General features: G+C 35.3%; 3 protein-coding genes and 1 long non-coding RNA gene across 10 annotated transcripts; 3 read left to right on the top strand and 1 right to left on the bottom strand.

Annotated features, from left to right (window-relative positions):
- Positions 1 to 16,554: 16,554 nt before the first annotated feature.
- On the top strand, positions 16,555 to 47,289 carry LOC132068640 (uncharacterized). 6 transcript variants are annotated; one of them, XM_059462288.1, is made up of 5 exons: positions 16,555 to 16,954; positions 17,046 to 17,121; positions 44,778 to 44,818; positions 45,999 to 46,396; positions 46,501 to 47,289. In XM_059462288.1, exons 1-5 carry the CDS (start codon positions 16,747 to 16,749, stop codon positions 47,002 to 47,004), a joined length of 1,227 nt encoding a protein of 408 aa, XP_059318271.1. In that variant the 5' UTR covers positions 16,555 to 16,746; the 3' UTR covers positions 47,005 to 47,289. The 6 variants fall into 6 exon arrangements, with proteins under 6 accessions (XP_059318271.1, XP_059318275.1, XP_059318273.1 ...); XM_059462290.1 differs by lacking the exons at positions 44,778 to 44,818; positions 45,999 to 46,396; positions 46,501 to 47,289 and adding exons at positions 19,068 to 19,465; positions 19,583 to 20,311 and having other exon boundaries at positions 16,572 to 16,854; positions 16,930 to 16,954; positions 17,046 to 17,162; XM_059462293.1 differs by lacking the exons at positions 44,778 to 44,818; positions 45,999 to 46,396; positions 46,501 to 47,289 and adding exons at positions 19,068 to 19,465; positions 19,583 to 20,311 and having other exon boundaries at positions 16,572 to 16,816; positions 17,046 to 17,162.
- Positions 32,544 to 34,146, top strand: LOC132068641 (uncharacterized). Its single transcript, XR_009417455.1, has 3 exons — positions 32,544 to 33,007; positions 33,107 to 33,184; positions 33,780 to 34,146. It is a non-coding gene; the product is annotated as an uncharacterized LOC132068641 (long non-coding RNA).
- A 6,039-nt stretch (positions 47,290 to 53,328) lies between the features above and the next one.
- On the top strand, positions 53,329 to 56,310 carry LOC132068639 (uncharacterized). The gene is made up of 3 exons (XM_059462287.1): positions 53,329 to 53,880; positions 55,036 to 55,433; positions 55,537 to 56,310. Exons 1-3 carry the CDS (start codon positions 53,475 to 53,477, stop codon positions 56,038 to 56,040), a joined length of 1,308 nt encoding a protein of 435 aa, XP_059318270.1. The 5' UTR covers positions 53,329 to 53,474; the 3' UTR covers positions 56,041 to 56,310.
- Positions 56,311 to 59,577: 3,267 nt separating this feature from the next.
- Positions 59,578 to 61,393, bottom strand: LOC132068637 (protein transport protein Sec61 subunit beta-like). 2 transcript variants are annotated; one of them, XM_059462285.1, is made up of 2 exons: positions 61,240 to 61,393; positions 59,578 to 60,098 (listed from the first exon to the last, which is right to left on the bottom strand). In XM_059462285.1, the coding sequence occupies exon 2, from the start codon at positions 60,087 to 60,089 to the stop codon at positions 59,835 to 59,837; it is 255 nt and encodes an 84-aa protein (XP_059318268.1). In that variant the 5' UTR covers positions 60,090 to 60,098; positions 61,240 to 61,393; the 3' UTR covers positions 59,578 to 59,834. The 2 variants fall into 2 exon arrangements, with proteins under 2 accessions (XP_059318268.1, XP_059318269.1); XM_059462286.1 differs by lacking the exon at positions 61,240 to 61,393 and adding an exon at positions 61,072 to 61,114.
- Positions 61,394 to 72,089: the final 10,696 nt, after the last annotated feature.

The raw sequence follows: 72,089 nt of genomic DNA, 5'->3' as shown, positions 1-72,089 counted from the left end.
CTCCCCATCCGAGAGCGTCATAGTCCAAGATTGAGTCATCATAGCGCTATAATCCAACTCCCCTCTCCTTTATTTTTTTTTTTTTAAAACCATCCGTTTTAAAAAAAAGATTTTTTAGACATTAATGAAGTTAGTTAGATTGAGATATAGATAATCGAATACGATGAATATTGGTTGAAAGTTTATTATTTTTTTGGTTGAAGTAGTCCGATTATTTATAAATTGGATAAATGCAATTGTAAGAAAATGTTAACAAGCTTCTGCCAAGATTGTTAAAATGAACTGAAAGCTATTGAGTAGATCCTTTGTTAGCTTTTGACTTGTACATGTAAAAACTTTAACAATCCACTGGCAAGATTCGTAAAGTATGCAAGAATGCTTGCAAAAGATAAAAGCAATAATGTTTCTGCCAAGATTCTTAAAATGAATTGAAAGCTATTGACTAGCTTCTTTTTTAGCTTCTAACTTGTCAAATTTTTTAGCTTTGCATTTCGCAAAGTATGCAATGAAATATAAATTCTGACAAGATTCTTAAAAAAAATTGGATTTGACTTGTCCATGTAAAAATAAAAGGAATACATTTCCAAGTAAAAAAAAAAAAATAGAAGGAAAACTATTGACAATGCTTCTGAAGGACAACAATGATTCTTAAAGTATGCAACAATGCTTTTTCCTTTTTAGCTTCTTCTTAACGTATGCAATAATGCAACCTACTAACTAGTTTCCTTTTTAGCTTCTTCTTAAGGTATGCAATAATGCTTGGAGAAGATTAAATAAGTGTACAATGCTTCTTAAAATGAATTGAAACCTACTAACTAGCTTCCTTTTAAGCTTCTTCTTAACGTATGCAATAATGCTTGGAGAAAATTAAATAAGTGTACAATGCTTCTGCCAAGATTCTTAAAATGAATTGAAACCTACTAACTATATATTTTTTTTTTTAGCTTTTGACTTGTACAAGCTATTGAAAGCTTTTGACAATTTTTTATCCTTGGAGAAGATTAAATAAGTAGCAACAAAATATAAAAAACTTAAATTTGACAAGTCTATGACGAAAAGTTATTTATAAATTGGATGAATGCAATTGTAAGAAAATGTTAGCTCTTTCAACAGCCAAGACCAAGGAATCCGTGTAAAAAAAAATTGGGATTTGACTTGTCCCTGCATTTCGCAAAGTATGCAACGAAATATAAAAGATATATAACAACAATGATTCTTAAAGTATGCAACAATGCTTGGATTTGACTTGTCCATGTAAAAATAAAAGGAATGCATTTCCAAGTAAAAAAAAAAAAATTGAAGGAAAACTATTAACAATGACCTTAAAATGAAGGACAACAATGATTCTTAAAGTATGCAACAATGCTTTTTCCTTTTAGCTTCTTCTTAACGTATGCAATAATGCAACCTACTAACTAGTTTCCTTTTTAGCTTCTTCTTAAGGTATGCAATAATGCTTGGAGAAGATTAAATAATGTACAATGCTTCCGAAAGATTCTTAAAATGAATTGAAACCTACTAACTAGCTTCCTTTTAAGCTTCTTCTTAACGTATGCAATAATGCTTGGAGAAAATTAAATAAGTGTACAATGCTTCTGCCAAGATTCTTAAAATGAATTGAAACCTACTAACTAGTTTCCTTTTTAGCTTCTTCTTAACGTATGCAATAATGCTTGGAGAAAATAAAATAAGTGTACAATGCTTCTGCCAAGATTCTTAAAATGAATTGAAACCTACTAACTAGCTTCCTTTTTAGCTTCTTTTTAACGTATGCAATAATGCTTGGAGAAGATATATAACAACATGACGAAAAGTTATTTATAAACTTGGATTACTCCAATTTTTTATTTTACATTTTCGGTGCATATGCAACGAAATGCAACAAAATTTATATTATAAAGAACTCTAACCGGTCATTGTTATCTTCGGGTCGTTTACAAGCAAGAGCCATTTTTTTTTTTATTTTGCATTTCGCAAATTATCCAAAATCTTCGGCGAGACTTAAAAATCCATTTACTATCTAAAAAATGTCGAACAAAAAAGAGAACACTCTGGAAGCTCTTCCTCACCTTTTGCTTGGGCATTCCGGAAAAAGAAATGATAGCTCAAGTTCGAGTCACCCAACGACGGCGGGAACATGGGATCCATATGATTTTGAGATGGACATGTACAACCCGCACATGCTTGACGAACGAGAGGATGATTTTCGGATCTTTGAAAAAATCAGATCCATGTGAGTACTACGCGGATTACGCCGTGAATGGGAGCATAGGTACCATGAGTCAAATATGCTCATGAATGAGCTTGAGCAAGCTGGGGGCACCCAAGCCACGTCGATTCTGTGTGGATGGAACGCGGGGATATGGTAGAATATGAGATAGGTTTGTGAAACAAATTCGAAAGGAGAATAATAGGATGTTGGTGAGACGTTGTAGGTACTATATCCTTAAGCTGCTGAAGAACAAGCTGCAGCACAAACAACAAATCGCACGCTAACGAGAACATGAAAGAGCAAGTGTTTTAGCACACGAACTTTACAAATCGGATGATGACATGCCTAACGAACTCCCTTAGACCAACTATGTGTTATGTTTTTTAATTTTCAATTATAATGTAATTTTATGTTCATTCAATAAAGTGTTGTGTAAGTTCTATCCAACAATAGCTCGTTAAATTAAAGACAAAATTAAACTACACAATACGAACCGTTTATATTTTAAAGTAAGGACGACACAACATATTATTGAAGGACGACAACATATTATTGAAGGTTACATAAGATAACAAAGATTACATAAAATAACAATAACATAGAACTCATGAAAAAACTTAACAGTAAACAAGCAACAACAACTACTGAGTACGATTGGGCAACGATTTTTGTTATGACCGGTTTGCCTGCAAGTTCCACACCTCCTAGCCATGCGAGCAGGAGCAATATCCATTTCATTCCTCCTTCTAGTTTTTCTATGGGCTCCGAGAAGTTCGCTCGTATGCGGTGTTTGCAATTAAACGAAGGGACTTGCGAGGCCAATATGCCTCATCACCCAAGGGAGAAAACTTTCCCTTTGTATGTTTGCTTGTAATACCTACAATTGTAGTACTTGCTAACATAGTCCTTAGGTGAATTTTACGGATCCGACGAATTTAATTGCATGGGAACATGGCATGTGGTAGTTTTTCCATTTCCCACACGAACATTTTTTTCCATTCTCAGAGACTTTATGGACATTTCCACCCTTACCTTCGTGTGCAAATGTCAGAATCTCGAAGACCCCAGTCACAATGTTATAGTTCATCATATCAGTGTGCATGGCGGCCCTATCCCAATATTCATGGAACTTCTTATCAACACCGGGCGGCCAAGTCTTCTTATTTACCATTAGCAGAGCAGCAAGGGCGCTTCTTTTAACAAAATGATCAACAAGATTTTTAAAGGTCAAGCGAACAGGCAATCTACGGGCTTTCTTCAATAAACCATTGTAAGACTCAGAGACATTTGTCGTCATAGCCCCCCACCTATAACCACCGTCCTTATACAATGTCCATTTTTCCTTCGGAAGCTCGCTTAACCACATATGCGGCTGCAGGTGACAAAGTTTTGATTTGTTGCATCCTCATTTGGTATTTCTTCTTCTGGTGCTCTGTAGCAGCCAACCACATTAGCTTCTCAAGATCAGAGTTAAGAAACTTTTTGTTAAAGTTGCTTTTTAAATGTCGAACACAAAATCTATGATGTGTGGTGGGTGGTCAGTAACCATTCATGTGTCATTACACATTGCAAGATCCCTTGGTGACGGTCGAGAAATTAGTCCAATGCCTTTTCTATCACAAACAACATGTCTCCATAATAAACTGAGAAACCAAGTCCATGACTCATAGCTCTCACGTGCAACTATAGCATATGCAAGTGGAAAAATATTTCCGTTTGCATCAATGCCAACAACAATCAACAATTTCATCTCATACTTACCATAGACATGGGTGCCATCTATTGAGATGACCGGCACCGCAACTTTTGAATCCATCGATACTTGGTTTAAAGGCCCGGAAAAGATACTTGAAGATGTGTTCGCCTTGCATTGTAGTTGACTCGTGTGTCCACTCAACAATAGTGCCGGATTGAAATGTTCTAGGGCAGCCATGTATCGAGGCAATGCCCTAAAAGAACCTTCGAAATCACCATACACCATCTCAAAAGCTTTCTTACGCCCTTTTTGCGCTTTTCTATAGCTAGGAGTATAGTGATGAATGCCTTTTATAGTTTCCTGAACAAACTTAATGCGATTTGTGCATTGATCATAACATATGGTATCAACGAAGTAGCAATCATGTTGCTATTCAAATTGAAATGATCCTCTGTATAATCATCCGTGTCACAATTATGTGGCTCAATCATTTTTCCTGCTTTCCACATACCACTTCCGATCAACGAAAAACGGATCATCCAACTACAACCTTCCTCATGCCGCTTGCAAATAACCTTCCAAAATGTACCTTTGGCTTGATCTGTTTTATATTCTTTTTTGTGGGCTATATTATAGAGTCTCACCGCACCTTTCATTTGCTTCTTGTTGTGAAATAACATACCTATTTGCATGTACAAGAAAAAATATCAATTCTTAATTACACCAATTAAAATCACAAAATTCAAAAATAATATATTATTAAAAAAATTAGTCGCACCAAACTAACTTTGATTTGATAACTTTAGGATTCTTGGAATTCCAAAGTGCGGCTCGAACGGACCGTTATCTCTCATGTATGCAAAATCTTCCGGTTCTACTTCTTCTACGTATTATCCAAATATGGGATCACATTTGAATGATAATTTACACTAACATCTGGGGGCCGCAACATCTTCATCAGAATCGTCACCGTCAGCAGACGATTGATCATCGTCCGTCCCTTCATGATCTAATGGACTATCGCTATCCGACTCATTTATTATATCATTAGCTAAATCGTTATTGCTCACAATTTGTGTGAGCTGAGTCAACGTGGGGTTATCTTCAAAATTGTTATGCCTATAAATAAGAAAAATTCATAGAATTTACAAGTCAAATACAATTATACAATTCATGAATAAAGTGAATAAAATATGATTATATTTACCTATCACTGTCCAATTCGCTTGGGCCAGGATGTGAAGGGTGTCGTACATTACAATTCAAATTATGCAACTGCGTAGTAGTATTATTTGGTCCACCCGTCTCACAATTCTGTCCACTCCAATCAAAGTTATGATCGTGCGTTGAAGCCATACCATCATATTGTCTACCATAATTAGTTGTATCATTTGACTGACTACCAAATCCTACAATTGTTTGTTGTTGAACTACACCCCTTGAAAAACCAATATTCAAACTTGGGAGATAGGTAGTACCTCCAAAATCGAACTCATTGTCGGTCGGTACTTCGACTTGGGTAGAGCGTTGAACTGTAGCATACATGTCAAGCGCCGCTATGCATATGTGATTTTTAAAAATCTCAGGACAACGAAGAAATGACGATAAAGATTCATCGTCCGTAATTGGCATCTCACCATAAATTGGTGAACCATCGGCCGTAAATGAACTTGGACATCGTCGGTTATAACCACCGATAATTCGGGATCATTTACGAACATTTTACTCCTTAAGACGCGTTGCGACGATCATATTTTAGGGAAATTGGAAACCTTTGCCCTATTTCGGGACCACGGTTGTATCTAACCGACCTGCTTCATACACAACTTCACCACCCCAAAATAAATACACTTTAACATGAGTTTCCGTCATCTTTTATGAAATATATGAGAGAAAAAATAAAAGTTGAAGGATATGAAACAGATAACAGAAAAACAATAGATGAAAGATATGAGATGGATAAAATAAAATTGAAAGACGAAGGATATACCATAGGTAAAGATGGGACAATATTTATAAGCGGAGAAAAGTAAAAAATTTCGCAAATTAAGTCACGAAATGTAAAAGACATTATTTTGACAACTATTCAATACTCGTCTGAACCCGATTGAACCAATAGAAATGAACAAAAATATTTAATAAATACGAAAATTGCATGTGGGGTTTAGACCTTTACGCACCATGTATTTTTCTATAAATAGTCTTCCATAATACCTCATTCATCTCACCACGCTAAAACAAACTCTTTCAAAATGTCATCGTGGAATCCATTCTTCGGCAACGCGCGGCCCAATGACATATCACCCGGGTGACATTTTTGAGTCAATGGGTAGGAAATGGGTTTTGGAACGTGAATTTGAGTACTCGCTTAATCCGAGCGAGCGCTACAATAGACAATACATTAGCAAGATGAGGAGAGAATGGAACTACCGCTGGATGAAGCTCATAATATTGAGACCGATTTAAGAAGTCGTGGCCTACATCGTCCAAAACGCCGTGCAATAGGCATGCCACTCACATCACCCCAAGAATTGAATCTTGCTTTGAACCGCATTCGCGAAGAAAATAATAGGATGCGTTTGCGATGGTTGCGTTTGGAGGGACAAGATTGGGGTTATATGTTACCACGATTGGAACTCGGAATGCGCGAAATGTCGATGAAGATGATTTTCCATAAGCATTTTTCGTTGTTATGTCGGCTAGTTAAGTGTTGTATTTGTACCTTTTTCATTTTTCAATGTTATTTCAATTTGAATTTCAACTAAATAAATCCGACTTCATTAAAAATATAAACGATATCTTATTAATGTAAATATTCTAATCTTCGTATGTCTCAGGAATGACGCTAATGCTATCGTCTTCATCTTCATCTTCCTCTCCATCTCGTCCATCTTCATTATCGAGTGAGCGATTTCCCCCCTCCCATCCGAGAGCGTCGTAGTTCAAGCCTCACAGTTCACAGTGTCGTAGTCCAACTCCCCTCTGCTTTATGTTTTTTTTAAAATCATCCGCCGAAAAAAGATTTTTTAGACATTAATGAAGTTAGTTAGTTTGAGATTTAGATAATCGAATACGATGAATATAAACGAAATGCAAAAAAAAAAAAAAATTATTTTCCTATTTCCTTTTTATATAAACGAAATACAAAAAAAAAATTATATTTTCCTATTTCATTTTTGTATAAATGAAATAAAAAATTTAATGCTATTTCGTTAGTAGTATCACGAAATACAAAAAAAAAAAAAATATATATATATATATATTTCCTATTTCGTTTTTGTGTCAACGAAATAAAAAAAAAGAATTTTTCATTTTTCATATTAAAAACGAAATTAAAAAAAATAAAAAATTTGTTGCATTTTAATTGCAATGTCCAACGAAATGCAACAAATTTTTTTTTTTTTTTTTTTTTATTTCGTTTTTCATATTAAAAACGAAATAAAAAAAAAAAAAAAATTGTTGCATTTCGTTGGACATTGCACGAAATGCAACAAATTTTATTTTTTTTTTTAATTTCGTTTTTAATATAAAAAACAAAAATAAAAAAAAAAAAAATTTGTTGCATTTCGTTGGACATTGCACGAAATGCAACAATTTTTTTTTTTTTTTTTTAATTTCGTTTTTAATATGAAAAACGAAATAAAACAAAAAAAGTAAAATTTGTTGCATTTTGTTGGACATTGCACGAAATGCAACAAATTTTTTGTTTTATTTCGTTTTTCATATTAAAAACGACATAAAAAAAAATTGTTGCATTTCGTGCAATGTCCAACGAAATGCAACAAATTTTATTTTTTTGTTTTATTTCGTTTTTCATATAAAAAACGAAATTAAAAAAAATAAAAAAAATTGTTGCATTTCGTTGGACATTTCACGCAAAAAAAAAAAAAAAAAAAAAAAAAAAATTTGATTTAAATAATTCGGCCATGAACAGTAACCTATGTGGGTATTTCGTTGGTTATCCAACGAAATACCCATTTTGATCTTAAAAAAAAAAAGCATGCCATTTTTGTCTAATTGCTGCAAAAATAAGCCGTTTTGGCTCCGGACTCTTTATTATATAATCCACAAAAGATTTTATTATGTGCCTCTAGTAACTAATACTAGTTTTGTGAGGGACATTTATTTGACAAAGAAGCAGACCCAAATCTCATGTATTTGGGTTCACAAAATTCCAGTTCATATTTTTGTGAGATAAAAAGATATCTCACATAATTAATACAAGTTGTATGAGGGACATCGGAAAAAAAAAAATTTAGTCCACTAATAAGAGAAACAAATTAAAGAAGAAGATAACTAGATGGGTGGTAATGGGCTTACTCACAAGGATTTCTAGAAGTTCGATTAACTTCATTTTCACTTGTATGGATTTTCTACTGTTTATATATACTTTTACTATTTGTTACATACTATTTCTGTGTGTTACCTATACTTTATAAATTTGAAATAAAAAACTGTAAAGGTTATGTAATGTGTCTCGTAACAAATACATAAAATCACCCCTAAACTTATCTCCAAAACTCATTTTAGCAATTATACTTTACGGGCAATTATTTACCCCCCTAAACAACTTATAAGTGAATTTTGTTCAACCTGACTTTGCCTAGACCAGTTGAGAGCTGGGTGTTGTTGAACCACTCGCTTTGTGATTCGTCCACGTCATTTATGATTTTTTTTTTATAATTTCGTTAAACTAACTAAAATATAATTAAATAAATCCAAACCCGCCCTAAATAACAAACCCAACCCATTCCCAAATAAATACCCCTAAACCTAACCCACATCTCCGTTTCTTTCTCCACTGTGTCTTACTCCATATCCAAACCCACATTTCCAATAGATTCCCAAATTTCCATTATTTTCATTTAGAAGACCTTATCCCTCCAAAACAACCCTGTCCCTCATTTTTTTCCCAAATTACGTCCACTCTCATTTGATCCACATTCTTTGGCAAAACAAAATCACAGTCATCACCATTTTTGAAAAATCATCCTCAAATCATTGTCTAAAACCTCTAATTACAGGCAAGCCCCAGCTATGAATATGGGGTTTCCAATTTTAAGAAATCATTTCTTTCCTCTAATTATGCACCTATTACCAAATTCCTTTATTAAGACTTTTAAATTGTGTGAAATACATATTTGAACTCTCCTCTGAAAACAAAATGGTGAGTGAAAATACAGTGGTGGGATGGAGGTGGAGGAGGATAGGAGGGGAGGTGGTGGCCGGTGGCTTTGGTGAATATGAAGAAAGAGAAAGAAAAAAAAAACATGACGAAAAAGTGATAAAGAATAAGAAAAGAAAAGAAAAAGAATACAATTTTAATATTATGTGTAATAAGTAATAAAATATCCAAACAGGGACTGAGACTTGTCTCTTTTTTTTTTTTTTTGTCTATTTTAAGCACTTACTTTTGCCTCTCACGCGCTGGTGAGAAATTAAAAACACTCACTTAAGGGGTGTTAATTTCATTTTGAACAAAAATAAGGGAGTAAAGAAACATCCACACCGGACATCCATCCCAGTCTGAATCACACCATTCGTACAACTGGAGATCACAATCTTTTCTCATCACAATGCCTTGTCCTAAGTTCTTCTTCAAGTAGTGCACCATCCAGAGAGTCGCGTTCCAATGTGCTTCCTTCGGTTGATGCATGAATTGAGACAGAACATGCACACAATACGACAACTCCGGTTGAGTAAAACTGTGGTATATTAATATACCAACCAGACATCGGTATGGTTCCGAATCTCCTAAATTGGCTCCTTTAGCCAACGCCAAACCGTGATTCTGTTCCTTGGGAGTATTAATTGATTTAGCTCCCAGTCATCCGGACTCGGAGATTATGTCCAAGGCATATTTTCGTTGACAGAAAAATAACCTAGTTGGTCCACGTGCAACTTCAATCCCAGAATATACTTCAAAAGTTCCAAATTCTTAATGTGAAAACATACGCGAAGATAGTCTTTGGATCATTCATTGATACTATGGCCGTTTCCGTAGATAATCAAGTCATCTATATAGAATAAGACGTTAAGTTGCATACTTCCTCGGTGCATAGTGAAGAGAGAATAATCTGAGTACGACTGTTTGAACCTATATTTCATCAAAGCACTTCACAGTTTTGCAAACTAGCACCATAGGAACCATACAAAGATTTTCGGAGTCCATATATTTGGCTCGGACCAGGTACAGAAATCCCGATGGTAATTTCATATAAACTTCCTCCATAAGGTCACCGTGCAAGAAGGCATTATGAACGTACATCTAATGCAACTCAAAATTACGCGCAACTGTAACTGAAAGGAAGGTCCGAACGGTTACTACCTTAGCAACCGGAGCAAACGTTTCATTGTAGTCAATTTCTTCCTCTTGTTTATTCTCGAAAATAATCAACCGAGCTTTATATCACTCGATTGTGCTGTCAGAGTTGTACTTGATTTTGTACACCCATCGACATCCGAGCGCTTTCTTATCCGATAGCAATGTTTCTAATTTCCACGTTCCATTGTCCTTCAATGCACGGATCTCTTGTTGCATGGCTTTTCTCCAATGTTCCTTTTTCATGGCCTCCGAAAAGATTTTTGGCTCAGTTCCTGTGGTGATTCTTTGCAAGGAAGCTTTAGTGTTGTGAAAAAAAATTATCACAAGATATATAGTGAGCAAAAGGATAAGGTGCACCTGAGGGTTCTTTGAGGATCAAGGGACGTGTTGATGGACTTTTTCTTCGGAATGTTTCAGTGACATAGTCGCGCAACCGAATCAATTCATGTTTCTGACATTTACCCCGACCCATTTGTTCTTCCGTTAGCGTTTCGTTGGCCCGGACATCTTCCATCCCTACTTTCTCCATATTTTTTCTATCAGGACCGGCATTTGTTCGGTCCAATTCTGGCTGTTCCGTGGGTTCATTATCCGGTGTCAGTACTTCATCCATTCGAGGTTCGGTCGTTCCTGCATTATCAGTCTAGTCTTCTTCAAAGTCAGTTTGGTTCTTTCTTCCTCCATTTTGTCTGATTTCACTTCTATGATGTCGACTAAGTTACCTGATCCTAAAGCAAAAGGGAACTTAGTCTTGTAGAATTCCACATCTTTTATGACTAAATATTCATCTTTCTCTAAGTCATACAATCTCCAACCCTTTTGTCCGTAAGAGTATCCCAAAAAGACACACCTACGACTCCGACTCTCAAACTTATCCCTCGTTCTTCCCTTTGTGTGTGCGTAGCATAGTGACCCTTGCACCCTTAAGTGGTCATAATGGGGTGCTTCCCCGTACAAATGATACGATCTGGCTTGTGGAAGACATGGACTCAAACAATAAAAACTCCGAAACAAAGATAACGAAGAAATCAAGGGAGGAGAAGTGAAGAAATTGAGATGAGAAGAAGAGAGATACAGTAAGTCCAAATTAGTAAAGGAATTATAGTAAAATCTAGGTATATTAAACTCAAACCCTCCTAATCGATCCGATCCCTACTAACGAACCTATACTATTTGAAATTCAAGGCAAGAATTTATCAAATGAATCCACAAATGAGCAACTCTTCATGAAAATCAAGGACAAGGGTTTTCAATAGCCAACAAATGAATCCACCTTAATTAACTATTAATATCATTAATCACATGGATTAACACTAATAACTATAGTTAACAACTACCACTAGATAACTAGCTAAACAAACTATCACTTATATGAGTTTCATCACCATTCAAAATCTAACTAATGAAATGACTAAGGCAAGTATATATAGTATTGCCTTTACAAGCCTAGTCACATTATTTAATTAACAGCCACATTTGGCATCTAACTACCTACGCTTGCAATGGTAGCCACAATTCACACGTTTGGGCTCTCTTAAGAGGCAAGCATTGGGCCTTGGACTCTTCGTCCGTGCTATCTTCCATAGCTTGTAGGCCCTCCAATGCATGTCTTCAACTGTTTCCAAAGCTCCATCCTCCATGAACATGGCTTCTAAAGCTCGAAAGTTCTTGATTTGACTTTTAGTACATGGCCTTGGATAAAGTTAAGCACTTGAGCCATTCTGTTTCATATAAAAAACTTCATATGTGGTTTTCCCATTCAAAATCGAAGATTGTGTTTTATTGACCAAATACCCCGTAGTCAAAACACATTCTCCCCAGAATCTGATTAGAAGATGACCCTGAAATCTTAATGCTCGTGCCACATTAAGAATGTGACGGTTCTTTCGTCTCTTCTATTCTGTTATGGTGTCCTTGTGCAAGACATTTGGAAAAGAATTCCATGTTTGAAGAAGTAATTCTTCATACATGTGAACTCAGTTTCGTTATCACTTCTAACAATCTTCACCTTCTTACCAAACTACCTATCTACCAAGGCGAAGAAATTTTTCAAGATTTGGGACACTTCTTTCTTATCGATTAAAAGAATAATCCACCTTTGCTCACGAACGAGCGTCCTCAATAGTAAAAAAATATGAAGCACTACAAGAGGAAGGGATTCTATATAGTCTTTAGAAATCACAATGAGTCATATCAAAATTATCTGAAGCTATATTATCAATTAAAGGAAAAACACTTCTTGTTTGCTTTGCCCTCTGGCATACATCACATTCTTTATCTAATCTAGTACTATTCTCTTTTAGGTCTAATGCCGTAATAGACTTCGTTACTTGTGCTGAAGGATGACCTAACCGTCTGTGCTAAAGATTGAACCAATGGACTCCCTCTGCCTTCATAGCTCGTATCCACGACACATTCCAAAAATAGTAAAGTCCATCTCGACACTCACATGTTCCAAACAGCTTCCTTGTGGTGGGGTCCTGTATAGGACGCATAATTTTGTTAAGTTTTACATCACAATCTAAATGATCAACAAGTTGTGACATAGAAATTAAATTGCATATTAGATCCAGAACGTAAAGGACGTCTTTCAACCAAATCCTATTATTTATCCTGGTTGTTCCTTCTCTCGTGGCCACCGAGTTACTTTTATCCGGAAGTCCAACCGGACACTCAGGAATGTTCCGCTGATCGCTCAATTCCTCTAGATTACCTGTCACATGGTTGGTAGCTTCAAAGTCAATAATCCATGATGAGTTTTCCGTCTTACCGTCCATCTTGCCATTTGGGTTTATTCCTTGAAAATTTAACACGTGAATCACAATCTTCTAAATCTCTTTGTTCAAATTGTGAGGCCATATCCCACCTGTGTTCACCGGTCCTATCTCCACCTGAGCTTCATCCTTGGCAACCACGACGTTAGCCCGGTAGTTGCCTTCCACGACCGGATCCCGATCTACCGCTCTACTGTTGTTGCTGTCATTTTTCTCTTCCTTCTATTTTTTCATCTCCTTTTTTATTTCCTAGCCACCAATCTGGATAGCCAATGAGTCGAAAACATCCGTCCACAACGTGTCCAGATATCTTGCAATGTGTGCAGAATGCACTATCGTTTTTTCCTTTACTTTGGTCACAATGAGGGTTTCTCCCTTGCATGGCATAAGCCATGGTTTCACTCCGGGCCTCCGTTTTTTATGTGATTCCTATCACACGCTCTTCTTGCACCAGCTTCAAATATACCTTGTTTAAAGATGGCAACAGTTCCAAGGCCATTATATTCGACATCACTGTTCCATACATTGCTTCATTGAATCCCATGAGGAAAATATGCACCTTTTTCTTCTTCTCTTTTGACTTGTAGGGCCGTCCCTAGATTGCACGTGCACTTTCCACACTTACAACTTGGAATCTGTTCATAATTTGCTAATTCCTCCCATAGCTTAGTGAGTTTCCCATAGTAATCCACTATGGTCCTTCCCTTCTACTTGCATTATGCGAGTTCCACCTTTAGTTGTTGCATCCGAGGGCCGTTGATAACGGCGAACCGCTCTCGGATGCTCATTCATAATTCTTCTGCTTCCTCTTCATGTGAATCGTTGAGCGAAGCGTTGGTTCTATGGTGTTGCGAATTCACGACACCAATAATGAATTTATAGTCCACCAATCTTCCAAGTTTGGCGACTCTTCAGGCTTCTTGATCGTACCATCAATGAAGCCAAATTTCTTCCTTGCTCTTAGGGCTGTCCTCATAAATCTAGCCCATTCTTAATAATTTTCACCCTTCAATTGGACTTGTGTCACCACAATTTCAAGGTTATCATTCGAAGTAATGTCATAAGTGATATTGTCTTTCTTTGGGTTTTGTTTTCTTCACCGGCGATTCCTTTACCTTTATCGTTGGTTTCTCCATCAGCTGCCATGTTTTAGGGTTTTTGTGTTCTTTCGAACGTAGCTCTAATACCATGTTAAAATAGAGACATGGATGAGAATTTAGAGACAAGAATAATGGGAGAATTCTTTCTGCTTTTCATTCATCATAATGACCTCCTTATATACAACTAAGATCTTCCTTACCCTAGTCTAATAAGGTAATCCTATTCCAATAGAACTACAAATATTATATTACTATAATTACAAATTCACCATAAATAGACCGAACCTATTGCAATTAGACTAGAATAGGGTTCCCACCGACGTAGGGATTCACCGACGTGACCAGACAAACTGGGTCGGTCACATTTGGTCTCAATAGAGCTGTTTAAGTTATTAAAAATAAGAGTTAAGGGTCAAAAACACACCTCAAGTGTCACTTTTTATTTAGTTTAGGAAAAGTGAACAACTGATAGTTGAGGTGTGTTTTGCTAAATAGTTGGTGATAGTTTAGGTAGGAAACTCTCACACACCTGATAGTTCAGATATAAAACTAAAAATAAAAAATTAAAAAAAAGTGATACTTGTGATGTGTTTTTGACCCTTACCTCAAAAAATAACCATTTGGAAGGATTCATTTTTCCTAGTTTGTAAACAAACTTAGGATTTTGCTAGCAAAGGGGTTTGAGGGTTCAAAGAAGAAGAAAACGTTAATCTATTTTCTTTTTAAATAAATATTGATTCATTCTCTATTTCATATAATGGATGGTTATCAAAAAGAGCATTGTGTGTTCAGTTAGCTTGAATGTGGTTTTTTCTCTTAAGGTACAAATTGAGGGGTCGTTTTGCTGGTTAGAGTATGTAGATATTAGTAATGCATAGAATAGTATTGCAGGAATTAGTTATGAAGTGTTTATTATTCATGTATTAGTTGTTCCATCTTTTACCTGGCATAAAATAATAAATTGATTCATAACTTATATTGTCTTAATTATGTGAGATTGTAAAATGATAATCAAAACACAAACTTGATGTACCAAATTTTATACAAAATAACTAAACAGTATCAAAAATGTTAATAACTATGCTAATTTTAATGCATGTAAATCCCGTCCTAACGAGCAACCAAATAACCCTTAAGGAAATAAAAAGAGAATTATGTCCTGATTGTTATGAATACACTAATTGTGGATGTACCTTTAGGATCCTCCAACCCCTGAAAATCCTTGCAGGACTTTCCTAAGGCTTGCAATCCAGAAAGCAGCTTCAAGTGGCGACACATGGCAAGCATGCCACGAGGCACAAGGTAGGCATGCAAAAGGGATATTTGGCGGCCATGCAAGGGCGACACATGTCACGTCACTTGACTTGCCGCGCGACATATGTCACACCTAGGTTTTCCCTTACCTTTTTCTACCTCTATATATACCTCATTCTGACTACATCATTTGTACTGAGAGCAACAATTTCAAGAGAACTACAATATGTCTCTCTCCCCGAGCTTCTTTGAATACACCTCTTATTGTCTTGTAATTTTATTATTTATTTTATAACACTAAGGGCTTGTTTGGTTGGAAACAACTTATCCCGGGATAACTAATCCTGGATTAGTTATTCTACCCTCAAGGTGGGATAAAAAAACACTCTAATCCCGGGATTAGTTATCCCGAGTTTTTTTTTCAACCAAACGTGGAATAAGGCGGTACTAATTTTTATCCCAGGACTATTTTTCTCTATCCATCATACCAAACGAGCCCTAATACTTTGGAGAAATACTAAGGAGCTGATTTCGTTTAAAAAAAAAAAAAATAATAAGTACTACCACGGGTGTGTCTTAAATTCAACAAAAACCAGATGTAATTAATTTTAATAAACTTAAAAACTAAAATGTTCCAGTTAGTCTCATAAAAACTAATTAATAATAAGACCATTTTATGCCAATCTTCTCAGAGAAAATGATAAAAATGGTCCCTTATTTTTCATAATAGGTTCAAAATAGTCCCTTAAGTATTACTATAACAGTTTTGGTCCATTTAAGTTTGGCTAACAGTGTTGGTCCATTTAAGTTTGGCAAAAGTTAGTACTTTTGGTCCATCGGATATTTACCAAACTATGTTTAATTGAAATTGTGAAATCAAAAATATTCTTCAGGAACTCACATTTGGAAATACATATTTTGTAGTTTATGTTATTTTTTGATCTTTTTAAAGAGTTTGATACAACTTTTTGATGTGCAAATTTATGTAATTCCTTATCTATTTTTTGAGTTTCGTGTAGTTTTTTATGTTGCGGTTTTGACAGAAATTTCTCGTGTTTTTGGTTATATTCTTCTTTTTACAGTCCTATTTAAATTTAAAGGTCAGAGTTTGGTCAATATTTGATGGAGACCAAATATGCTCATTTTTGGCAAAGTTAAAGAACTAAAAATGCCAAAGATGAAGGAGTATTTTTATCATTTTCTCAACCTTCTCATCGAAGGAACTTATTCTGTCATTATCAGTCCTTCCGTACCCTTTCGTCTCCCTTGGCCAAAAAGTAAGCGAAACAATGTGAGAATGACAAGACATTATTATTGAAAGGCTATACTATCCTTGTTCACCATTTTCCTTTCAAAATTCTAACCCTATCACTTGTTGTTCAGCAATGAAGTTCGGATTTTCGTCTTCGGGCGATACAGTTACCGGAAACTCGGCTATAGCAATGCCTAGTACAACTTGCACTTTTTTCACTTTTCCTCCAGAACCTTGCGATTCTACTTCCTTGCCGGTTGCCGGACCCTCTGTTACAACGCCTTCGTGGCTGTTCGGAGGGAGTTTCGTTTCAACTGCTGCTTCTACTGATACCGCTACTAGTACTATTATTAATTTATCACTTTCCTTCTAGTAAGTTCGGTATCTGGTTGCGATTCTACTATTACTTACTCGTCTTTTTTTGTTCTGTAGTGCCTTGGTTTACGAATGCCAGCTCATCAACAGCCACGTCATCGTCTTCGGTTTCGACAATTACTACTGCTACAGTGACAGCCACGTCAGCATCAACCGTCTCTGCGACGGAATTTGGTAACATTTTTTGATGTATAATGTTTAAGTTGTATGATAATGATCGTCGTTAGCTGCATGATTGGAGGTTTCGAGAAATTCATTTCAATTCCTAGTTGTGTGATTTCTGTTGCTTAATTCTAGTGTTGATGTACAGTTTTCTAATTGCTTAGGGAAGTATATTTAGGGTTAAATTCAGTACAAGTTCCTCTTCCAATCATTTTCGTGTTGCTTGCTCCAATATTTAGCTCCCGTTTGGCCATACATTTTGAACTTGTGTTTGGATAGGCATTCTACTTGGAATTTTTTTGGAATTTCTCCCAAAAACTGCTTTGGAACGTGAAAATATTTTGAAGATAAATTTTCAAAATCTGATCAAATTTCATGGCCAAACAGATATTGAAGATCAGTTTTAAAAATCTGTTAACAAAATCTATGGCCAAACGCTAGCTTAGATTCCTCTGCTACAGCAAGGTGCCACTGGCCAATGATCTACAGCTCCTGTTTGATGATGCATAGATTACCGAGGTAGAGAAAGGTACATGATGAGAATAGGGAAGTAATGTAAAACAATGTGACTAGTGTACACAATTATGTTGCCCATTTTGATCCCTATAACAACAGTGTTGTTAAAAGAAGCTGTGGCCTTACTACCGGCCATTTTCTGTCCTCTGATGGCCTCATGCGTTACTGTATGTTGACATGGAGCTGCTAGCGAATGTGCTAACACTATCAAGTAGATTTGGTTGAAATAGTTAGTTATAGCTCGTAGGTCAGAAAGAATGAGCTGCAGAAGTGCTGCTTCGAGATGGCTTCATTGCGTGGGAAAATGGGAGAAAATAATTGCAATGATACTATTTATTATTCATACCTGTCGCCCAAGGCTATGTTTTGTCATCTTATCGATATTTGGTAGTTGCTATCCATGAACTACTATCTTTGAGTCAGGCTTGTATATGAGATAGCTCAATCTATCCATTATACTATCCATCTTCGACTCAGGCTTGTGCTCATTTGTTTTTACAACTTGTGACATTTGTTTTGGTCGCAAATAAGGGGACACATTGCTTCCTTTTTGGTGATGCATTCTTTCCTCGTTCTGCATCCTTGATTTCCCTTGGCTTTTCTGAGGGAATTCTTTGTCTTGTGCATGCAACTTCCAGACCCTTCCTTCTGCGTTTTTTGCTTACCTTCATTCCAATTGGTTTTATTCTTCTTCTTTTTTTTTTCTTTTTTTTTTGTGTCTGACATATATCTATCACCTAAAGTTATGTTTTAAGCTTCTTTTTTCAATTCTGCGGTTCTCTTTATTATACTCATTCCTTAGCTGCTTTACGTGTTTGTGATTGTTCCATCACCTGCATGCCTCTGTTTTCTTGGCTTCTGACTAGTATCCTTTTGTTTGGACTATTCTCGTTCGATTTCTATTGCCCTCATTTTTGCAATGTCATGAGTTAATTTTCCATAGAGTTTTCCGTAGGATCATATTTATGAAGTACGATGTTCCTTTTCGAGAATATTTTTGCCAAGTACCTTTCGAATTATCTTGGTTGGTTACCATAGCTTGTGAAAAAAAGGTAGCCCTCATTTTTGCAATGTCATGAGTTATTTTTCCATAGAGTTTTCTGTAGGATCATAGGTATGAAGTATGATGTTCCTTTTTGAGAATATTTTTGCCAAGTACCTTTCGAATTATCTTGGTTGACTACCACAGCTCGTAAAAAAAAAGCTCAACTCAGCCCTTGGGAAAAAGATCAAGTTCTAGTGGCCTTGCTGGTATGTCTGTTTGTGTATTGATCATGGTTTGCAGCTGATATAGTCCATTTCTTTGCTTTACACTCTCCTACATTTGTCTTTTAAGTCAACTAAGTGAAATTATTACTTTCCAACCTTTCATGTTGCTGACCTTTTTTTGTTTGTATGCAGTAACTGTTCCTGATAGTTGCCCCCCCGAGCAGGATGAGGTTGCTGCAATTTTGGCAAGGCAATGTGAGAAGTTTTTGTCCTGCCGAGCTGCTAGGCCAGCTCAAGGCAGAGGAGAAAATGAAAGGCACGCTTGGGTCTTTGGAGCCACGGGGTTTGAAAGTACAAGCTCAAGCAAGCCCGTCGGTGATGCTGCTCATATACCTGCTGCTACTGCTGAACAGAAGTATGGGGAGTCCAAGCCGTGCAGTGTTCCCAGCTCGCAGCCTGCTGAGGAGGAGGAGCCTTACTTTCCACTTGTCGATCTTCTGGACTCAACAATCGATATGTGGGTGCGGGTTGTCGCGAATAAGAAGACAGATCAAGAGGTCAGCGAAGAGGGGCTTTGTCACTTTTACAAGGTCAGTTTCTCTCTTTTCTTTTTTTTTTTTTTTTTCCCCTTGATGTAGTTAGCCTCTCCTTTCACCTTTGTTTTCTCTTCTGTTTCCTTTCTTGACCTTTTTTTCTCCCTTTTGTAGGGCATCAACTATTTCTGTCTTCTGTCTGAACGCCTTCAAGTAGTCACTGACAAGTATAACGAGGCGGTGAAAGCGAGAGATGAGCTGGAAAAAGCCTGTAGGAAGCTCGAGGACTCTGAAAGGGAGAGGCTTGAACATGAGTTGGTCCAGATGATCTTTCACCAGAAGATTTTCGAGCTTACAAAGGAATTGAAGGAGGCCGGTCCTGCTGCTATCCAGAAATACAAGGCTTCCTCCTTGTACAGACAGGAACTCATGGACTATGCTGCTCCTTACATGGGAAAAGGGGTGAAGCTGGCCATAGAGAAGATCAAGGCTAAAGACCCCACGTTTGACCTGAAGACCTACGGCCTGGAGATGTACATTCTTCCTCCTGAAGCTGATTAAGACGAATTCTCATCAAACAAGGAAGGTGATGGTGGTGTCGATCAGGATGAGAACGAGGTGAAGCCAAGTGCTGCAGCTTGACATTTAGTGGGAGGAGCAAGTTTATGAGATTTTGTTCATAGATGTGTTGTTGACTAACTGCCGAAGAGGGAAAAGATCCCCCGAGCTTAGCATGAAGCTCTTTTTGTTTTACCTATGCTTAGCCAATGCAACTTTTCTGGCTACTCTGTCTCTGAACTAGTATGTTTTGCTGCTCCATGGAAGTTTATGGAGGTGTTAATAGAGTATGTAATGAATGTGCTAAGATCATATCTCTGCAATATATAAGATGTTACTTTTGTCTGTGCAGTGTGCCATGATTTATCTGAGAAGTGAACCAGAAAGAGGCCTATTACTTTAAAGAGTTTAAGTCGTATACACGTGTGTAAGAAATTCTTACACTTAATTTCAAGGTTACAAGTTCCACATTTTAGGATGCTTACATGTAGATATCTTTTGAGTGTAAGAAATTTCTTACATGATATATATTTAAGTGTAAAATTTTTAAAAGTACAAAATGGTTATTAAGTTGGAGCTTTCAATATAAGGAAGTTCATATGGAGTTCCAAAAGCAAAGTTAAAGATCAAGGTTATTTACAAAACCACAGTGAAGTGTAAAACTGGGCGCTTCTAGCCTTTTGGTCATATTTTAGTGTGTACCATTTTGTTCCTCACCAGAGGTTGTTCCAGAAATTCAAACTTATGTTAACTTCAAATGTACATGTTTTCAGTTACGTTTTGGCCATTTACAAGACTTAGAAATTCTTATGGAGGATTCAAAACAAATACTACCACTAAAATGTTATACTTGAGTAGGCGTTTGGCCATGAAAATAAAATATTTTTCACTTTATTTGGTATTTTGGTGTTGGAGTAGAAGATGGAGTTGTGTTTGGTTATAGTTTTTGCAAAGAATATTTGATTGTTTGAATGTATTGAAAGTGAAAACAAGTTTTTTGGTGTTTTTCAAATTCCAAATATAACTTCAAGTTGTATTTGAAATTTCCGAGGCCAAATATTGATTTCCAAATAAAGTGAAAACGTTTTCTGGAAAAAAGTGAAAAATTTTCGTGGCCAAACGTTTGGGCCTTTAGAATTTGAACCTAGCCTAAAACATTTTTTGAACCCTTTGCCATTCAACTAGAATCTTTCCTATGTCAAGGGGATTCAAACAATTGGTACTAATCAAAAAAATTATGTTAATCTTATTTTTGCATTATAATTTTCTCGTCGAAGGGGATTAAATTTTCCACAAACTAGCTCCACCTCCACTAATGACTTCAATAATCTAAATTTCAGATATTTATGTTCGGAGTGAATCCCACTTTACCCCCTAACATTTAAGGGTTGGGAAAGGATACCCCTCACATATTGAATGGAAACGATAACCCCCCTATCTAATATTTTCCGGTGAGAATCTTTTGTTTTTAATAAAGATCTTTTTTTCTTTTTCTTTCTAGAATTAAATACAATATATAACTCTTATTATTGTCCCATTCACCTATTCCGCTGAAAACAATGTATAACAACTACTTGAAAAAATCTGTTAATAAATTTCAAGCTAGATGTCGTTGTTTTTTTTTTTTTTTTTGGGACTAGAGGGCCAAGATCTTAATTATTATACAATCTAAATACAGTCTAGTATCAGTACCCGCGCGAGCGGACGATATTAAAAAACACTAATCTATGTTAAATTGTGATGTCGCTTGTTTGAGGACATTGTATCATAATAAAATGTTAAGTATCATCTAATTTTCGATATAATACACTCAAATTAACGTGAAATTAAAGTAAACAAATTAAATCTTATTAAATATTATTTGATTTAATCTTTAGATTTAATTCATATATATATACACACACCACACACACAAATATATATATATATATATATATATATATATATATATATATATATATATATATATATATATATATATATATTAAATATTTTTCTTATGTGTATATGAGAAAAGTATTTACGGAATACTTTCTCTTGCGTAAAATATATTGATAAATTTAATAATTACTACACACACACATAAGCAATTGAATTATCTTCACACACACACACACACACACACACATATACATATACAATATATATATATATATATATATATATATATATATATATATATATATATATAGAGAGAGAGAGAGAGAGAGAGAGAGAGAGAGAGAGAGACGAAAGATTCAAAACTTGGACATATAGAGAAAAATATAGGTAAGATTGAACAAAGATTAAATCTCGTTTCAATGGCTAGTTTAGTGATTTTTTGTTATTTTATTGAAATTAATTACTTATTCTCACTGGAAAATATTAGATAAGGGGGTTATCGTTCCCATTTAATATGTGAGGGGGATATCGTTTCCCAACCCTTAAATGTTAGGGGGGTAAAGTGGGATTCACTCTTATGTTCGTATAGTTCAAATTGATTTTGAAGCAGTTAAACTTTAAACAAAAAAATTATGAATTTGAATTTTGTCTCTTAAAATTTGCTACCTGTGCACTTGGACGGAATATTCTAGTAGTAGTAGGAGTAATATATCATCTACTGAGGAGCCTTTCTGTTCGACAAAAAAGTAAACTTATTTTCACTTCTATATATTCTTTTAAAATATATATTTGTTACATACTATTTCTGCGTTTTACTTATACTTTATAAACTTGAAATGAAAACTGTAAAAGTTATATAGTGTGTCCTGATACTTTAAAATATACACTTTCAAATATTTCGACTCCACTCCCGCCTTTTAAAAAAGAGATACAGTACGTTTTATTTCTTTTTTGTTTTACAAGGGCTATCTTGTCTTACTTTCTAGTTTACGTTTTATTTGTTTTTTGTTTTACAAGTGCTATCATGTCTTTTTGTTTTACAAGTGCTATCATGTCTTACTTTCTAGTTTAACCCTTATTTTTGAGAATGATCAATATGTGAATAGTCCCCTGTATTTGAGATTTGCTCTAAAATAGTTCTTTTAGAAAATATACTTGAGCATTTTTAGTCCTCCTATACTGAACACCTTTTCGTCTCCGTTATTTATATACGTAACACAATAGCAATAACTATTTTTGAAGGAACTGGCTCTAAGAAGCACTTGAGCCATTTAAGTTTTTTAAAACTAACCATTTGGAAGGATTCATTTTTCCTAATTTGTATCTTGAAAAAAACCCAAACTTAAGGATTTCACTAGCAAAGAGGTTTGAGGGTTTGAAGAAAAGAAATGAACGTTAATCTTTTATCTTTTCTCTATTTAAATAAACATTGGTTCCTTCTCTATTTCATATAATTGATGGTTAAAAAATAGCATTGTGGGTTCAATTAGCTTGAATGTGGTTCTTTTTCTCTTACGGGACAAATGAAGGGGTCATTTTGCTGCTGGTTAGAGTTATGTAGATATTAGAAATGCAAGAATTAGCTTTGCAGGAATTAGTTATGAAGGGATCAGTTATTTAAGTATTAATTGCTCCATTTTCTACTCGACATAAAATAATATATAAATTGACCATAACTTATAATGTTTTAATTATGTGGGATTGCAAATGATAATCAAAACACGAACTCAATGTACTAAATTCTATATAAAATAATGGCTAAAGTCATAGGCAGACCCTCAAACTTGTCCATATATTCCACTTAGACCCCTTAACTGAGTAGCGTACCATATGAACCCTTCAAGATAAATTTTATTGTGCCACTTGGACATGTTGGGCCAACTGGTTAAAATAAGACTTATGCGTGTTGGCACGCGCAGCCTACGTGTATAAGCCTCCCAATTACATTTTTTCACGACAATTAATACGCCACATACACACGGGCCAACCCATTTTAAACCAATTGAACCCGTTTATTTTTTTACCCAAATATATCAAAACCCGATCATATTCCCTCGGTCAAAATCCATTTCTCTTCCAAATATTATCAAACCCTAAATTCATCTATTTCCCCTGTAGAATTTGACATAGTGTTTAAAGTTCCACCCAATTCTAACTCATACGATGTTAGTTACCCCCAAAATAAACCCTAAGTTCATTTTTTTTTCAGTTGCTTGATTTTGTGTGTTGGAGTCTTAGTTTTCTGTGGGTTTTGAAGGTTATTCTGTATATTCTGTTCATTCCATTTCTTTAAAAAGTAACTTTTGCTTTAGCCTTTTATCATTGTCGAAATATTTAGTGGATGGTATTGTTGTTATTTCGTGCAAAATTAGAGTTTTTTAAAACGATTGGCAACCTTAAAATGTAGATATGTCAGATATTATTGAGGTCCATTTTCACCATGGTGGTAACTTTACAATGGGCCCTAACCCCAAATATGTAGATGAGAAGGATGTTGCAATTCTTTGATATTGATAAAGACCACTTCTCTTTATTCGAGCTACTATTTTATACAAAAAAAAAAAAATTGGATATAATTTAGTGGGTGGTTTCTTTTACATGACTTGATAAGTAAAACTTTTGTCCAAGTGATGACTGATGGATACTTGTCAATTGTTGTGAGTGGTTTGAAACTTGGTGATGTGTTACATTTTTATATTTCATATGTGTGTGAAAACCCTGAGGTGGTGGAACATGTGGTCCTTATAGGTCTTATTTGTGGGTTAGAGGTAAATGATGCATCTAGGACAATAGATGTGGCTTTTGACACTGATATAAATACTGGGTTGGAGAAAACATAGAAAACCCTAAAGAAAGAGAAGAAGCTGTTGTAAATGCTCCTAGTGTTGAAGAGATTGAAGAGAGAGGGTCTGTAAATGTTCCTAATGTTAAAGAGAGAGGGTCAACTGTTGAAGTTGAAGATGAAGTGAATGATGAACAAACTGATGATGGAGACTCATTTTTGGCTAGTAGTGAGTCAGATCTAGATAAAATACCAGATGAAGATGATAGTGAAGCTAATGAAGAGTTAATTTCTTTGAGGAATGAAAGGAGAGGTAAATCGAAGAAGCAAATACCAAGTAGAAAGGAACTGTCACGACCTAACCGGAGGGCCATGACGGGCATCCGGTGCTAACCCACCCAGGCACCTCCTATCGTACTCTCATAATTACATCTAGGTGAGCCACATGGCTTATTCATAATTCCTATACATCGATAATATTAATCTCGTTGGGCCACAACACATTCATATCATCATCGACAACGATGCCCATATCCATATACACAAGCCGACAAAGCTATCAAAATGATATACAAAATATGAGCCGACAAGGCTACAAGACATCTATCCATACACAACTATCTACGAGCCTCTAAGAAGAGTATGTCATATCATATAGGCGGGACAGGACCCCGCCATGCTTATATGTATGTACACAAAAGAATAATACCCAAAAGTTGTAGCTCCGGATGAAATGGAGCTCCTATGCGATCCTCGAACAAGAAATCTATAGATCAAGCCCTTTGTCTCCTGTCCACTGCGAGCATGACGCGGCATCCACAAAAACAAAAGGACGTTAGTACGAATAATGTACTGAGTATGTAAAGCATAATCAACATCATAGTAAGAGCATAAGAGACAGCATAAGAAATAGCATAAGATATAGCATAAGATGGGAGAATCAGGGGGTAATAGAGTCATTTGTACCTCTAGTGGCCTTCATCATATCTACTTACTTGTCTTTCATAGGGACCTTCCATTTCTAATGCTTACTCATGCATCTATACATACATATACATATTTGTATTCGTATTTATACCCATATCATACCCGACCATGAGGGTTCGGTGGTTCATATACCCTGCCATGACAAGGCTTGGTGATTATACATACCTGGCCCTACCAAGGCTCAGTGTTATCCTTACCCAACTGCAGTGGTGTGAGGGCAATAGGTATCATACCCGGCCAAGTAGCTCGGTGTTACATAATAGTCATACATACTTAGACGCGTATACATAAGAGTCCATAAGTATCATCAATATCATTACTATCATCGTTTTCGTTACATCTATCCTTAGAGGATCAACTATCATATAAGGGAAGCAATAGGATCGCGAAAGCATCGAGGATCATGAGCTTTAGTAATCTTAGAGATAGAGTCACTTGGAAGACATTATGGGACTCATAAAAGAATATACATCAAAGGAACCATGCCTTAATGAAAGAAGGGTTAGCCTTACATACCTCTTCGTCTTCTTAACTACTTAACGTTCACCGTCGTAGCTTGAACAATCTACATTAGAAGGATTCATACCATGGTTAAGCTTTAATGACACTCTTAGATTCAAACTAGAATAATTCATGATTTAATGAAAATTGGGCAGCATTTCCCCTATTTCGTCAACTTCCACCATATTACAAAACAACTCCCAACAACCACAATAACATCCACAGCATCATACTCAATTAATCACATTCCATTAAGCCTTCAAAATTCATCCTTATGTTCAACTTATACCAACAACTTCACACCCATTTTAGCACAATTTCATACAATGCTTCCTTATCACTATTACTACCTTTCATAACAAGATTATATCTATATTATACTAAGAATCATGACTCAAGTTAGCTTACTACTCAAAAACATCATAAAAGTTACACTTAACCCTCATTTTCTACTTTCTTCTTCTACCCAAGTTCTTCAACAACCAAGCATGCATGATAACATGAAATAAGCATGAAAACTAATCTTTTATCTCATGGGAATGAGCTTTGGATCAGCTATCAACTTAGGTGAAAACCCTAGCTTCAATACTCAAGAATCGCTTGTAGTCTACTAACCGTAGGAAGCCTTCTAACGCATGAACACATTGATTCTCGCCTCTTGATCTTTGTTTTCTCTTGTATTAGAGTGGAATATGCTTGGAGAAGGGTTTTGGGCTCTTAAGACTTGTGGAAAATGAAAAATTAAATAAAGGAACAAGAGCCCTCTATTTATACAAAAATAGAAAAATCAGCCCGATGGACTTATACGGTCCGTAAAATATTATACGGTCCGTATAAGTGGACCGTATAAAACCTTCAAGAAAATGACCCTTTCTGTAAATGTCATGTTATACGGACCCTCCTTATACGGACCGTATAAAGTTATATGGACCGTATAAGTGGTCGTATAACTCCCAGTTGTGCGAAACTTTCTCTCGTTGATTCGTTTGACTTCCAATCCTCGTGGAACCTTCTTGGCACTTACATAATACTTCATTAACCATATAGTAGGCCCTATAGCAGCCTCTCAAGACATCACCAAATAAATATTAGCTCACTCATTGTGAGAACCTTTCCGAACATGACTTATATTCCACTTCCTTCAACGAACTAAAGCTCATCTATTCGTACAACTTCAAAATCTTATGGTATGCACCTTAAGCTATCTAATACCTTCCTTAGTCTCGTAAGGATTTCATAATCACCCTAAACTCACATTGGTCTACTTTCAGGGCACAAATCAGAAATTTTCCGAGGTGTAACAGGAACCTACTGTCACTGTTGAGGTGCCCCTAGGTGAGGGAAAAATAGATAGGGGTTTTGAAGATATTGGAAAGAACAAGGCCTCTAACTACAATGGATGCTTAGCAGGGGATGAGCAGTATATTGATAGTTCTGTTGAAGAGCAGGGGTGTGCAGAAACCGGTTTAACCAATAAACGGAATCAATAAAAACGCTATTGGTTTATTGATATCGGTTTATTGGGTTAACGGTTTGGAAACGGTTTTGTAAAATTTTTTATTGGGTTATCGGTTCGGTTTTCGGTTTTAAGAATTTAGCTAATGGTTAAACCGATAACCCAATAAGCTTATATTAAAATTATATTTTTATCCCTAATTAAATATTAGTGTTGTTTAAATATTAATTTGTAAATACAAACCCTATTTCTAAATGACTTACCATAGTTAATATTCTCTTATTTATAATTAATATTAATATTCTCTCAATTCCCAATTCCCAATTCTCAATTCTCATACGAAGTTACAACGATGCCTCTCTACCTCTCTCCTTGTCTTCTCAAACGAAACTAGGGTTTGGAGTTCTCTCAGTTTCAGGCTATATAGTTGAATTTTTTCAGGCTTTCAGCCTTTCAGGTACTTTCGACACCTTATTCAGTTATTTCCTTTATTCTATCACTTGGATTGTGAAATATGGCCGAGTACAAGAGTGGGAATCAACTCGGTGGACTGCAACTTGGTGATTGTGATCGTTAAAAGCATGATATATCAAAGTTTTGTTATAAATATCTCACAAGATGGCCATTAGACACAGTACAGTACATATGCTATTATGCAACATAATGCTAATAATTTCATAAAATCTGTTCTTGATTCTCTGTTTGTAATTTTTTTTTGTATCATATTGATGTTAAAATAATAACAATGTAACATATTATGAATTGTTTTAGGCATCCATTTCAGACTAACAATTCTGATTTCTGAGTCCAACCCATAGCACCATCTCCTCAAAGCTCAAGAAGGTATCATTTGTAATTTCACTGTTTAGAATGCATTATGATTTGACAATTTGCTGCTTGATTGTTGTTTACAAATCACATTTTACAGTGACACAAACACATGGCTGAAAATATTACAACTGATAAGGTGGTCAATGGAAGTAAGGCTTCTAATTCAAATGCTACGAGTCAAATACAACCGGTAAGGCAAGAAAGGAAAAAGAGGTCTCGTGCATGGGAACATTTTGGACTATTTGTTGATAAAGACGGGAATAAGAAATCAAAGTGCAAGCATTGTGGTGCAACTTATCATTCTGACTCTAAAAATGGTCGACAGGAATGCTTACTCATTTGTTAACATGTCCAAAAATGCCTAAAGATGTTCCTAAAAGTCAAAAGGAAATAGGATTTCAACCTGTTCCAGGGGGTGCTATGGATGATGTAGTTGTTGTTTCTTGGAAGTTTGAGCAAGAACAATGTAGGAAGGCTTTATGCCGCATGGTGATTATTGATGAACTTCCCTTCAAGTTTGTTGAGAAAGAAGGTTTTAGAAGCTTTATGAAAGTAGCACAACCTCATTTTAAGATTCCTTCTCGTAGCACTGTGACGCGGGATTGTTTAGATCTTTTTAATGAAGAAAATAAGAAGTTAAGGAGGTCTTTTAAAGAAGCACACAGAGAGTGTGTCTTACCACCCATACTTGGACCTCTTTACAGCGTATTAACTATATGTGTCTCACTGCACATTGGATTGACAGTGAATGGATTATGCATAAGAGGATTCTTAATTTTTGTCCAATTTCTAGCCATAGAGGTGAAGATATGGCTAATGAGATTAGTAAGTGTTTATGTGAATGGGGCTTAGATAAAATTTTTACTATCACAGTTGATAATGCTAGTTCAAATGATGTTACTGTGAAAGAGTAGTCAAAGCAATTTACTAAACGGGGGACTAATTTTATGAATGGAAAGCACCTTCACGTGAGGTGTATGGCTCACATTATAAATCTTGTTGCCCAAGATGGTATGAAAGAGGATGTTTTGTCTATTGAACGGGTTAGACAAGCAGTAAGATGTATTAGGCAGTCTCCTGCGAGGTGGCAGAAGTTCCAAGAATGTTGTGAAGCTGTTGATATCAATTGTAAAAAATCTTTATGTTTGGATGTTTCTACGAGGTGGAACTCCACCTACTTGATGTTGAATAGGGCTATTGAGTATAAGAATGTTTTTCGAATTATGCTGATCATGATATTGGCTTATCGCCTTATCTTGAGTTTGTTGATTCTAAAGATGGAACTCTTGCAGGTACACTTTTGAGTAATGATTGGAAGCATGTAAAGAGAGTTGCAAAATTCCTTCAAATCTTTTATGATCTTACTGAAAAGGTATCTGGATCACTTTACGTCACATCAAATTTTCACTTTCTTAAAATTTGTGAGGTTGCTTGTTATTTGAAACAATTGATATCCAGTGAAGATGTTTTTTTTGGGTTCAATTGCAAAGAATACGAAAGAAAAATTTGACAAGTATTGGGGTAATCCAGAATTAATGAATAAGATGATTTTCATTTCTTGTGTTTTGGATCCTCGTCACAAGCTGGTTTCGGTTGGTTTTGCACTTAAGAGGATGTTTGGGGAAATAGAAAGACCAGTTATAGAGATGGAAGTGAATAACTACATGACTTCATTGTTTGGTGAGTATGTAAAGTCTCTTTCAAAAGATAAGGGCAGTCAACTCACTTTATCTTTATCTAGCTCTTCATTTGAAACTTCTAGTTCACTGCCTTCAAGTTCAGGTAGTACTATCCAATCGATAGGATCTTTAGGGTCATTCATGGATGATCTAATGAAACTATCACACCCCACCCTTGGTAAGGCGTGATTGGCACCCGGCACCTTACAGGAACCGAGCGAACCAACTTACAACTTACATCCTTCGTGTCTCAAATGGAAACAATAAGATCAAGAGGCTAAATATGAACATAATATCATGCATAAGTAAATGTACAATAGACCCATGATGCCGACATTACTCCGTCACACTATGACTAAGTCAGTACACGGGAACGTCTACAAAGCCTCTATGAACATGACTGAGGTATATAGGTCAGGACAGAGCCCCCGACGTACCCTTAACACAATTCATATATATATATATATATATATATAGACCCCGACTCGGCAATGCTCCAGGAAGAAGTGGAGCCACCACTCGAGACCGATGCACGAAGGCGACCTACGATGAAAGATCCTCGTCTCGTCTATCTACACCTGCGGGCATGAACGCAGCGTCCACAAGAAGGGACGTCTGTACGAGCAATGTACTGAGTATGTAAGGCATGAATAGTAACATAGTAAGAGATACCGAACATGAAAAATAATATAATGAACGTATGAAGATAAAGTAATATAAAAGAGATCAATCTATGCCTCTAAATGCCCTTTTTAAGGCGAATGTCGTGCATGCTTAGCTTTTAAAGAAAACCTTTTCCATACATATCCATATATAATATCTCGTCCGGCCGTTAAGGCGCGGTAATACATATATATACACATAGCGTCTTGCATGGTAGTATCTTAGCCGACCATGTAGGCTCGGTGTCATCTTACCCGGCCCTTTCGGGACTCGGTGTTATCTTACTCGGCCATATAGGCTCGATATTATCTTACTCGGCCATATAGGCTCGATATTATCCCCAGCTGATCAGTGGGATGCAATGCATACATACATACACACATACACATAAAAATACATAAATGAAATCAACATCATCATTAGCATTACCATTGTCACTATATCATTCCTTGAAGAATCAACCATAGTAAGATGAAATCGATAATGTCATGGGAGTCTCGAGAATCATAAACTTTGGTAGCACTAAAAATAGAACCATTATCTTTGCTATATCTCACCTCGAAGGAATGAATGACATGAGGTGAGACCATCAACAATAAGTAAGATCAAGGGATTCATGGAATGACTCAATAATCTCATAATGCTCTCAAATCATAGCCTCGGAGTTTCTAGAAGAAAATCATCATCAACGTCACAATCATCATAGAACATTTTTTATTTAACATCATAAGAAGCTTTAAGAGTCATGAACTTCTAGCTTTTGAAAACAAGGAGGTTATGAAAACATTTATGAAATCGTACCATAACTTAGCAATCATGCCTTTGAAAGAAAGAGACGAGTCTTAATATACCTTTTTGGTCGCCTTAACTTTAACTACTCAACGCTTGTCCTCCCAGGCTCGTAAATCTATATTCAAGAAAAATTTATACTATTGTTAGACTCACCTTTATACGCTTGTCTTAGTCCTTCAAATAAATCTTTCTAGAATACGAAATTTCGGCAAAGATCTCCCCTGTTTATATGCCTAGCCCAAAATCTCAATTCAGCAACTAACAACAACAACAACAATATTATCAACACCAAAATATTCCATAAACATCCCACACGATGTTTTATCCAATTTCTCAACCAACGACTTTACTATACAACCATTTCATCACTCTATCTTCGTAAATAAACCAAAAGTAATATTAATAAGGAGAGATCCATACCTTTTTTTTGTTAAAATAGCGATATCTCCAATATCCACCTTGAATCCACCGCAAAATCATACTAGAATCACATCTATGCGTTTATCCGAGCTTCGATTAATACTCCGTCACTTAAAATTGCTTACTTTTTGTTTCCCTCTCTCTCTCTCTTCAATTTCTGGAAATTTCTAGCAAAATCTGATGGAAAAAGGGGGTTATTACCCTTTATATAAGGGTCAAATTCGGGTCGGGTCACCTTTGTAGCTTGATGGCAAGAGATAGAAAGCTTGAGTCGTTCTTTATCTTGTTGTAGCACGCGTTTCTGCTCTGTCATTTGAACTTGTAACGTTCATAATTCTCCACTCCGATGTCCTATCAATGATTGGTTTATTGCGTTGGAAACTAGACTCGACAAACTTCATTTTAGGCTTTTGTTTCACCTTAAAACACTTCATATGCTAAGAGATATTCATCCCCCAAATTGGACTAAAATTTTCACACAAAACATTACCCATCCTTTCTCCAAAGTCGTACTACTTCATTTCTTCCACTCATTTCCTTATAAAACCTTCCGGTATACCTTATATACATCTTTCACTCATTAAATATACTTAATAATGCTTGCTCCTTATATTCAAAGTGGTTTTACTTAACCCTAACTCAACGTACTTATGTTTTAAATTTGATAAGTGTTTTTCAAAGATACAAGGTGTAACAGAAACATAAAGCTGGAAATGGAGCAGCGGATTCTAAAACAGAATTGGAAAAATATCTTAGTGAAGAAAATGAAGTTGAAAGGCCTAACTTTAAGATCTTGTCTTGGTGGAAAATAAACTCACCTCGATTTCCTGTTCTTGCTGAGATGGCTCGGGATGTGTTAGCTATTCCTATTTCAAGTGTGACATCCGAGTGTGCATTTAGTACCGGAGGACGTATTTTGGATTCATTTAGGAGTTCATTGACTCCTAAATTGGTGTAAGCACTAGTGTGCCTTCAATATTGGATTCGGAGTGAAAAACAACCTGTGAGTGTTGAAGAAGATCTAGATAACCTCGAGCAGCTTGAACAAGGTAAGAATGTTTTAATTATATTTTTTTTGGTATTGTTATTGTAAATAGTTGTTAAACAGCTTAACATTTTTGTGACTGATCAACATAAATTCCTTTTAGATTTGGCCAACTCTAGCATTCTTGATGATTGACGTGGAGCGGTGGAGTCAGAACTCTTCATTTTTGCACTTGGATCTGGTATGCAGTCCTACTTAGATCATATCTACAATAATCTTTCCTTTTTATTTCTATTGCACTCAATTATATTTGTAAAATAGGAACCAAAACACTGTGTTCTGCTTTGGAAGCATTTTATATCTCATTTAGGTGTTTAATTTTGTGCATCTCTAGTTATGTCTTAACTTTAACAAGGTACTAAAGAATATAAAATAGTCTTATAGACTTTAGTACCAGTATGTATCAAGCAAAAGCTTACTTTTAGTCCACCACTAATACCTAACCTGTAGTTTCAATAGTCTGTTTCAGTTAAACATTTAATTGCTCTGTTTTGGTATAAAAAGAACAAGCTATTTCACACCAAAGAGGAAAAAATGAATGATTTCACTGGACATTGTAAAAAGTTAAAAAGGAAAATAGTAGTACTAGTTAGATTAGCATAACTGGTACAGTGAAAAAGAATATTGACACCAAAAGTCTCCATAAGGGTTAGTGAACTTCTTATTCTATCACATGGTTAATCTAGGAGCTTGATTTGGCTGCAATACCTAGCTTGAATGAAAATTTAGTATTTCATATGGTGTCATATAACTGATTATATTTCTCTGCATTTCAGATGAATTAGTTGTTCATTTTTAAAGGTCTTTGGTTAGTGTTGCTGTAGTTTTTTGGATCTTTGAAGTTCTTTGGCTTGGTGCTGCTTACTGCTTTATTTTGTATTTTGTAGTTTTGTTTTGCATTTTATAGCTTGTCTTGCAGCTGGTGTTTTCTTTCCGAAGAAGTTAGCCTTTTTTATGAACAAATGAACTATGAACTGGCCTTGTTTTGTTTTTGAAATATTGCTACAATGCATTTTATAGCTTTTGTCTTGTAATTTGTGTCAATTTTATGCATGAAGGCAGTGTATAACTATATATATGAACAAATGAAAACAAGATAAAGCAAAAACAATAAAATAGCGGAGCATTTTCTTATTGGTTAAACCGAAAACAGAACCGGTAAGAACCAAAAATCGATAAACCGAAAATCGATAACAAATATCTTATCGGTTTGGTTTTTGTTTAGCATATTTACAAATTGAAAATCGATAAATCGAACCGTTAATTCACAAAATCGAACCGAACCAACCGATAAGCACCCCTACTGAAGAGTATAGTGAAGATGTCACGACCCAACCCCGTAGGCCGTGACTAGTGCCCGAACTGGGCACCCAAACACGTTCGTCAAATCCGAATCACATACAGACGGATTATGCGTAAACAAATATCAAACGCTGTCTCAGATTAGTTCAAACTGTCTCAAACACCTCTCAAGCACAAACATATATGTATATCAGAAGCCGGCAAGGCTATCAAATGGCACGTCGGCCCAAATATATACAAAGGCAAGCCGACAAGGCTGCCACGGCGAATGGGATCGCCCAGAACATATAACATACAAACACACCTGTACCGAAGTAGGCACAACCCACATATACGTCTACAGACCTCTAAACAGAACAACCGAACCACATGACGGGACAGGGCCCCGCCGTACCCACACGAACACACGAATACAAATACAACGGACAAATATATACCAAAATGTGGCTCCGGAATAATGGAGCACTGGATCACCGAGCTGTACGTACTGCGGGTGTTTTTGAGCGGAATATGTTGGTATGTTAGAATACAATAGACATAATCGTAACCGGACCGGAATTTGAAACAAGTATAGTAATCGAATACTCAAAAGACTTGCCTTTTAATCATATATCATGCGTGTCCATATCATATCATCAAACCATAATATACGTACATCGTGACGAGGGACTCGGTGGATAAGGTCATATAATCCAAATGCATAGTCATCATATAGTCATACATACATGCATACCGTACCCGGCCCTCCGGTGGGGACTCGGTGAGTAAAGCCATATCATAATCATGTCATCATGCCATCATATATATGCATAATTGGAGGAACTCGGTGAATATGCCCTTTCGGGACTCTGGATAAAAAAATTGAGGCCGCCATCCCCATATCATCATATATATATCGTACCCGGCCCTCTAATGAGGGACTCGGTGAATAATGCAATAGTCTGTGCACGAATACATACCCGGCCCGGGACTCGGTGAATAGGAATAATAACAGCTCGCACGAGCAGAGTAGTGCGAAACCATATGCACATAAGATGTGACTCAACGGAGTGATCAAAACAAACTCTCTTTTTAAAGCCAAAATAATAGTCGATCAATCCGAACGTCACTCGGGAAGATATCAAACAGAAGAAAAGAGTACGTATGATCATATGCACATTCATCATTACGACTAATTCAATGGATAAGAAGTAGTTCAAAGCGGAAATCATGCTAAGTTTGTTCAAAACAAGTCATTAGGACTTTACAAATGAAATTCTCGGGGACCACGGATATACGTTGCCCCATGTAAACTAAATATCATATGGCGAATCATTATTATAAACTCAAAGGTAAGTAAAGTCGTACTTGAAATCGGAATAATAGTCATAATATCCTTTATGGGAAATTCATCGGGGGTACATAAAGGAAAGTCGGGGCCCACGGATGGGTGTAGGCCCAAGGCTTATGGAAAACATAATCATTATACGTCATAGAATCAAATACGAGCATATCAAAGTGAGTTACGGACGTTCATAGTTTCTTTAATCATTTAGGAACAAAACTCTTTTAAAAACCAAACTTTTATGCAACCTTTGAAACTTAGTCATACAAAAGACATATATAACCCATAGCTTGTCCACATAAGAATGCCAACATCAAAAGCAAATGCGACTCATAAACGTGCTCGGATTTTTAAGAATAAAATTACCCCCGAAGCTCATAACATATCATAACTTAGCCATATCTAAGACATGCCAAAAGAACGAAGGTAAGCTTTACATACCTTGATCGCTATCAACGCTAATCCAAACTCAAGATAATTTCAACCTACGTCTCGGGCTGCCCAAGGTCTACAAACAAATCATAATATGCCAAACATTAGCCATAGGCATTTAGGCATTTAATTTCCAAATTAGCCCTTAATTCTACGAAATTTGGGGGAATAGACCAACCCGAGAATTTAACTCGGCCAAATCAACAACAAAAACATCAACAACCAACCTAGCAACATTAATAATCAATCCGAAAGGCAATATAACATTAGTAACTCTCTTTTACATCATTATATGCTCAATTCAATTACATTCAAGCCAACATCAACGCTCAAACATTCAAATACTAACCCGAACTCATACCAACAATATTCAAGGACATTTCAACAATTCATACAACATTTCCAACATTCCAACAATTGCTCCAATTCACCCGAAAACAGCCCCAAAACCCGAGAACCTCAACTATAACACATTCCCGACTTCCGAATCATGATTTGCACCAACAATCTACACTCTAACAATGCTATTCTCATAAATATACAATTTACATCAAATGCACAATAATCTCCAATTCAGCCCACAACACTTACGATATCAATTTGAGTCATTAAACTACTATCGTCAACATAGGATTCATAACGACAACTACCAAAATACTAATTAACATTAATCCATTCTTGTCACATAATATAGCCCATTTTGGCCAACACCATATATATACATATTGATGATTCTCATCCATTTCTTCACTCTACAACACTCACAACATGCTAACTATTGCTTCAACACAACACAACACAACACACACACACTTACACGGCTATGCACTACACACACAACCTCAACTCCAACATGTCATATCTCATGATTTTCATCCATTTTAACATACTACAACATACATACACCACTCGTAACACATAAAATATGATTAAATCTTACCTTTGTTCTTCCACTTCATAATTAGGCTAGGGTTTGCGATTGACAAAACGGATTTTTGGATGACCCAAACAATACTTCCACGCTACTTAGGGACCTCCAATTAGTGGATTTGCACCAAGGAAATATTTTGGGATGGCTAATTTTTGGTCTTGAAAATTAAGGTTCTTGGCCGAATGGTTGTTGAAGTTGTTCTTCAACTTTCTTGATTTTTCTAAGTATGATGAAGTGAGGAAAGATGACTTCTTGGTCATCTTTTATGCTTACACATATATTATACATGTGTCCATGGCCCACACATGGGTTGGACCAATAAAATTTGGCCACAAAATGTGTGGGCACCACTCCAAGCCACATGGCCAAATGGCCAAATTTTCATGATTTTCAACTTTCAATATTTCCAATTTTGGTCCCAAATTTTTCTAATTATTCCATACTAACAAATTCATGAACAACTTAGGTCTTAAAACGAAATCGAAGGTCAAAAGTCTCGACATTGTATCCCGGAATGGTTTTGTCTCTAACCTATCATAGTCAATCAGGATTGTCCCAATGTACGAAAATGCGGGATATAACAGAAGATTCAGATGATGAGTTGGAAGTGGATGCCGAATCTGGTGTAGACTTGCCAAGTAGAAGGAAGAGCAACAAATTAAGGTATGATCCAGATTGTGTGGTTAGTATTTTTGAGCTAGGCATGGTATTTGAGAATGTTGAAGTATTTAGAAGATAGCTAATTATGTTGTTGGATACCATGTTATTGAAACTTAAACCAAATGAGCAGAAGAAGGTGAGGTGTAGGTGTCAGTCCAAGATTTATTGTTGGAGGTTGTATGCTAGTCTTGATAAAAAATCAAGGAATTTTATGGTGAAAACTTACCATCCAATTCACAAGTGCACTCCACTTAACAAGAATAAGATGTGCAATGCTAAGTTTATATCCAACAGATTTAGAGATATGATCACTTCTCAACTTAATATTAGAATTTGAGAAATTCAGGACTTGGTTAGAGACCAGTTAGGGTTGTATGTTGGTAGAACTATATATTATAGGGCAAAACAAATAGTGCTTAATAAGTTTATGGGGGATTTGAGGGAGGAGTTTGCAAGACTTTGTGATTATGTAGAACAAATCATTTTGAGTAATCCCGGCAACACTTGCATAGTGAAAACAAACAGAGGAAGTCAACCTGGAGTGAATTTGTTCAAGTATTTTTATGTTTGTTTTGATGCAATGAAAAGGGGCTGGTTGGAGGGATGCAGGAAAATTATTAGGTTTGATGGTTGCTTCCTAAAAGGTGCATGTAAGGGTGAACTTCTGGTGGCTGTTGGAAAAAACGGGAATCAGTAGATGTTTCCCATTGCTTGGGCTATCATTGACGATGAGTCAAAAGAGACATGGACATGGTTTATTCAGAACTTAATCAATGATTTGGGCCGGGAATGGAGATGGAGACATGCAAAAGGTAATTTTACTAACTATTTTTCCATTGTTTACCTTGTTTTTTTTGCATATATACTAACTGTACTTGTTGTGTTGTGTTGTATTGTAGGGATTGTTGAGCACCCTTCTAAATCTTTTACCAAATGCTGAGCATAGGAAGTGTGCTAGACACATATGGGCAAATTGGCAGAAAGATTGGAGAGGTGAAGAAAGAAGAAAATAGTTCTGGAGGTCTCTAAAGCATCATTTGAGGTAAAGTTAAGGGAAGAAATTACAAATTAGATAGACTTGGAAAAGACATCTATGAAAATTTATTGCAATTTAACAAAGAGCACTGGTGTAGAGCCTATTTTAGGGAACACTCTAAGTGTGATATGGTTGAAAACAATATGTGTGAGACCTTTAATTCCTGGATATTAGCAGCTAGGCATAAGTCTATCATTACCATGCTAGAAGAGATTAGGCATAAAGTAATGACTAGGGATGTTGAAATGAGAAGATTTGCTAAGACATGGATTACTGATATTTCACCTATGGCAAGGGTGATGTTGGAAGAAAACAAGAAGTTGTCTAACACATGTGAAGTGTTGTGGAATGGGCTAGAAGGGTTCGAGATTAAGGAATATGAATATAGGTTCATTGTACACTTATGGAACAAAACATGCACTTGTAGGCTGTGGCAGTTAAGAGGAATCCCCTGCCAACATGCAATATGTGCATTCTACCATCTAGGGGATGAACTATATAATCATGTGGAACATTGGTATAGAAAGGAGACACTTATGAAGGGGAGACATTTATGAAGGCATATTCATACTTTCTTGACCCACTGCCAAACATGAAGATGTGGCCTAAGACTAATAACATGAAGATTGAACCTCCAACACCAAAAGTAATGCCAAGCAGACTAAAGGAAAAAAAAAAAAGGATAAAGATGAACCAAGAAAGAAGTATGGCTAGCTGTCCAAAAAAGGTGTGAAGATGACATGTTCAACATGTCACCAACTAGGCCATAACAAAAAGTCTTGTCCAATAACAAGGGTATGATTTTGTTGATTTATTTCAGTTTTAATACATTATTATTGAGAATTGTTCCTAACATTTGATTTTACTTCTAGGGTGGAAGTAGTAGAGGAAGTGGTGAATCAAGCTCTGCACAGAAAAGGCCTAGAGGAAGTGGTGAATTAGTTGGGTTGAAAAGGGGTAGAGGAAGTGGTGAATCAAGTTCTGCACAGAAAAGGCCTAAAAATTCAGGCCTTGGATGCTACATAAACCTAACAACTGGAAGAACTGTCATTAATGTAAGGATTCAAGGTTTACAATCTAGCATTTAGCACTTTGTTAAATTAATCTAATTTATTTTTATGTCAATTGCAGCCTGATAGTTCAAGTGAGAGAGTTGTGAGTCATGGGACTATGAGGGACACCAGTGCAGTCAACATTGATCTTAGATTTAAACCTCCTGGTCTGAAGTTCAAAGGTAAAAGTGATGTCACAACTACACAGCTACAACAGCAGTCTAGAAACAGGAGAATATAATCACCAACAAGCCTTCTACCCAACCAACTCCATCAGTAGCAGGCAGCAGTTCCACTATAGGTCCAACCCATGCATCCTTTAGCTAGAAACTAGAAGCAAGGAAGAAGCCAATTTGGCAGTTCTAAATGTCTTTTCAAACAATTTGGCAGTTCTGAATGCATTGTGAAATAATTTGGCAGTTGTAGCCAAGTACTTTTATGTCCTTTGCATGTAACTATTATTTTGCATGTAACTGTTATTTTGATGGCTAACCTATTTTGATTAGTAACAATTTGGCAGTTGTAGCCAAGTACTTCTATCGAATGTAACTGTTATTTTGATTAGTTAAATGGTAGTTGGATGGGGAAGGAGAATGGTTGAATAAATTAAATAAAGTGGTTGAATGGTTGTATGAATTAAATAGATGAGTTGAATGGTTGAATGAAGAGTAATTAAATGGTTGAATGAATTAAAGAGATGAGTTGAATGAATTAAATAGAGTGGTTGGATAGTTGTATTATCACCTATATAAATCCCCATAGTCTTCCATTTTATTCCATCACATGCTCACAAACGACTTCACTCAATAATCTCTCAAACAAAATGCCACCTATCCAACATTACACTATTGCTTGGCTATATACAAAACAATGATTTCATAAGTCTTTATTTCTTAGTTTGTGTTTATTATTGTTTTTGTTATTACTTCTAATACTATTTGTTTGTAAAGATTCTTCCAACTATGGATGTTTTTCCACAACTTGACAAGGAAGCCGTTGTTTTATAAGACAAAGGCGCTTTCTTCATAAAATACAAGATCAGTCGAAAGGCGCGCCTCAACAACGGATGGAAAGAGTTTGTTGATGCCAAAGGCCTAAGGGAAGGGGATAAGTTGCATTTCCAAGTTTGTGATCTAGAGGATCGCCTCCACTTCATTGTTACTAAAGTGGAGAAGACGGAGATCATAGATATTGATTAGGTCGTCTCTTTCTATTTATGAAAAATGATGTTTGGTTTGATTTGTTTTGTTTTCGTTTACTTAATGAAGTATGGTTTTGATTTATGATAGTATCCAAATTTTAGTACTTTATACTTTGCCCACAATATTGAACCAAAAAAATACACACAACAATATCAAATGCAATGCATTTTAACCAATATATATTCATTCGATTCATAAAAGTGTGTCCATATACAATTACACAAAACCACAAAATTTGGCCAATTTTGTGAGATTAACCTATACCATAATATACTACCTAAAACAATCAAAATGCAGTGCGATTTAACCTACTATAATTACTAAAACTAAACATCATCGAGTACAATTCCAAAATTGGAACCAAATTGCAAACAACAACACTAGACCAAACACCAACTTCTTCCTAGTTCGTCTTGCACGAGCCTTTTTTTCCTCAAAACCTTTAACTCTCTTCAACAACCCATAAATGACTTTATTTGCTTGCTCGGGATGCCTTGGTTCGTACCAATTGAAGTAATTACATCCACCTCTAGCCTTCAAAGAATAAAAAGAAGAAGCTTTTTGAATCAATTACGAGGAAGAATTCAGTAATGAATTAACCCATAATTAGTATACGCTTACCTCATCAATTGGGCACGAAAAAAATCTCCTTCTGGGATTATTTGGACTCCATGAAATTTTCAATTCGCAAATACGCCCACATCGGCAAAATTCGATTCTTGAAGTGTTAGCCATTGTTGAAGCAAGATTAAAAGCAAACAAGAGAGATAGAGTAGAAAAAAATTAGTGAAACAACAATTAATTTGATTGAAAATTAATAATTTTGGAGCAATAATGGTTTTGGTGTATTTAGGGTTCACTATAATGAATTGGGGAAGAAGAACATATATTTAAAAGTGGGTGGGGGCAAATATTACCATTGAAGGGTCCATTTGGCCATTATTTTTAGTCCAGCTCAGCGTGTTTAAGAGGCTCACGCGTCCACAAATCGTCAAGTGCACGCGTTGTACCAAGTTGGCTCGACGTGTCCAAATGGCACAATAAAGGTTGTCTTGAAAGGTTTATATGGTACGCCGCTCAGTTGAGGGGTCTAAGTGGAATATATGAGCAAGTTTGAGGGTCTGTCTATGACTTTAGCCTAAAATAATTAAAAAGTTTCAAACATGTTATTCATTATGCTGAATTTATACATGTAAATCTCTTCCTAGCAAGCAACCAAATAACCCTTAAAGGGAATAAAAAGAGAAGTATATCCTGATTGTTATGAATACACTAAATTGTGGATGTCATAATTAGTATTCCCAGAGGCGGCTCTAAGGCTAGGCCAGTGAGGTCGTTGCCTTACGCCCTAAAATTTGAAGGCCCCAAATTTATTATTATTATTATTATTATTATTATTATTATTGTTGTTGTTGTTGTTGTTGTTGTTGTTGTTGTTGTCGTCGTTGTAACATAATATTTTTGTTGTTATTAATATATAATATATATAAATAATAGTGTAATATATATATATATATATATATATATATATATATATATATATATATATTGAGGTTATTTTATAACAATAAGTTCATAATTTATAATAATTTTCTTCACTTATTAACTAGTATATTTGCTTCACTCTTCGGTTTTAATTTTATCCTTTTTCTATAGGAATTATGTTATATACATCGACAACATAATGAATTTCTTCTACACTCTTCTCTTTTAACTGCATGAACACCAAAGCATTCATGCACAAGTTTCCCTTTAGTGTAATTCAACATATTACATTAGGTTATCTACAATTTAATTTAGATATTCACCAATCAAGGCTACTTAATAGAATGAATTACAATTATCTTTTAAATTGATCAGAAGGTGTAAATGTTTTTGACATTGTCAGTGCTCAAATACTAAACTATTACGTCATGTATGTTCATTGTTTGTGATGATAGCTACAATTATCTTTTAAATTGAGCAGAAGGTGTAAATGTTTTTGATATTGTCAATGCACAAATCTTAAACTATTACGTCGTGTACGTTCATTGTTCGTGATGATAGCCAAATCAAAATTTTCACTTTGAGTTCTAGACCTCAAGGTGGAAATCCACCAATTTATTCTTTGTTCTCTTCTTTCTATATATATATATATATATATATATATATTTTATTTTTTGTCTGAATTATTTTGTTGTTTAGAAAGCCTTTTTTTGTTAGTCTGCAAATTTTTAGGAAATAAATTTAAGTTGAGGGCCTCTCAATACAATTTCGCCTTAGGCCACGATATCTTTTGAGCCGCCCCTGAGTATTCCTGCAGCTCCTAAAAAGCATTGCAGCAGTTTTTTAAGGCCTACAATCAAGCAGACAGCTTCAAATGGTAACATGTGGCATCCATGTGAAGCGGCACGCGGTGAACAGGCCACGAGGCACAAGGCGGGCATGCAAAAGGGATACTTGTTGGCCATGCAACGGTGACACATGCGTGTCACTTGAGCATGACACATGTTTGCACCTAGGTTCCTCTTACTTTTTTTACTTCTATATATACCTCATTCTACCTTCATCATTTGTACCAAGAACATCAGTTTCAAAAGAAATACAATATCTCTCTTCCTGCTTTTTTGATACATCTCTTATTGTCTTGTATTATTATTATTATTATTATTATTATTATTATTATTATTATTATTATTATTATTATTATTTTCTTCGTTCATTTTTATTTGTCCTTGCTTTGATTTTACACACCCTTTAAAATGTAATAAATAAAATGACAATTTTAATATACCACCTCAATTCTTTTTTCTTTTCTTTTTTTAAATTAGAATGTTCAAGTTACTACTCCCTCTGTTCACTTTAAACTTTTTACGTTGTTTAAGAAATAATAAATGAAGTGCGTAATTTACCAATGTGCCCATATTAATTAGTGCATATTTTTATTGGATTTGAAAAATGATTTGAAGTGAGTAATTAATACTATAGGTAAAACAAGAAAAATAAAACAATCATTCTCTTAATATGTTAAACGTGATAAGTAAAAAGAAAATATATTTTTAAAATACTGGATAAATAAAAGTGAACGCAGAGAGTAATAAAAAGACCATTTTAGACCAATCTTGTCCCTTAAGGAACTGATTGACATTTTTCCATCCAATCTCAGTCCTTCAGTACCCTTTCCTCTCCCTTGGCCAAAAAGTGAAGGAAGCACGCAACACCATCTTCTTCTTCACCAATGAAGTTGGGATTTTCATCTTCCGCCTCTTGGTCGCCGGATACAGTTGCTGGACCATCGGCTACAGTTCCTTCGTTTTTGTCCGGAGCGATTTGGAGTTTAACTGCAGCATCTACTGATTCCGTTAATGTGCCTTCTAAAACTACTACTACTCCCTCCTTGCTTTCTGGATTTTTATCTAGTGCTTCTTCCGCCTCTCCTTGGGCTGTCTCCGGCGGTACAGTTACCGGAAAGAGTTTCAGTTCAACTGCAGCATCTACTGGTACTATGCCTCCTAAAACTTGCACACATTTCACTTTTTCTCCAAAACCTTGCGATTCTACTTACTCATATTTTGTGTTCTGCAGTGCCTCTGTTTTCGAACGCCAGCTGGTCAACAGAGATTTCTTCATCGTCTTCGGTTTCGGAAATTACTACTACAGTAACTGCCACGTCAGCGTCTTCTCTCTCTGGAAAAGCATCTGCATCAACTTCTTCTTCTTCTTCTTCACAACAACAACAACAACAACCGATCGGAATTTGGTAATGTTTTCTTCGTTTTTTTTTAAATGTCCAATTGTTTAAGCTATGTGCTGCTAAACGGAATCATCTGCCAATGTCTTTTACTACTGCTACAGTAACAGCCACGTCCACATCAACCGTCTCTGCGACGGAATTTGGTAACATTTTTTGATGTCTAATGCGTTGTATGGTTGTGTGAAATTAATTTTTCTAGTTGTGTGTTGCTTAATTCTAGTGTTGATGTACAGTTTTCTAATTGCTTAGGGAAGTATATTCAGGGTTAAATTCAGTACAAGTTCCTGTTCCAATCATTTTTGTGTTGCTTGCTCCAATATTTGGCTCCCGTTTGGCCATACATTTTGAACTTGTGTTTGGATAAGCATTCTACTTGGAAATTTTTTGGAATTTCTTCCAAAAACTGCTTTGGAACTTGAAAATATTTTGAAGATAAATTTTCAAAGTCTGATCAAATTTGATGGCCAAACAGATATTGATGATAAGTTTTCAAACTCTGATAAAAAAATCTATGGCCAAACACTAGCTTAGATTTCTCTGCTACAGCAAGGTATGCGCCTCTGTTTTCCTGGCTTCTGACTAGTATGCCTTTGTTTGGACTATTCTCGTTCGATTTGGTTAACCTTAGAATAGGACTTTTGAGGAAAATTAGAGGCCAATTTGCCATCGTGCACCAAAGCAAGCTATGCTTGATGATAGGGCTAGAGCTTGTGAAGATGATATGTATCTTACCTCAACTCCTTTAGGTCAGCCTCACTCTTTCTTTTCATCGGCTAGCCATTGAGCTATTTGAGAATATTGTAACATTTATATTGCCCTCATTTTTGCAATGTCATGAGTTATTTTTCCATAGAGTTTTCCGTAGGATCATATGTATGAAGTACGATGTTCCTTTTTGAGAATATTTTTGCCAAGTACCTTTTCGAATTATCTTGGTTGGTTACCATAACTTGTAAAAAAAAGGTAGCCCTCATTTTTGCAATGTCATGAGTTTTTTCCATAGAGTTTTCTGTAGGATCATAGGTATGAAGTACAATGTTCCTTTTTGAGATATTTTTGCCAAGTACCTTTCGAATTATCTTGGTTGGCTACCATAGCTCTTTAAAAAAAAAAAAAAAAAAAAACTCAACTCAGCCCTTGGGAAAAAGATCAAGTTCTAGCGGCCTTGCTGGTATGTTTGCTTGTGTAATGATCATGGTTTGCAGCTGATAAGAGTCCATTTCTTTGCTTTACACTCTCCTACATTTGTCTTTTAAGTCAACTAAGTGAAATTATTACTTTCCAACCTTTCATGTTGCTGACCTTTTTTTTGTTTATATGCAGTAACTGTCCCTGATAGTTGCCCCCCCGAGAAGGACGAGGTTGCTGCAATTTTGGCAAGGCAACGTAAGAAGTTTTTGTCCTGCCAAGCTGCTAGGCCAGCTCAAGGCAGAGGGGAAAATGAAAGGCACGCTTGGGTCTTTGGAGCCACGGGGTTTGAAAGTACAAGCTCAAACAAGCCCGTCGGTGATGCTGCTCATATACCTGCTGCTATTGCTGAACAGAAGTATGGAGAGTCCAAGCCCTGCAGTGTTCCCAGCTCGCAGCCTGCTGGGGAGGAGGAGCCTTACCTTCCACCTGTCGATCTTCCGGACTCAACAATCGATATGTGGGTACAGGTTGTCGCGAATAAGAAGACAGATCAAGAGGTCACTGAAGAGGGGCTTAGTCACTTTTACGATGTCAGTTTCTCTCCTTTTATTTTTCCTTGATGTAGTTAGCCTCTCCTCTCTCCTTTGTTTTCTCTTCTGTTTCCTTTCTTGACCTTTTTTTCTCCTTTTTGTAGGGCATCAACTATTTCTGTCTTCTGTCTGAACGCCTTCAAGTAGTCACTGACAAGTATAACGAGGTGGTAAAAGCCTGTAGGAAGCTCGAGGACTCTGAAAGGGAGAGGCTTGAACATGAGTTGCATGGGGCTGCAAACACAATAACCACTCTCACTGATGAGAAGGAATCCCTTTTGCAGGTCCAGATGATCCTTCACCAGAAGATTTTCGAGCTTACAAAGGAATTGAAGGAGGCCGGTCCTGCTGCTATCCAGAAATACAAGGCCTCCTCTTTGTACAGAGAGGAACTCATGGAGTATGCTGCTCCTTACATGGGAAAAGGGGTGAAGCTGGCCGTAGAGAAGATCAAGGCTAAAGACCCCACGTTTGACCCGAAGATCTACGGCCTGGAGATGTACATTCTTCCTCCTGAAGCTGATTACGACAAATTCTCATCAAACAAGGAAGGTGATGGTGGTGTTGATCAGGATCAGAATGAGGTGAAGCCAAGTGCTGCAGCTTGAACATTTGGTGGAAGGAGCAAGTTTATGAGATTTTGTTCATAGATGTGTCGTTGACGTAACTGCCGAAGATGGTAATGATCCCCCGAGCTTAGCATGAAGCTCTTTTTGTTTTACCTATGCTTAGCCAATGCTACTTTTTTGGCTACTCTGTCTCTGTAACTAGTATGTTTTGCTGCTGCATGGAAATTTATGGAGGTGTTATTATGGAGGTGTTAATAGAGTATGTAATGAATGTGCTAAGATCATGTCTCTGCAGTATATGAGATGTTACTTTTGTCTGTGCAATGTGCTGTGATTTTTCGGAGAAGTGAACCAGAAAGAGGCCTATTACTTTAAAGAGTCACGTGTATAAGAAATTCTTACACTTATTTTCAAGGTTACAAGTTCCCACATTTTAGGATGGTTATGTGTAGATATCTTTTGAGTGACCTGAAGTGTAAGATATTTCCTACACGATATATATTCAGTGTAAAATTTTTTACTAGTAAAAAATGGTTATTAAGTTGGAGCTACATTATTTTAAAGATACTGTCCACGGTCATTTGATATCGGTTCCAATCTGACATAACTTATCGAGATCTCTTTATTTTTTATCATTTTTAGGTATCTGAACCTAACCAAAGGCTGTATGAAATATTATGTCGTAGTGCTATTTAAAGCACTTGCCTCATTAGTAAGACCATCTTGATCATTTGCTCCTCTCCTTCTTCAAGGAGTTTAATCTTTGGAACCGATCGGTCTATGGCCATAGACTCTGTCCTTCAAGGACTTTAATTCTAATTGGAATTGGAGCATTTGCAGCTGCAATATAATATTCATTTTTGGGTCAAGAATGCGTACGAGCGAGTTAACTTGAATTATCCTTTCAACTAGGATCATACCAGTGATAATTCATTACATATACCTTATTTTCCAGCCGCTTATCATCCCTCCCCCTAATGTTAGGAAATCTAACATTTACCTCCCAACATTATTTGGGGACCCATCTTCATGCATTGTGGTGGAGCAATTAAATCATATACCGCACATTCAAATTTTTAAATGGAAATTATTTGGTTCCTGACCCTGAACCAATTATGATAGGGGAACTTATTACAACTTGTTGGTTTGATGCGTACAAGTGCTGCTACATATTAAGTAACATATCCCATCCCAAATTTTGTTTTGGGAGTTTGTTCTCATAACCAATTGTTTAATACAATTTCAGCTAAACCAACTTGGATATAAACCAACATTATCAACATCATTTCATAATTTGAAATGGTGCTCTTAATTTAAGAATTTGAGCAAACAACCTTGCAAAAATCAAATTGCAAGTTGATATCATATGCACATGTGACCATAACATAGATGCATCTATCAAAACCATATAATAGTAAACCGGTCCACATGGCAGGTTTCTGGGCCCATATATATATATATATATATATATCTCCTTTTATACGTTCCAAAATCATGGGATACAATCCCAACCTTAGCTGGTAAATTAATCAATTTGTCATCATGAGAACAAGCAGCACAAGAGAATTCTTGAAGAATCTCTTTATTTCTTCAAAATATAACCACATGAATCTCAATTATTTTCGCATCACATTTGAACCGGGATGGTCAACTGGTCATGCCAACCTCCATAGCATGTGATTCCATCATGCTTATATTTATGTGGTACGAATTCAGAGGAAAAACGGGCAACATTTTACATACGTTTTGTTTCCCCGCTATAGTTGTAGTAATATGAAGATATTAAACCTTCCCATAATATATAGTCTCAATATAATTCATTTCTGGCCAATGCCCTTGAAACTTAAAAAGTTTCTTTTGAGACTTACTACAACACCAATATTATGGATAATTTTATTCCTCCGGGTAGTAACATATTAGCTTTTCCAGAGCTCCCAATTAATTATGTACTATCACATATTTCATAATATCATCCATATGGTGAATATCTCCTTTTAGGGAGTAATTGCCATTATGATCATGGTCAAAACCTTTATAGGCAAGGTTTATTTCTTGCTTTTACCCTTTGGTAATTCATGATAAAACACACCACAATATTTGTAACGTACTAAAAGTACGTAACCAAATTAAATGACCATTTATGCCAAAATATTTTCTTTTTATTTCTCTCAAACCTTCCGTAGAGGTGAGTTGTGGTATTTGTTCAACCATACATGAGCATGTCCTTATCCATAATTTTTATCGCATCTTGACGGAATCACTTTCACGATGCTTATTACAAGTCACATTCTCATCAAGGAATTGACTATAACCATTTGTTCGTGCTTCATAAATTTTCCTTATAAAGCCCATTGTCATGCCTTGACATTTATCATATATATGTATGACCCACCTCAAAATCATTTTGAAATTGTATTCCTTTCTTTTGATGGAGAATTTATAAAATTTTATCAAATTAGGTTGCACGACAACCTCGTGTCCAATAACCTTTCATACCACATTGAGGCAAAAGTTACCTTCACCTTTTGAAGGACCAATTTAAGGACTCATAATATCCTTCCTTTTATAACTTCCAAAATGATGATGATGATTATTTTGTCCCTCCATATCAACATTTAACCATTTGTCTTCTTTCAGACTTGTATACACTGCTGCAACACTCCTTTCAGGGCACGGAGCAAATTCAGTGTGATGAGCTTCACAATTTTTCATCAAATGCACATTATTTTGCCTTAGCCATCATTACATCATCAATATAGTGCATTGGGACTCAAATCCAACGTCTTATCCATACAAAGGCTTGTTAGGCCGTAAATTGATGGGACTTGAACCCAATATCTTATATTATCATCATAGTGCACTGAGACTCAAACCCAATGTCTTACCCTCTTGGTGCGACAAGACTTGAATCCGTCGTCTTACCCTCATTAATGGCATAATAGGCCAAAGTGTAATAAGAATCAACCACGAGCCTTTAAAGTATTTCCAATCATAATTTTCATATATCTCTTTATAAACTCTAGCCACGAGATACTCAATATAGTCAATTACAGAGGTAATAGACAAAGAAACAAGAGAAGAGCAAAGGTTCAAACTTTCCCGTCAAATTTAATGCTAAAAACTTAGTAATGCATGTGGACCAAACACAATAACAGTAGAGGGAAAAATTAACTACATTAATGTTACAATCTTATAATTGCACTGAAAATATTGTTGAAAGCACAAGAATAAGTTAAATCATATCAGGGGTGTATGGACTAGTTGGTTCGCTTTTTTTTTTTTTTTTTTAAAGACCAAACCAAAAATGCTCGGGTTTTTAAATCTATAAACCAAACCAAACCAAACCAACAAAAGTCGGGTTTTTCAACCTCGGGTTTTCTCAGTTTTTTTCGGGTTGCTCGGGTTTTTCGGGTTTTTTCCGGTAAAGTCTTCATACAAAACATATAACTTATATTTCAAATATTTCTTTAGTCCTCGTAAGATACGACGATCTAATTAAGTTATTTATTAAGAAAATAACACAAAACGTGATGAGAGATGACATTGTACTAAAATATTCAACGAAAAAAATTAATGAAATTGCATAAAATAAAATTATCATAATCTAAAAGTACTAAGTCATACTACAATAAATACAACTAATTTATAAGGCATGTAAAAAATGATCATAATCTAAAAGTACTAATATGCTAAAATGCTACTAAATATTAATTACATGACTAAATATTAAAGAAAAAATAAAATTAAGTTATGTATTTTCACTTTCTAAACTAATATAACTAAAGAATGATATCAAAATTATTGTCATTCAGTGTTAGATATGAATTTCTTTTGTTAGCATTAGTATTGATTTGAGTTTTATTTGAGTTACTAATATCATTGGGCTATAAAACTTATTAAACCATTCAAAAGTCTAATTCCAAGCTTGAAATAACATGTTAAAAGACAAAAAACTATGAAAAAGTTAAAGAAACATTTATAAATTACATTATAAATAAATATTTCTATGTATAAAATGTGTTTGAAATTTTATAAATGTAACGTTGACTTTTTTTTAGTTAAAACCAAACCAAACCAATAGTGTTCGGGTTTTTCTTTTTAATCAAGTCAAACCAAAAACCAAACCATTAGTCGGGTTTTGCACGATAATACAAATAATGATCTCATAAGGGAAATAACAAACAAGCATTGTCACGTTACTAATCCCTTTTGTATTCTATATGCTGTAACTTGTTTTCTTCATTTATATTTCGAATTGAGAAGATTAATCTTTTATAGAAAACCAATATACAATGCTAATTAATTTCATAGACGTAAGAAATTTAATAGCAATTCTATATCAATGTCGCCACGTTGGAGACTAGAATAGGTTGTGCCTTGAAATTAACAAATTGGACTTATTACCATAATCACGTATCCTAAAAGTAAATAAATTAAAAAATTTACCATGTCAAAATTTGAACAGAGACGGAATGAAGCCAGTAGGTAAACACGATATAACAGTATTGCGCCCATCTTTCTGCTAAGATGATACCAATTTATATGCACCTTTCACGTAAAATCCAGTGAACAATATAGGAGCATTTGGAACGTATTGGATGACTGAGAGTTACAGAAACAAAACTTCATACCTTTCCCATAAATGGGATTTGATGAATAAGATTAGCCAGCCATTATCATATAACTTTTGGTTTCCCTGGAGGTTGATAGAAAATCATATCAACTCCTTTAGGAAAAAGATTAGGTCATCCATCTCTATTGGTTAGAGACTCGTCTTTGATAACGTGTTGTAAAATCAATATAAAAGATTTAGTATAATATATTAAAAGATGAAAGCAAGAACAATAACGAGATACGGAGAGATAAGAGAAGAGAGTTTTTTCATTCATCCAAGTATGTTCAAGTGTGTTTCATATCACATTCCATGCCTCCATTTATACATTTATACAGAGGTAGGATTACAAAAGGGATGTCTTAAAAGACATTAATCATTGACATAATGGGAAAGATCATGGATGAAGTTGTGGAGGTGTGGGAGGTTATGGCATTAAAGATTTGAGAACATGGAGGCGGAACATAATGGTGAAAAGTAGTGGGAGGAACTACAGGGACATGCACATTTATATATTTCATAAATTATTACGTCGTGTATGTTCATTGTTTGTGATGATAACTACAATTATCTTTTAAATTGATCAGAAGGTGTAAATGTTTTTGACATTGTCAATGCACAAATCTTAAACTACTACGTCATGTATGTTCATTGTTTGTGATGATAGCCAAATCAAAATTTTCACTTTGAGTTCTGGACCTCAACGTGGATAATCCACCAATTTATTCTTTGTTCTCTTCTTTCTAGGCTTTTTTTTTTTTTTTGTCTGAAATGATTATTTTGTTGTTTAGAAAGCATTTTTTTGTTAGTCTGCAAATTTTTAGGAAATAAATTTCCCTCTCAATAGAATTTTGTCTTAGGCCACGATATCCTTTGAGCCGCCCCTAAGTATTCCTGCAGCTCCTAAAAAGCATTGCAACAGTTTTGTAAAGCCTGCAATCAAGCAGACAGCTTCAGATAGTGACACGTGACATCCATGCGAAGCGACATGTGGTGAGCATGCCACGAGGCCCAAGGCGGGTATGCGAAAGGGATACTTGTTGGCCATGCAACGGTGACACGTGTCATGTCACTTGAGCATGACACGTGTTGCACCTAGGCCCCCCTTACCTTTTTTTACTTCTATGTATACCTCATTCTACCTTCATCATTTGTACCAAAGAACATCAGTTTCAAAAGAAATATCATATATCTCTCTTCCCACTTTTTTGATAAATCTCTTGTTCTCTTGTATTTTATTATTATTTTCTTCATCCATTTTTATTTGTCCATGCTTTGATTTTACACACCCTTTAAAAAGTAATAAATAAAATGACGATTTTAATATACCACCTCAATTCTTTTTTCTTTTCTTTTTTTAAATTAGAATGTTCAAGTTATTACTCCCTCTGTTCACTTTAAACTGTTTACGCTGTTTAAGAAATAATAAATAAAGTGCGTAATTTATCAATGTGTTCATATTAATTAGTGCATATTTTTATTGGATTTGAAAAATAATTTGAAGTGAGTAATTAATATGGGTAAAACAAGAAAAAAAATTGTGTTATCTTTGATATGTGAAAAATGATAAGTAAATATAAAAATCTATTTTAGGAATAGTGGATAAATAAAAGTTAACGGAGAGAGAAATGAAAAGACCATTTTAGACCAATCTTGTCACCTAAGGAACTGATTGTTATATTTCCATCCAATTCTCAGTCCTTCAGTACCCTTTCCTCTCCCATGGTCAAAAAGTGAAGGAACCACGCAACACCATCTTCTTCTTCACCAATGAAGCTCGGATTTTCATCTTCCGCCTCTGCGTCGCCGGATACAGTTGCTGGACCATCGGCTACAGTTCCTTCGTTTTTGTCCGGAGCGATTTGGAGTTTAACTGCACCATCTACTGATTCCGTTAATGTGCCTTCTAAAACTACTACTACTCCCTCCTTGCTTTCTGGATTTTTATCTAGTGCTTCTTCCGCCTCTCCTTGGGCTGTCTCCGGCGGTACAGTTACCGGAAAGAGTTTCAGTTCAACTGCAGCATCTACTGGTACTATGCCTCCTAAAACTTGCACACATTTCACTTTTTCTCCAAAACCTCGCGATTCTACTTACTCATATTTTGTGTTCTGCAGTGCCTCTGTTTTCGAACGCCAGCTGGTCAACAGAGATTTCTTCATCGTCTTCGGTTTCGGAAATTACTACTACAGTAACTGCCACGTCAGCGTCTTCTCTCTCTGGAAAAGCATCTGCATCAACTTCTTCTTCTTCTTCTTCACAACAACAACAACAACAACCGATCGCCTCTGCAACGGAATTTGGTAATGTTTTCTTAGTTGTGTTGCTTGCTAGTTGTGTGATTTCTGTTGCTTAATTCTAGTGTTGATGTACAGTTTTCTAATTACTTTGGGAAGTATATTCAGGGTTAAATTCAGTACAAGTTCCTGTTCCAATCATTTTTGTGTTGCTTGCTCCAATATTTGGCTCCCGTTTGGCCATACATTTTGAACTTGTGTTTGGATAAGCATTCTACTTGGGAATTTTTTGGAATTTCTCCCAAAAACTGCTTTGGATCTTGAAAATATTTTGAAGATAAATTTTCAAAGTCTGATCAAATTTCATGGCCAAACAGATATTGATGATAAGTTTTCAAAATCTGATAAAAAAATCTATGGCCAAACACTAACTTAGATTCCTCTGCTACAGCAAGGTATGCGCCTCTGTTTTCCTGGCTTCTGACTAGTATGCATTTGTTTGGACTATTCTCGATCGATTTGGTTAACCTTAGAATAGGACTTTTGAGGAAAATTAGAGGCCAGTTTGCCATCGTGCACCAAAGCAAGCTATGCTTGATGATAGGGCTAGAGCTTGTGAAGATGATATGTATCTTACCTCAACTCCTTTAGGTCAGCCTCACTCTTTCTTTTCATCGGCTAGCCATTGAGCTATTTGAGAGTATTCTAACATTTATATTGCCCTCATTTTTGCAATGTCATGAGTTATTTTTCCATAGAGTTTTCCGTAGGATCATATGTATGAAGTATGATGTTCCTTTTCGAGAATATTTTTGCCAAGTACCTTTTCGAATTATCTTGGTTGGTTACTATAACTTGTAAAAAAAAGGTAGCCCTCATTTTTGCAATGTCATGAGTTTTTTCCATAGAGTTTTCTGTAGGATCATAGGTATGAAGTACGATGTTCCTTTTTGAGATATTTTTGCCAAGTACCTTTCGAATTATCTTGGTTGGCTACCATAGCTCTTTAAAAAAAAAAAAAGCTCAACTCAGCCCTTGGGAAAAAGATCAAGTTCTAGCGGCCTTGCTGGTATGTTTGCTTGTGTAATGATCATGGTTTGCAGCTGATAAGAGTCCATTTCTTTGCTTTACACTCTCCTACATTTGTCTTTTAAGTCAACTAAGTGAAATTATTACTTTCCAACCTTTCATGTTGCTGACCTTTTTTTTGTTTATATGCAGTAACTGTCCCTGATAGTTGCCCCCCCGAGAAGGACGAGGTTGCTGCAATTTTGGCAAGGCAACATGAGAAGTTTTTGTCCTGCCAAGCTGCTAGGCCAGCTCAAGGCAGAGGGGAAAATGAAAGGCACGCTTGGGTCTTTGGAGCCACGGGGTTTGAAAGTACAAGCTCAAACAAGCCCGTCGGTGATGCTGCTCATATACCTGCTGCTACTGCTGAACAGAAGTATGGAGAGTCCAAGCCGTGCAGTGTTCCCAGCTCGCAGCCTGCTGGGGAGGAGGAGCCTTACCTTCCACCTGTCAATCTTCTGGACTCAACAATCGATATGTGGGTACGGGTTGTCGCGAATAAGAAGACAGATCAAGAGGTCACTGAAGAGGGGCTTAGTCACTTTTATGATGTCAGTTTCTCTCCTTTTATTTTTCCTTGATGCAGTTAGCCTCTCCTTTCTCCTTTGTTTTCTCTTCTGTTTCCTTCTTGACCTTTTTTTCTCCTTTTTGTAGGGCATCAACTATTTCTGTCTTCTGTCTGAACGCCTTCAAGTAGTCACTGACAAGTATAACGAGGCGGTAAAAGCCTGTAGGAAGCTCGAGGACTCTGAAAGGGAGAGGCTTGAACATGAGTTGCATGGGGCTGCAAACACAATAACCACTCTCACTGATGAGAAGGAATCCCTTTTGCAGGTCCAGATGATCCTTCACCAGAAGATTTTCGAGCTTACAAAGGAATTGAAGGAGGCCGGTCCTGCTGCTATCCAGAAATACAAGGCCTCCTCTTTGTACAGACAGGAACTCATGGAGTATGCTGCTCCTTACATGGGAAAAGGGGTGAAGCTGGCCGTAGAGAAGATCAAAGCTAAAGACCCCACGTTTGACCCAAAGACCTACGGCCTGGAGATGTACATTCTTCCTCCTGAAGCTGATTACGACGAATTCTCATCAAACAAGGAAGGTGATGGTGGTGTCGATCAGGATCAGAATGAGGTGAAGCCAAGTGCTGCAGCTTGAACATTTGGTGGAAGGAGCAAGTTTATGAGATTTTGTTCATAGATGTGTTGTTGACGTAACTGCCGAAGATGGTAATGATCCCCCGAGCTTAGCATGAAGCTCCTTTTGTTTTACCTATGCTTAGCCAATGCTACTTTTTTGGCTACTCTGTCTCTGTAACTAGTATGTTTTGCTGCTGCATGGAAATTTATGGAGGTGTTAATAGAGTATGCAATGAATGTGCTAAGATCATGTCTCTGCAGTATATAAGATGTTACTTTTGTCTGTGCAGTGTGCTGTGATTTTTCGGAGAAGTGAACCAGAAAGAGGCCTATTACTTTAAAGAGTTTAAGTCGTATACACGTGTGTAAGAAATTCTTACACTTATTTTCAAGGTTACAAGTTCCCACATTTTAGGATGGTTACATGTAGATATCTTTTGAGTGACCTGAAGTGTAAGATATTTCCTACACGATATATATTCAGTGCAAATTTTTTACTAGTAAAAAATGGTTATTAAGTTGGAGCTTTCAATATAAGGAAGTTCATATCAAGTTCCTAAAGCAAAGTTGAAGATCAAGGTTATTTACAAAACCACAGTGAAGTGTAAAACTAGGTGCTTCTAGCCTTTTGGTCATATTTTAGTGCGTACCATTTTGTTCTGGTTTCAGAATTTGCAGTTTTATGGGTTTTTATAGTAACAACATACCCAGTGAAATCCACAATGGGGGTCTCGGGAGGGTAAAGTATATGGATAATTTTTAGTGTAAATAAATTTGTACATAGCAGTAATTCTTCATATAGTTTCAATTTTCAAAGAACAAGCTATTTTATGGCCGATAGTAAACCACATTTTGATCAAGGTAGCCGTCAGGGGCGAATTTAGGTAGAAAATTTGGGGCAGGTGAACCAATGGTCTCTACGTAAAACTAGGTATTTTACGTGTATATTTTCTAAAATTGATATAATATTACCTGTTGGAATGCATGTTACAACAAGGCAATATGGTGCTCTTGGTTGAAGGTCGAGATATTTCCCTAGAAGACTTAGGATCAATTCCCACTTAACACATTTTTTTCTTCTTTTTTTTAGCGGTGAACCCATATTTATAAAATCCTAGATTCGCCTCTGGCAGCTGTTAATTGGGAAAAGTCAATTTAGGATAGCTGGAGTGGTTAGATGACTCATTTTAGTAAAGTGGCGAGTCGTTTTTTAGCCCAGCCTTGGAAGTGCGAATTCAAGTTATCATTTTTTTTTTTGCCAACTCCTTAATGACACCTCTATTGTTTTGTAATATTACCTGTTTTAAACTAATTATAACATATTAATCCTTTATTGCCATAAGAGAAAAAGAAAGAGAATTCAAAGGTGGGTAAGGTATGCGTACGTCCTACCCTCCTCAGACCCCACTTGTGGAATTACACTGGGTTTTTTGTTGTTGTTGTTGTTGTTGTTGTAGTAAAAGAAAGACAATTCAAAGACATGATGTAAGTAATATTTTGCATTATCAAACCTTAACTGTTTTGTCATGCCTGTTTTAAGCTTTGTAACCTGTATCACATCCTTCAACAAAGTCTATGCAACTAGAAATCGCGTAATATTTTTTTGTTTCTTCTAAGATTTGAACCCCGATCTCTAAGAATTACACTCATTTCTTGTCCACGACGCCACAGCCTTGGTAACTGGTACGTCTTATTATAACTTTGTGTTAACTGAGATTTTTAATTAGTTATGCAAGGGGTAAGACAGTTATGCGTGTATTAGTCTGCTTCTCATTCTCCTGATACAAGTAATTAAGTTAGAGAATTTAGCAAATGAAAAGTTCTGTTTCTTCGAGTGGAGTTAGATTGAATTTGAAAAATTCGTACTGTTTCAACTCCATTTGAGATCATTTAACATAATTGTCTTTCAACTTTACCCCTTGATAATAGATTATCTTTACCAAAAGATGCAACTCTATCTATCTGTATTGTTTGCCAGAATTTTAGAGGAAGACATCTTGATGAATGGAACTCACCAATCTAAACTCTTCATTCGTTTTTATTTTCCTTTGGTGTTCATTTACCGTATGGGGTAGAGTAAAACGGTTCATTAAACACATCCTGCGATCTATATAATTATGTATATAATCCTAATTTTGTATTTCATTTCACGAGGAATAGTGCGCATATTTTCTTCTTCATGACTCATTGGAAATTTAGAATGGACTGCCTAGTGAGCAGTGCAAATTCTGAAATTAAAAGAATCATAGAAGTTGGGAATATTTCATAATTTAAGTTAGGATTTTGCTAACAATGTACCCATCTTTTATTTTTCCTAAATTGCCCTTACCTTTTATTTCAGCACACTCAAATTAGAGACATTTTGGTCATTTCATCAAAAAGCCCCAACTTCCTTGGCTGCTTCTCTCGATCCCACTTTGCATCTCCCAGTCCAAATAAGTTCTCCAATCTTTCCTTCCAAGATCTTTTTCTCTTCATTTTCCCAATTTCCATGTACTTATTTCTTTCTCTTCTTCACCATTTGATTAGCAAGGTTTCCTGAGCAATAAATGATCTAAGAAATTCCTTCTCTTTTTTGTTCTATGCTACTTTTTCTTCTTTATTCAAAGACATTAACACCATGCTCTAAAAATGGCGTGAAAAGAAAGAAGCTTCAGATAAGCACTGCGATTACAGAGATTAGGATGATGACACTGGTTTATTATGACAGCTTTTTAGAATATGTTTGCACTCTATTGAAGAGAGGAATGAAAACCCAGCTATTTAATTTAACCTAATGAACCCAACTGTTTAATTAATATTATCACAAATAAATGATAGTTCTCTTAGGTTCTTGATTCTTCCATTGTTGACACTTTCGACAGGAATTTTGCCCTGTTTTTGAGGTGGGTTATGTCGAGGGGGGGAAGTTAGGTGGAGAAAGCTGAAAGGTAGTTGGGTGCTTTCCTAGGAATTGCTTATATACATTTCTTTCTTCAGCTAATCAAAACTTCAAATCTACGAAGAACCCCATTTGGCTAGACTCCGATGAAGTTAACTTTCTTACCTTTGATCTCTTGTTTCATGAAAGAACTGGTGATTGTATCAGTATTAGTTTTCAATGAATCTACGGGACAGATAAAATGGGACCAGATCAGAGTTTTTGGATAAAATGACGAAAAAGCCCAACTGTTTATTGTTTTTGTGATATATTAATAAGGGCATTTTAGGAAAATAAAAAATGAGTACATTGCTAGCATGCTATCTCTCCTCGCTGGAAGTCTTAACTGTATATTGATAACTTAAGGGTTTTGCTAACATACTACATGAAAGAGGAGAGATATGCCTGATAGCAGCAATGAAAGAATAGGATTAGCAACTCCAGTTCAAACAATAACATCAAAATATGCCACCACATTGGATTGCTGATGAGGATACAAGAATAACTCAGTTCAATTCTGAACCCATAACAGCTGTGGACAGTCATATGTCATAAGATATTGATTTACCCTCATTGGTACACAAAGAGGAAACATTTGCTGCTTAGAAGCATCATGCAGCGAGCAAAACAAAATCATTTTCGCTAAAGCTACAATTGCAACATGCTTCCATTCATGATTTAAGAAACTAGAATTTGGCATGGTCCTATTCATTACACGTTGGAACAAAGATAGCACAAGAAACAGTCAACTCATAACTAGAAAACTTTTCTATAAACTTCATTGCATAGACAAACAAAAAGAAAATAAAGCTACAATTTCAGTCTTCCTTCAACGAAGAAAGCTGTTGCCCAACAAAAATTTCCCAAGTCAGCAATGAGATATCCGAATTTCTCTAGGCCTCTCTGCGGACAAAGTAAAGCTTACCCATGACATGAAGGATCGCGACAAAGGCTATGAAGCCAATACTCATCACAAGCACAACATTGGGGGATATCTTGAGTCCGGGGGAATCGTCAGTGTAAAATTGAAGCATGGTACCACCTGCTGCTCCTGCACTTCCGCCACCACCAGTGGTCTTCCTTCGACGTAGGTTAGCAGCATTTGCTGCAGCAGTCCCCCTTTGTGGTCCGCCTCCACCCAAAGCCATTTCCAATCACTGTTTCAAAGTATTGAACAAAAGTTTAGTACGAAGTTCACATAAATCTTTCAACATACTAATATATTGCACGTCATCAAACACAGTGAACATATGAAAGACAGTAAACAGCTAATAATCAAATAATTGCAGGATTGATCGACTAATGGGAACATGGTAACTATTGCATCCAGGCATTGCAACAATACATTACCAGTATGGAGTTAATATATCCCTTCTGATATTTATCCATCACAACCTCAAAAAGAATTAAAAATACATCCAATATCAGTCAAAAGTTTAATCAACTCAACCATCAAAGTCAAATTAGGCCACACAGATGGGACAAACTGGGTATTAGTTAAGACATTAATACAATTTTTGAATTATTCACTTGCTACTCGCGTCAGCAATACCTGGCTCTGCCCCCGACTCCTACCCCATAATACTTGTCTACATTATATACAAATGCTTTTAGGATAATAATTTTCGTTTACGTACCAAACACAAGAAAATAATTAAGGAACCCACTCATTTCCCTTCATACCAAACACACCCTAAGTTAAACTTACATGTACTCAATTTAGGTAAGGAACAGACTAATCTAATCACTCATTACCACCACAAATTTCAGATTTCACAGAATCAGTCACCAATTTCTAAATCATCAGCATAAATTCACATCGCCGTTTCGAAAAAATCAAAAAACATTTTTTTCTAATAACATGCTATCATCTAGACAAAACCCTACCCGACCCGACCCGAAAGATCAAATGTCAAAACCATCAGATCATAAAAATATCAACACAATTTCAAATTTTTAGATCCGATTTCAGATCTAAATTAACCATCAATTACTACAATTAAAACTAAAAAATTGACAATTTTCACAAGCAATAATTAACAAATGCATGTATAAATCCTGTTACATCTGCAGGTAAAAACGCAAATTCCTACAAAAAAGGAAAATAAAATTTCGAGACGAGAAAAATACCTTAGAATGCTGAAAACTAAGGAAAAATTGAAAATTTTCACAAACAATAATCAATACATGCATGATTAGCATGTACAAATCTAATTATATCTGCAGGTAAAAACACAAATTCATACAAAGAGGAAATAAATTAAGTAATAAAATTGGGAGAGGAGAAAAATTAAATACCTTAGAATGCTAAGAATTAGGGGGAAAAATGGGTCTTTTCGATCTGGAAGAAAATGGATGAGAAATGTTTTGACCTGTTTTTTAATTGGGTTTGTACGTTTTGGACTTTAAAGCTTTGATTTATTATACGTGGAGGAGGCCACATAGTTGTAGCGAATCAATTTATGACACGTAATCTAGCACACTGTTGGCAAAACGAGTATAAGCGAAATAATTCTTGTTGAGAAAATTGTATTATTGGAAAACCATTAAAATACTTTTCAATCAAGTTTTTAAATTCTCCATTTGCAAAATGAATTTGAAATAATAAATGAAATGGTAAAGCGTTTGCAAATAACATTTGGATATTTGCATAATAACTGTCCTATTGAAAAAAGATATTTATCAATTAAAAGAAATGAGAAATAATATTATTATCTCCTTCCCAATTTATGTGTCTTACTTTCATTTTTGGTTTGTTTTAAAAGGAGTGTCTCTTTCGATATTTAATAAGTTTTTCAATTATGTCATTCTATATGGCAAGTTTAAGATCACGAGATGTAAAGAACTACACATATCTTTAATTTAACATCATGAGATTCAAAAATCTTTCTTTATTTCTTGAACTCCGTCCCGATCAAACTAAGACACTTAAATTGGGATGGAGAAAGTATTTCATTAGGTATTTTTTGTTTTACATAAATTAAAATATGATATTTAGATCATGTTTTTAGCTAAGTTTTTGGTAAAAGATAATGTTTCTAGCTAGTGCATTTACTTTTAGGTAAAAGAAATAGGCGGAACGGCTTGGGAGGCCCTTTTATTTGTCCCAATTTGTCATCTCGGTGTTTATACTTCACGACATTTCACTCAGACCCCTGAACACGTTCAAAACATGTATTTTAAATCCTGTCACCGTGTGTGTCCCTCACTTGCTTTGACGTGGAGGACACAAGTTCTCGCAACTGCAAATACATCAAGCAATTGATGGAAGGTCGAGTCCCATTTGATGTATTCTTGTGCTTTGTTAGGGTTTGCCATTAGAGAATGAAGAAAACAGGGAAGAGAATGAAGGGATTACGCTGCCATATTGATGGTATTTTGCGTAAAATTCTTTCTTGTGATTACCTAAATCGTGTATGTGATCATCATCAATTAAATCCTCACATTCTACTGCCAGGTAATCAAAATAACAAAGAAATCATGGCACTGTTGCTTTTAAGATATACCTTTTGAAAATGACAATATATCTTTTGAAAAAAAAAAATGTGGACCCCATATTTTAAAAAATCAAGCTATATATTAAAAAAAAACGTGGATCCCATATTAAAAAATCAAGTAATATCCATGTAATTCTCAAAGTATCCCCCATTAAGTCAATAATGGTGATTAATTTTTCAAAAGTAGTTGAATATATTATTGTCAAGCTTCATTTTTTAAAAGTTACTATTATGTACGTTGATTACATTTGTAGTTAAATGGGTGATATCTTACCTCACTTATTGTAATTTTATAATCAAATTAATTGAATATTGTTATTTGATAAAATAAATTACTCGGATGTTTATTGCGATCTTGTTTAATATCCTAAAAAGAAACTAAGATGGGTATTACATTCTCAAAAGGCATTTTCCAGTGTCTTAAGTTTCTAATTATATACGGAGCACCATAATAGTCAAAATAATTTATTAATACATAGTACTTATGATAGGTTAAGTAAAAAAAAAGGATAGAAATCTTATACCGCATCTATGCTCATGTTATATGACACAATATACATAATCACCATATGTATAAAAAAATTCACGTTTTAGCCTAGGGGAATGGTAGTTCAAATGACGTTTCCGTATTTAGAAGTGGTTAAAAATTCAATAAGTTTTGAATTCTGATTCAAATTTGATTAACGCGTAGTTTAAAAAGGGTTTATTAGCCTTATTCTTAAATAAAGTTATATAAACTGAAACAAAGAAATAACATCATGGCACAAATTATTGAACCCGTGCTCCCAAACTTTCTATCTTTACATACGTGACTTTCAAGAAATGTTGTAGAATATATCAATTCTTTTTATAATAGCATAAAAATAAAATTATAAATATATTTGGGCCTATCAAAAAAAAAAAACGTGGACCTCATATTAAAAAATCAAGCAATATCCATGTAATTCTCAAAGTATCCCCATTAAGTCAATAATAGTGATTAATTTTTCAAAAGTAGTTCTGAATATATTATTATCAAGCTTTAATTTTTAAAAGTTATTATTACAACTGATTACATTTTGTAGTTCCATGGGTGATATCTTACCTCACCAACTGTAATTCTATATTCAAATTAATTGAATATTGTTACAACTGATAAAATAAATTACTCGGATGTTTATTGCAGTACTGTTTAATATCCTAAAAAGAAACTAAGATGCGTATTACATTTTCAAAAGACATTTTCCAATGCCTTAAGTTTCTAATTATATACGGAGAACCATAATAGCCAAAATAATTTATTAGTACATACTTATGATAGGTTAAGTAAAAAAAAAAAGGATAGAAATCTTATACCGCATCTATGCCCATGTTATATGACACAATCTACATAATCACCATATGTATAAAAAGTTTCACGTTTTAACCTAGGGGAATGGTAGTTCAAATAACGTTTCCGTATTTAGAAGTAATTAACAATTCAATAAGTTTTGAAATTCTGGTTCAAATTTGATTAACTTGTAGTTTAAAAAGTGTCTATTAGCCTTTTTCTTAAATAAAGTCATATAAACTGAAACAAAGAAATAACATCATGGCACAAATTATTAAACCCGCGCTCCCAAAATTTCTATCTTTACATACGTGACTTTCAAGAAATGTTGTAGAATATATCAATTCTTTTTATAATTGCATAAAAATAAAATTATAAATATATTTTGAATAAAATTATAAATATATGTTGGCTCTTGCATTTTGTCTCCAGTATCAAATTTTTTGAAAATGACAAAGCATATGTTGTTTGAATTTGTACCAAATGGGCTAGAATGTTAGAATTCCATAATGCCCCCCCCCCCCCCCCCCACCCCCCAATTCTGTTGATTTTTTTTTTTTTTTAATTGTTGGAATTGGAGATTTCTCTGACTAAATTTTATTTTAACTATATAGAAGAGTGAGTTGCTCACTTCTTCGTCGTCCATCATTAAAAAAATTAAAAAAAAAAATAAAAATCTTCTTTAATAGTAGAAAAATTGTAAAAATAAATAAATAAATAAATAAGGTGGGATCCAATCTTCTATAATAGTAGGAATAAAAAAACAAATTTAAGGTGGGGTCCACTTTTCTATAATAGTAGAGATTAAAAAAAATTAAGGTGAGATCCGCGTAGAGAATTAGGAGATAATTGCAAAAAAATAAAAATAAAGGTGGGATCCGCGTGAAGAAGTAGGAGACAATTGCTAGAAAAAAAATTAAGGTGGGGTCCACGTGAAAAGTAGGAGACAATTGCAACGAGCAAAAAAATAGAATTTTTTAATAATGATAATAAGTTCGAGAAAATGGTAAGATACGTTTAGAGAAAATATAAAGAAGAGAAGTTCGGAAAAAAAAAATAACGATTTAAATTGAACACAAAAACCATTAAAGAAGTCATAAAATCAAAAGATTCAAAACTTATAACTTTGGGTATAAGTTTAGACACATACGTCTCACAAATAATGAGGAATAACATCGAAGACGAAATATAACGGTCAAAAACGTATACACATATTTTCTTAAAACCAAGTTGGTCTATACTTAAAAATTTATGACGGATGTTGACACATGAAAGCGCTTTTCAGTGTTGTTGATTAGAAAGAGATGTGGCATAAACTAAGTAAGAAAAGGTGAATTTCAAATTTTTCAATAGAGAACCAAACCGAGAAATCATTATGGGAGAAGCGGACCCGTTTCTAAAGTAAAATAATTTATTGATATTCTCAATTAATTGAATTATAATATTTTATGTAATAAAAATTTCATAATTATATTACTAAAAACTCTCTCTCTGTCCTAATTTGTGATCTAAAATAAGTCATAGATATTTGTGTGAATTTAAATAATTTCATTAAAGGTAAAAGAAAAAATTTCAAATTAAATGATTTCTAAACATAAAAATATATCATTTTTTTTAGACAGTCTAAAAAAATGTGGTACTATTTTTACCTCCAACTCATGTTGAAAAAAAAAAACATGGACCCCATATTTTAAAAAATCAAACAATATTAAAAAAAAACGTGGACCCCATATTAAAAAATAAGCAATATCCTAAAAAAAAAAAAACGTGAACTCCATATTAAAAAATCAAGCAATATCCATGTAATTGTCAAAGTATCCTCCATTAAGTCAATAATGATGGATTCATTTAGTTAGATTTCTTACCACGCGTGCATTTGCAAGATTTTTTGTCACCCATTTGAAGGACAATTCGTGCAATTTCTTCCATTTTTTTAGTTTTTAATTTGTAATAGACAAATTCATTTTTTTTAAACCTAAACTATATAAAAGCATGAGTTGAAGAAGTGGATCATCGACTAAGGGCAACCAAGGGCAATTTGGTCAAAGCACTTGCCATTGAATAATTCCATTAGTTAAAAGTAGAATCTTACAGTAGCTTAGTATTAAATATATTCGTACTTTCCCTATTTTGCCCACCTTTCCTCATAAAAAATACTTTTAAGATGATGTCATTTCAAGTGGCAGTATTAATTATGTTTTTGGCCATTTCACTTTTACACTCTTTTTACTTTTCGATAATTGTTTTATCATACTCATAATTTCACTTAATAGACAAATAACATTTGTGTATATGTATTAATGTTCATCTATATGTATCAATTAATTGAATAAAATTTAGGTATGTTTATTAGCAATATAAAATATATATACTATCACTACCTAATACATAAATCTTTACAATTGTGTAGACAACATGACAAGTAAAATGAGCTAAAATGAGAATATTTACCAAAAATTAAAAAATAGTAGTTCTTCGTTTAAATAGAAAATCAAATTTCTATTTTGTTTCGTTTTAAACATGTAAAATTAATTTAATAATTAGAATTACAATTATCCAAATCAAAATTTAATAAAAAATAATAAGTATTTTACACATTTAACTTAATTGAATTAAAATTAAAGTATCAACTGATGCTTAAATAATGCTATTGTTTTATCTCAAATGAAAATAGTTTCCTTTTAATCAAGCTTCTTTTAAAAAGAACTTTGTATTCGTATTGAAACACTAATATAATAAAGTTTTAGATAATGAGCACAAACTAGATGTTATATTAATCGTGTTTTGAACATATTTTATATAAATAACATACATATATTTTATATATATGTATGTTTATTAACAATATAAAATTAGATACACTATCCAAACACAACTACATACACACACACACACACATATATATATATATATATCTATATATATATATATATATATATTATCACTATCCAAACACAACTACATACACATAGATACACTATAATTCAAAGTGTTGGTTCTGCGCGGACGGCCTTTTTTTTCCATTACGATTTCTCAGACTAAATTCAAGAAGAATAGAAGGGGCTTGGAAACTAAGAGACGAAGTGCAGGAAAACTGGGCAAGGATGAAGGCTTAGGAAATTGATGGAGACGACGAGGGTCATTTCGCCGAACATTCTGAACGCAGCGGCACAGCGGCGGCTGGTTGAAGATGGAGAGGGAATATGACGAGGGTCCCTTCTTTTTTATTTTTTTATTTAGCTTTCAACTTTTAGTTCCTTTTTTCAAAAAAAAAAAACAAATTGTTATCTACGCTCTTAAATGTGTATATCCCACGCGTTTTGTACATCTAACTCTTGTAAATGCCACATAATCTTGGCCAACAGTTAGAGGGGTTTAAAATACATGTCTTGAACATGTTCAGGGATTTGGATGAAACTTTGTAAAGTACAAACATTGGGATGACAAATCGGGTCAAGTAAAAAGGCCCCCCCAAGCCATTCCCAAAGAAAAATCGAAAGTAAAATTACTTTTGTATAGACACTTTACCTTTTGTATAGAAAAGTGAATAAAAAGAAGTAACGAACACTAACTTTCAAATTCGATTGTGTCTTTCTTATTGATCAATCCATTTACATATATACAAGTATATGAGCTATAACTTGAGCTATAACAAACAAAACAATATTCCTATACAGTTGTCATTATTGGGTAAAGAGTAACAAACATAACTTCACAAAATCTAAGAATGTATAGTGTAAATCCTTTGACACAACTAACAAGTCTAATTCAATGTCAACTTGGTCTTAATAGTAAATGAGTTATTGTGAATTAATTATTCTGAATGAGGAAAAATCTACTCAGTGTCTGAGTCCCAAAAGTTGTATTGCACAGCTTAGAATATATCGCTTTTATGCCTTGTGCTCCATTTCAAATGTTGGTGGGGAGATGTCTTCACCACTATCGATGTTGAAGCTGCAATATTGCCAACACCCCCTCAAGTTAGAGGGGAAAGAAGAAACCACCAACTTATAGAGAATCAAAAAGTAAGAAGGTCCCGATTCAAATTTGTTGAAAATGTCTGCTACCTGGGAAGAAGAAGAAGAAGAAGAAGAAGAAGAAGAAGAAGAAGAAGAAGAAGAAGAAGAAGAAGAAGAAACAAAGGTCAAGAAATCAAACCATTGTTGGCGCACAAAGTGGCAAGCTCAACGTTATTTGTATGTTCATGAAGACAGAATTACGAGCAATGTACAAAGTTGCATGGCTATTTGAATTAACGGAATTGTCAATGTCACGACCCCAATTCACGGGTTGTGCAGGCACCTACCTTATCCCACTTGGCAGGCGAACCCTTACCCAACGGTTCCTTCATAAAATCGTTTTACCAATTCGTGCCAACAATATTGAAATATATAAGTAGATAAAATGCTTTCCTAGTAAAATTCACACCATACAATTTTAACAATACTATCTGGGAAGAGATACACAAAAGTTGTCGGAGGATATCTACCGCTACAACATAATGAAACATCCAAGCAATTACTTGAAAACACATCTACACCCCGAAAGGCATGTAGAAAGAGTAGTATCAGTACACTACACGTACTGATAAGCATCATAGGCCGGCTAAGATTAGTTCACTCAATATAATATAAAATTAAATAGCATAAACATATATGTTAATTAACGATTACACTTATTAATCATTCCCACTAAGTAATAATGTATCATAAAATTACTCGGAACCTCTCTATTACTATCACTTACATAATCACGAATAAAGGACTAACATAACCCAATAGCCTCGTCTACTTCGCAGACTCTCAGACATTCGTAACTCGAAAATACGAAATCGAGACAGCTCTTCATACCGCTTTGTCCTATTGGAACTGACTAACATTCCCCGCTATTCCCCACAATATAGCGAACTTACTAATTAACGGGTAGACAAATGGTGTAACGACTCTAGACAATCCTCAACTGCTATCTACTTATTACTTATTCCTTACTACAAATATCAACAACCATGAACAATAGAATGTCCAGTTTATGTATTCCATTCTTAGCCTTTCCTGACGTAAACATTAGATACATGTAAATCACACTACCTTACCACGAAAGGGTTCACTCTTGAAATCTCGAAGAGAGAGAGGGTCATACCTTAATATAATGCCATAAGACTCGCGAACACCTCAACTAGCGTATATATCAACAAAGGAAATAATTACAGGAGTACAATAAAATAAATGTAATCTCGCACCAACCGTGTACACACATGCTAAATGGTAATGTTTTCCCCAAATAGCCATGACCTGCAGGGGACCCATGGTGTCCATGTACCACCCGTTCCGGAACGAACCTCGGACCACGAGTTCACAACAAGGCCATATCGTCACCCCCTGTCAAATGTGCCTTACGTAGATGTATATGTTCCATCTTAAATTATTATCGCAATATCTATCACAATGTATTATCACATATTATCCATAATGTCTTAGTCGAGCATAATCAAATCATGAACACGAAGTGATGCCAGAATCAGTGATGTACCAATCGAATTACCACAGGTCATATTAGAAATCGATATTAATCATGCATACCCCCAATGGAATTTTACTATATTAAAGTACGCGCCACCAAACCCCTCATAATCCAACCTATATTAAGACCAGTTTACAACCGCATCAAGCCCAACCCTTCTAGACCTTCCATGATTACACATACAACACTAATATCCCTCTATTAACAATTAGCTAAGTTTCTCACTATTACAAGCCCTTTTTAATACTAACAATGTCAATCTATCGTATATCCGATTGAACTTCTTGTCCGAAAGCCTAATCATGCTTTCTCCCGTCAATTCTACGTCATATATACGTTTCACTAATCAAAGTCTAACTCAAGTAAAAAATAACCTACCTCGATGCCGAGAAGCTATCGCGAGCGTCGTGGAGTCTCCTCCTATCACAATTCATAATCAAAGCCTTGTTAGCGAATTCTAAGAATTTCACGAACCCGAGAACAAGAGTTAAAATCAAGCATGCATATTTAATCTAGACTCCATGGTGATTAATGTTTCTACGTTTATGGACAATTCTTCTTTTATTACTCCTAAGGGGAAAACTCACTACAGGAGGGATAATCTTTATGAATTCTTAGTAATAAAGATGGTTTAGGGCTTATATTGACGAAGTCTCCGAATGTTCGATCAAATATCTCCAGGAGGCAGTCTAGAATAAGGTTTTGAGGAAAAGTGGGACAAACCCCCGAAATAGGGCTAAATATTTTTTTCCTGATTTGGTTCTCTTCGTTGCAGCAAAGGTTTTCTCACTGCAAAGAGCCCGCTACAGCGGTCACGGGTTCGTTGCAGCGAACCTTTATAAACCTAGACCCGCAAATTTTTAATCTACCTAGTTTTAATCACGATTCTGATTTCATGCAATAATTCTAAGCATTCCTAGGCTTTTAACATCCTAGGACTTGGTTTTAAACGTGACCAGCAGAAAGTTTTCATAACGACCAAGTGGGTTGTTATAGATAAAGTGAAAAGTGCAGATAAATCGTGAAAAAGACGATTCAACCAAGTTAATCTGCAACAAGTCTCAACATTGAACAATATTCACCCTCAGCAGAGAAAATGAACACTAGATCCTGTTCTTTAGATTTCCAGGAGATTGGGGATCCTCCTAAACTGATGAATTAGCCACTCAAAAATCTTTTGAAATCAACATATGAGGACCACTCAACATCACTAAAGGCAAGAATAGAGAAAGGGGGATCACTTTGCATTAACAAACCTTGTTCCGGAGCTTTGCAATGGTATCGAAGAACTGCTGAAAATGAGGAACTCTGGACATTACATGAATTGAGAAAGGCGTCGTACTGCAAAAGAGAGGTCAGACCAAATGTGTGTCAAATAATTGAGCTTCTCAACTAGTCGGCGATAGAAAAGGGTCAATGAAGCTCTGCAACAACAGCAGAAAGCTTATGACCAGAGTCAAGGGGAGAGGAAACTTTCAAAAAATGCTCACAACTAAATTCATAGAGGATCTCAAGGGTGAACGTTCGCTAACTCACCATAGTCCCATGAGCTTCACGAACAACTTCCAAGCTAGGAGTAATATAAGTCATCCAAATCTTCTACTTTGAATTCAATATCTAAAAATTCCTTTAGCTGAGCTTTAAAGGATTGTTTCCAGTGAGAAGCATATCACTGTCACAGATAGTCACTATGAAAATAGATCCAGCTGAATTCTAAAATCATAATGAATAGTCATTTGGAGAAGAAGTATAGCCTTTAAAGTTTAAAGTTGCTTGAAGCCCAACATACCACTATCTTGAGGCTTACCTCAAACCATAAAGTGACGTTTTAAGCTTGCAAACCAAATTAGACTAGAAAAGGCCATTCCAAGAAAAATTTCATATAGACTGCTTCTTATACACAAGGCATTGTTCACATTCAATTGAGAAATAGATCATCATTTCTTGACTATTTCTAATAGTAGGCATCTGATGGTTGTCATCTTGACAACATGGGAGTAGGTTTAATTGAAATCTATTACGCCTCTTTGAATATATCCTCTTACTACCTAGTTTTGTTTTTAGCCTTTTAATGATTACATCAGACTTGTGTTTGACTTTATAAACCCACATGTAAGGTAAGACCCTCTTACCAACTGGTAAATTAACTACCGCAGATGTTTGATTCAAACTCAAATTACATGACTTTCTACAATCTAGGGTACATAACAGCTTAAGAAAATATAAGTAGGTTCAGTTATAGTTAAGATAAGAGTTGAGAATCTGTTGATTAAAAATAAAGAGTGCAATTAAGTATAGGAAAATTGGGGGGGGGGGGGGGGGGGGGGGGGGGGGGGGGGGGGGAAATAGTGAACAAAAAATTCAATCAAAAATCCTACTATCAAAGCAGGAAAGAAACAGAAAAACAAAAAAGATCTTGACACTTAGATTGATTATCACTCTCTCAATGTTGAATCTACTCACAAAGTTGAGAGAAAATACAAAAGCAAAAAAGGAAGTGAAGTTCAGATTAAAGTAAACTCCCCTAATAGAATAAATGTACTCATCCCTGAAGATCAATTGCAGAAAGAACATCTAAACTTATGTGGAAATGATGGTTTCTCTCTAGTGATGAAAGGAAGAAAGGAACAAAAAGAATGCAAAGATGCTGAAAGAGAACAACAACCTTATTGATAAAGCAAGAGATACAAAGATGCCTTCCTTCTAGTTTCCATTTAGTGTTATCTGGAATATTAAAGGAGTGAGATAAAAAAAAAAATCCTATCACATTTCTAAAGAAATTAATTAACATTTGTAAAGTGGAATTTGTTGTCATTTTTTAG

This window comes from Lycium ferocissimum, chromosome 8 (assembly GCF_029784015.1).
Source record: "Lycium ferocissimum isolate CSIRO_LF1 chromosome 8, AGI_CSIRO_Lferr_CH_V1, whole genome shotgun sequence".
Taxonomy (NCBI): Eukaryota; Viridiplantae; Streptophyta; class Magnoliopsida; order Solanales; family Solanaceae; genus Lycium; species Lycium ferocissimum.
This window is presented reverse-complemented; position numbering and strand designations above follow the sequence as displayed.

What these genes read in the sequence shown, in the direction of transcription:
- LOC132068639 (XM_059462287.1), top strand. Translation starts at nt 53,475, where the DNA reads ATGTGCCTTCTAAAACTACTACTACTCCCTCCTTGCTTTCTGGATTTT. An exon ending in CGCCTCTGCAACGGAATTTG is followed by an intron (nt 53,881 to 55,035) that starts GTAATGTTTTCT and finishes GTTTATATGCAG; the next exon opens with TAACTGTCCCTGATAGTTGC. An exon ending in GGCTTAGTCACTTTTATGAT is followed by an intron (nt 55,434 to 55,536) that starts GTCAGTTTCTCT and finishes TCCTTTTTGTAG; the next exon opens with GGCATCAACTATTTCTGTCT.
- LOC132068640 (XM_059462288.1), top strand. Translation starts at nt 16,747, where the DNA reads ATGAAGTTCGGATTTTCGTCTTCGGGCGATACAGTTACCGGAAACTCG. An exon ending in ACAATTACTACTGCTACAGT is followed by an intron (nt 17,122 to 44,777) that starts GACAGCCACGTC and finishes TACTGCTACAGT; the next exon opens with AACAGCCACGTCCACATCAA. An exon ending in GGCTTAGTCACTTTTACGAT is followed by an intron (nt 46,397 to 46,500) that starts GTCAGTTTCTCT and finishes TCCTTTTTGTAG; the next exon opens with GGCATCAACTATTTCTGTCT.
- LOC132068637 (XM_059462285.1), bottom strand. Translation starts at nt 60,089, where the DNA reads ATGGCTTTGGGTGGAGGCGGACCACAAAGGGGGACTGCTGCAGCAAAT.